Here is a 72089-nt window from a genome sequence, read left to right on the forward strand (position 1 = left end):
GAAGACTGAAATTTTTGCATACAACAAGGAGAAGCTTTCCAAGAAATTGATTAGCTGGAAGTCCAAAATTCTTAGTAGTGCAGGTAAAGAAACTTTAATTAAAGCAGTGGCACAAACAATGTCCCTGTATGCTATGAATTGCTACCTATTGCCTAAAGGGTTATGTGATGACATTCATCAACTTTGTGTATCCTTCTTTTGGGGTGTGTAATTACCGGATGGAACAAAATTGATAGAGTTTGAGTAATGACAGTTTTTCAAACAAGCAACAACACAAATAAAAGAGCACAAGAATTGCTGACGCAGTGTAAACCTCTCCACTGAGGAAACTTCACTGCGAGGCTGTTTACGTAGCCTACACGAGAATCAAATCCAATATGAATCAAGGTTGTTACAGATCACAAGTAGTGGTATTCAACTCAACCACATTGACTAGCAACAATGCTAACTTGCTCACAACTGTAAAAGTCCTATTCTAAACAACTATGAAGCAATTTGTATAGATGAAGAAATCTGGACACGCCTTCAGATTCAATCTTGCCTCGAAGCCTCACTGATCTCAATCACATATGCAAGTGATGAATGCAGTGAACAAGCAGTATGATCAATCAATCAAACAAACAATGAGAGTTTTGTAAAACAATTAGTGCAGACTATGCAGCACAATTAAAATTCTCAATCAGAAAACTCTAACTGCTACAATGCAGTATCAAAACCTTTTATAGAAGATAAAGACTCCCCCTCAATCCAATCACATTAATCACAAATTGAGATAAGCTTGGAAGGTTTTTTTAAACACATTGTGAGACTCAACTAATCCTTACGGATATCATGTAATTGTCATCTCTAAGGAAAGTTATCTGATAAGCAATCATAACCATTCTAAATGCAGATAAGATTTCCTGAACTTCTTTCCTTAAACATTATAAGATAGCAAATAGTTTAGTCCCACAATATATGCATCAATCACATGCAAATTGATATGATATGCAAATTAAAAGCTCTCTAAACCTAGACCATATTTTCAGAATTATATGGAGGAAAAAGAATCGTGTACAATCAATGCGCCTAACCCAAATTGATTCCTATTAGGAAAAATCTTTTTAACAAAAGATTGCCAATTAAAATAAACATACCTAAATCAATTAGGTCTTCAAAGGGATGATTTTAACTGGTGGAAAATATCTTTGGATAATAAAACTTAAGAATAGAAAGATACTTTCCGAAAACAAACTTCCTAAAACCTAGGACTGACTCGAGGATTGCAACACAGGTTGCAATCCCAATGCATATGCTGACTCATGAGATGCATTTACCTGTAATGTCTCTGAGATCAGTATTAGGCCATTTTCCAGCTTCTTCAGTGATGAATTTTCATGATATACTTCACTAGCTTTGTATGGGAATGCCAACAAATAACATGTACAAAATCTTGTACTTACAGGGTGACACGGAGGAGAAGAAAAACATTCATTGGAGGAGTTGGGAGCGCCTTTGTCTAACTAAGCAGGAAGGTGGAATGGGCTTCAAGAATATATTTGCATATAACCTAGCAATGTTGGCTAAGCAAGGTTGGAGGCTTATTTCCAATCCACATTCTTTAATTGCTCAGATTTACAAGGCCAGGTATCACCCACACTATTCCTTTTCGGAAGCTGAGCTTGGGGACTCACCGAGCTTCTCTTGGAGAAGCATATTGCAAGGGCGGCCGGTGCTAAAAGCGGGAGTGCAGTGGCATATAGGTGATGGCACACAAGTGCATATTTGGAGTGATAGATGGATTCCTGGTTGTCAGCAATACCAGGTCCAGAAACCTCCGGGATGTGAACTTGAATTGGTAGAGGATCTCATTGACCATGGTAGAAGAGAATGGAAAGCTTCTCTTATTAATTCCATCTTTGTTCCTGTAGTGGCACAAAACATATTATGCATACCCCTTAGCAGCAGACAAATGAAAGATAGACTCTTCTGGAGCCTTGAGCGAAAAGGTTTCTATTCGGTAAAGATGGCATATTGGATTACAAGAGAAATGGTGCTTGGAAATGCCCTTGCCTCCACCTCGAATGGGGATCCTTATCAAGGCCTATGGAAGAAGTTGTGGAAAGCAAATGTGCCTGGTAAAGTGAAAATATGTCTCTGGAGGGCATGTAACGATCTCTTGCCTACTCGAATCAAACTGAGGTCGAAAGGTTTTCAGGGTGAAACTGACTGCCCTCTGTGTCCTCATCATTTTCAAGACATAACACATATACTTTGTAAGTGTCCTAATGCTTTTTCTCTTCTTGTTGCATCTCCCTTTCACTTGGGTAATAGTCTGCTACCAAATATGCAATTCAAGGATTGGATGTTGGATCATGTCACACCTCTTAAGCAAGAATTGTTTGATCATTTATTGATGGTGCTCTGGTCACTATGGAAGAATAGAAACAACATGGTGTGGTATGACACCCATCAGTCTGTGCATGATATCTTTCTAAGCTCCGCGGCCTAGTTTGAGGAGTTTCGGCAAGCTCGGTAGGTGCACAAACCTGCAGGATCCAAGCCTAGACAGAGGTGGAAACCGGCCTATGAAGGAAGATGGAAATTGAACATTGAACATTGATGGGAGCTATCTTCCGAACCAAGTATCTGGGGGCTTGGGGGGAGTTCTCAGGGATGAGTTGGGCAGGTTTCGGGCTGCTTTTGCAGTCCCTGTAACCAATATGAGTTCTGCTAAACATACAGAGTTGTAGGCCATCAAACACTACTAAAAAAAACTTCAATTGCGACGGCAGATAGTGATTTTGCCGTAGCAAATACTATTTGCGACGGCAAATTAAGCTTTTGCGATGGAAATTCTAGCGTTGCAATAGGTGGCGTCACAAAATCCAATTGCGACGGTAAATATCCGTTGCAAATAGTATTTGCGACGGAAACTATTGCCGTCGCAAAGGATAATTTAGTTGCGACGGGTACTTTGCCGTCGCAAAAAGATATTTCATTTTAAAAAAAAAAATCTGGTGTGAATTTCACACAAAAACTAGTACTGTACTGCAAAAATTATAAATTGAAAAATGTTAAAATATCATATGAACTCATTTCAATTACAAATCAACAATCACAATTGTAAGACCAACCAAAGGTTTTGCAAAATTACAAGCATCAAAATACCTAAAACTACTAGCTTCTTGTTGAAATTAAGAGTTACACACGACGCTAGTGACCAAAACTTCTGAACCATATTTATGACTAACATCCTCCTTGCTTGTAACATTCTTCACCCGAAACCCGAAAACTATTGGAAGGAGACCTTGGGTTGCCCATGAAGTTATACAATCCTATCAGCTTCTTCTTCATTTACTGATCCATGACTTGTGCTTTTGAAGAGCCCCACAAGCAAAATAGAGACATATCCTTAATAATTTATCCCACAGATAGCAAATAGCAAGTAAATACCAAAGAGATAAATTAACTTTTGTAACCATAGATAAAACTTATGATTGAGAAGCATACAGGTTTTAGAGTGAAATGGAAATGAGAAAGAGCATGATTCTCAAAGCAAAGTTTCTTGAACAACATTTCTGCATGATCAAAGATATAGACCACAACGCTAATAAATCAGCAGTTTTATGAACACAAAAGGATGCACGCATGCAAAAGATCAAAAGATACTCATACAAGGAGACTAAAAGCATAGCAGAGATAGAAATAACAACAATAAAAAACATGCACCTTATTCTTATACTTGTCTTTGGATGGCAATGAACCAAAATCTGCATTCATCTTTTGAAGATACTATTTCTGCAAAAAGTTGATAACAATAGCTACTCAATTAGAGAAAAGATTTACATATTTACATATCAATACCAGACTATCAAAATCATCCTCTTACTAGTATGAATGAAAAGAAAATGCCCTAATTCTAAATTATTGATACAAATATCATGCTATTCTTATATGAATACCCCAAAAACGACATTAACGAATTCAAACTCTGTACATACCTCCAATAATATGGAGTATTTGCTATCTCACCAAGCATAAGTAACTCCTACTTTGGGACATCCACGAGACATGGCAAGGCCCAACCACGACATCCATCGTGTAGCCCTATGTTCAAGCTACACCACGGTATCCGGAAGTCGCAAATCCGCCTCCGGGAAGCCACGTTCCCGCCCTTGCCAAGATGCCCTCACAACTAGGCTTTCTAGACTAGAATAGTGTGGTTTCTTGTCCCACATCGAAAACAATGTAAAGGAGAAACATTCCTTCACTTATAAAAGGAATGCCTCCTCACACAATTCATTCATCCCATTACATACTTTGTAATCTTGTTAGGCCGCAAGACTCGACACACTAGTATAGCTTTCAAGTGGACGTAGTCTCCCGCTCATGCGGAGGCGAACCACTATACATCTTGTGTCACTCTCTCTCTCTCTCTCTCTCTCTAAAGCTAACTAGAGATCCCACGGATCACTAACGTTAACATTGGCGCCGTCTGTGGGAAGCCAACACATTGGCTTCATCACCTTCCATGAGCTAAGTCTGCTTAGCGGAACTCAAAGAAATTCTTCCCTCCTTCTTTGAGCCATTTCAAATTCATTGGTCACCCGTTTCTCTTTAGTCATTCTTGAGTCTTCATTGGTTCCCAGTGAGTTCATGTTTGAATTTGTGTTTCTTGGCGGCAACTTTTGCCAAGGCATGATCAAACACCACTCCAGCGGTACAATTAGAGCAAAAATGTGCAGAAACTTGCACCTTGAGGGCTGGTCAACTCCGGTCAACGCCAGTCAAGGGCAAGTCACCGCCAACTAAGGGTTGGTTAACACCAAACTCAACAAGTCAACGCTACACCCACTCATGACTTGGGCCGGCCAACTCCAGTCAACGCCAGCTCAAAGTGGTCAACGCTGAACCACTCAAAAAAAAAAAAAAAAAATTCATTGCTGGTGCCTATTCTCTCTGGACACCCGGAGATCTGCTTTAGCCACCCTCTTTCTTCTTCGTTGCATTCCGCCAGCAAGGCTCTGCCGCCAGCAACATTTCCGCCAGCTTTTCAGAGCGACTGTGCCGGTCCACCGCACTGTCGACCACAGTCAGCGGCTAAACCTCCGCCAGCCATACTCGACAAACCTGGCACCTCCGCTAAACGCCACTAGTGTAATGCCCCGTACCTTAAGTTTTTACTAGTTACTTTTTACCGAGGTTGACCGAAAAGTGACTTTTCTTTAGTCCGGTAAATTAGCAAATTTCTTTGAGAATGTCGTAGAATACGTAAAATCGAGTTCGTGGACACGTAGTTCGTTTTAATCGGAGTTTTTACATGGAAGTTATGATCAAAAATAGAAATTACTATTCTTAGCATGGTTTTTTTTTAGGTGAGTTTCTAATTGTGGAAAGAAGAAAATAAAAACAGAAAAGGAAGAGAGAGAAAGTGACAGATTGAGGAAAAATCGGGACAAGCCCGAGCTCTCCCTTCCCCTTTCTTTTTCTTTCGCCGCCGGCCTTTCTCCACCAAAAATTGACGTCGTCCGGCCACCCCAGTGCGCACCGCTCACCTTGGCATGATCCTTCCTCCCTCCTTTTCCTAGATATGTAAGTTTTTCACCTTGGGTATCATTGATTTTTGAGTTTCGAAGAGAATTGCAGAATTGGGGAAAAATTGGTTTTTGCTTTGATCTTCGGTTTCCGGCGATTTCCGGCCGGATTCTTTAGGGGTTTTGGTTGTTGGGGAAGTGATGAGCGTGTTCCTAACCTTGTTGCAGCTCGTTTTGATCGGTGGAGGAAGATTTGAAGGTGTTTGGGACTGTGAACAGTACCGTGAACAGTAACGTCCGATTTCTTGGGTTCTTGTTTGATTTTTCTAGATATTTCTACTTGATTTTGGTTGTTGTTGCAGGTATAGGAACTGTTAGTTGTAATCTATGAATTTTGTGTTAGATTTAAGGTTATTGGATAATGAGTTTCCTTGGAGTTTTGATGTTAGTTGTGGTTCTAAGGAGGTTAAGATTATAATCTTGGGTTGAGAACTTGTTGTCATGTTTTTAGTGGAGTTGAGATTATTGAGAGGTTGGAGAAGTAAATTGGGTTTCGAATGTCAAAAGAGAAATTGGAATTTTGGAAGAAAATGTTTTGTTGTAACCTTGTTGGTTATTTGTTGGTGGAAAAATTGGAGAATGAATTTGGAAATTTTGAAAAGGGATAATTTTATAATTTGGTGGTTAAGTATGGTTAAGGAGTTGGAATTAGATTGGCCAAGTTGTTGAGCGATCTTTGTGAAGGTTAAAGGAAATTCTAAAATTGGAGAATTTGATTGTTAGAGGAATTTTGGGTAGTGAGTATTATTTTTCCAAAGGATTAAGCTTTGTTTATTAGATTACTTCCTTATTGAGGTTAACTTTATCCGTCAATTGTGACAGGACGTACTGAGTCCTCGAGCGAGGAGGACACGGGCAGGCAGCAGGATTAGCTGCGGGACTTACTTGTGAGTGGACTTTTATTTTGTTAAAATAATGCATGCAGCATGGAAATAAGTTTTCAGTTGGTTTATTATTTGAGAAAATGTGACTCGGTGGAAAGTGAAGGATTTAAAAAGAAAGCAGTTGACAAGGAGGCCAGTTTTGGCGCATGCGTATCTTACCTAGTTGGCAGTCCCTTCTAGGTAATAGTCTGGTCGGCAGTCCCGTCCAGACTACAGCCGGTTGGCAGTCCCATCCGATGCGTTATCTGGTTGGCAGTCCCTTCCAGATGACATGAGGTAGTTAGTCGGCAGTCCCGTCTACTACCTGTGGCTAGTTGGCAGTCCCAACTAGATGGCATGAGGTGGTTAGTTGGCAGTCCCTTCCGATGTGTCATCTGGTTGGCAGTCCCTACCAGATGGCATGAGCTGGTTAGTTGGCAGTCCCTTCTACCACCGCCTCCTATTCCGGTTGGCAGTCCCTTCCGATGCGTCATCTGGGTGGCAGTCCCTTCCAGATGGCATGAGATGCCTAGGAAGCAGTCCTTCCTAGTCATCAAATGAGTTTTCTTGGAAAAAGGATTGAGTTGGAATTTTATGGAGTCTCGCTGCATGATGGTTTGTTAAAAAGAGAAATGGGGAAGCATTCCATAAATTGTTTCAAATTTTGTTTCGGTTTTGACCACTCACTCTAATGGATTTTATATGTTTTCCCCTAGGCCCTTCGTTTTCAAATGCCCAGATTTCCAGATTTGCCGAGATCGCGTCCAGGCTCTAGAGACTTTGGAATCAGCGCTTCCGTTTTTGTCTGTGGGTTATTGCTTAACCTACCTTGTATGATATCGGCTTAGCTATTAGTGTTGCTCTGATAACCCTTTTGGCTTTGATGGATGTTTTTGTTCGGATTGATGTTACTGAAGGAGTTGTGTTGGAATTTGAACTTTCCAAATGTATATATGCTTGGAATCTAAATATGGTATTGTGGGTTGAGTAGAAGTTAGAGTTTTAATCATGTCCAGGTTTGTGAACTTTTGGGTAGCCCATATTTAGGGGAGGTTCTGCCGAATTTTCGGTAGAATTTCGCTTAATGTGGGTCCCGCAGGCTCGTATCCAGGACTACGGGGTGTTCTTGGGTCGGGTCCTGTCAACTAGCCCAACCACCGCAAGCTTCTTTGCGGAGCTGTCACCGCCGACCATCCTTCAGCGGCACCACACCGCCGGCGACGATCTTCCGCCAGCAGCAACCTCATCGGTGACCTCCAATCAGCGGCACTGCCGGCAAGCTCGACTGCTACCGCCAGTAGGCCAACCTCCGACGGAACCCGCCACACTGTTCACCGCTATCCTCAAACCAGCGGAACAAGCCTCCTCCGCTGAACCTTGCCTCCGCTGAGCTTCACACCGCCGAGCTTCGGCCCTCCGTTGAACTCTACGTCCCCGCTGACCTCCAGGTCTGGACACCCACAGATCCACTGTGGACACCCACTCTTCAATCATCATCGGCGGCAACAATCACCGCCAAGTTTCTTCCGCCCAGCTCCGGCAACAACCAGCGGCAAAACTCCATCTCCCCCAACCGCTCCGCCCAGCGCTCCGGACTCAACGCCGAGCACCATGCTCCGCTCCGCTGGACTTTTCACCACCGGCAGTCATCCGGCCAACTTCCTCCGCTGGCCCATGCTCCGCTCATGAGCACCAACTTTCTCCGCTGGCATCTCCACCGGACAACCTCCGCTGGGATTCACCACCAGCGGCAACTACTTCTTCCTCTGCTCGGCGGAAGCTTGACCCAGAGCCTTCTTTCTGCAAAACTGACGAACAGGGAAATTCGATTATATCTATTGAGCATTCAACCTCAACTACGAGTTGACATACATTATCGGAGCACTTTATCCACCAAGGCAATGGACCGCCATGCTCGGCCAACTCCGCTAGCCTCCAAATCGGCATAAGATAAGTAACTTTATCTCACTACACGCTCTCGCAATTAGAGCTATTGCCATGTCTATACATGTCTCCATGACCCGTAAGCATGCCTACGACATGTTCTTGGCCACTTTACTACTTGTACATGCTTGCTCTATGTGTTTGTCATTTTTTCATGCAGATACGAACTTTACGAGTCTACGGTCTACGACCAAACCGCCAAGCGGTAAGGCAACGCCTCATAATAGCACTGACCGCTACGCGGCATTGCAGCAAGGGACTAGTTAACACAGCCTACGACAGCCATTGATCCGGCAGTTAACACCGACGCTTGGGTACCAAAGATTGGGATCGCTACCCAACACCCTCTGCTCCGTGCAGCTCCCCCTCAACAAACAAATTACCGACCATCCGGAGGTCCGTCATGGCTGGGGAGTCGGGGACTCTCTAGCGGGCCTAGCAGGGGCCCACCCATTGAGCTTCCGCTCATGCCTTCCCGGCAACCCATTGAGCTTCCGCTCATGCCTTCCCGGCATCCCATTGAGCTTCCGCTCATGCCTTCCCGGCAACCCATTGAGCTTCCGCTCATGCCTTCCCGGCATCCCATTGAGCTTCCGCTCATGCCTTCCCGGCAATCCTCGAGCTTTACGCTCATGTCTACTCGACACACCACACGTTAATGGAACATTGAATTCTTCTACCATTTGTCGCTTGCGACAAATTGAATTCTTTTCGCGTTCCATTAATACGAGCGACAACCAAACCAACACAAGCGTTCACGTACTCATCATTTACACGTTACAAACGCTTACCTTCGCACCGCTCATGCAACTTACGTCTCCTTGTGCGCATCACACATTTATCATATGCAATCCATATGCTCACACAACCATGTATCACACACCCCATACGTTTATATATGCCAAAACGCATATCGATGCAACTCACATTTGTTGCCCAATGCAACGAGCATTCTACATATGCCTGTCTTCTTGTCTTTGTTGTGCAGGTTAACGAGTCCCTTCTTGCTTACGGAGTTCGGGGACTTGTAGGGGCTCCGTACCGCCCGGTTACTTATGCTTGATGACTTCATGATTTGAACTCCCCAACCAAGAAGCTCCTCTTACTTGGGGACTTCGGGGACTTATACATACCTCCAATAATATGGAGTATTTGCTATCTCACCAAGCATAAGTAACTCCTACTTTGGGACATCCACGAGACATGGCAAGGCCCAACCACGACATCCATCGTGTAGCCCTATGTTCAAGCTATACCACGGTATCCGGAAGTCGCAAATCCGCCTCCGGGAAGCCACGTTCCCGCCCTTGCCAAGATGCCCTCACAATTAGGCTTTCTAGACTAGAATAGTGTGGTTTCTTGTCCCACATCGAAAACAATGTAAAGGAGAAACATTCCTTCACTTATAAAAGGAATGCCTCCTCACACAATTCATTCATCCCATTACATACTTTGTAATCTTGTTAGGCCGCAAGGCTCGACACACTAGTATAGCTTTCAAGTGGACGTAGTCTCCCGCTCATGCGGAGGCGAACCACTATACATCTTGTGTCACTCTCTCTCTCTCTCTCTAAAGCTAACTAGAGATCTCACGGATCACTAACGTTAACAAACTCCAAATCCAATTGCAATGTCCTTACTGACTTACAAGAGTAAAGCTGGTGACAGTGTAGGTAGTATTGGCAACAAATCAGCAGTAGACCTTGTAGCATATTTATGCCCAGCAAAAGCAACCATATGTCCCTCATAATTATCCTGCAAATTCAAAACCACAAACCACACTAAATTGATTGAATTCAAAACAAGCCAATATTCAACACCCTTAATTAAAATTGCAATGTCCATTATCTTCACAATCTTAACTGAAATCTGATACTTTCAGTATATGCAGGTATCAATCTTGCTAAACTACCAAAACTAAGACTAACATTATGCAATGATCAACCTTAACATCAACATTAACCTAAACCCTTCAAACCCTTGTAGCAATCCACAAAATAAAAGGAGCACCAAAACGAAATGGAACGGGAGAGAGATAATGAACTGGAACGAATGGGAGAGAGGACCTTACTGTTAGTACAAAAGATAAAAACACAATATCAGACCATAATACATCATAGGTCCGCTTCAACTATGTCATATCACTCAACATTAGATTTAGTTATCATATGGAATGTCAATAACTTTTTGCCAGATCGTCTGCTCCTCAAGCTTAAGAGGTAAGAGTTTCTTCCAGAAAACTAAAGCTATTCCATTCACCACCAAGGCACCAATCAATTACCAAAAAAACAAGTATAATGCATGTCACATTACATTAAAGGTAAGAGATTAGATATGCAGATCATGCAATCCAAACTACAAGATCCTAATCTTCAAAGGTCAAATAGAATATAATCAAACAATCTAAGGCTCCTTGCTCGTTTTTAATTAGTAGAAGAAAGTTAAAATAAAGCAAAATGATTTTTTCCAACAGTGGACAAAATCAGCTCTCTGCTACAAGTCATTACATCAACTGCTATCACTCTTTGATCAACTATCCTAATCATAGATAACTCATATACCTAGTCCTGGTATCTAGCTTTTCATCTAACATAGATAGCTCATACCTAGCTCTTTGGTGGCTTTAAATAATTTTTAGGAAGAATGCCAAACATGTTACCCTTTTTCTATGAACAAGAAAGACAGAACAATGATTAGTTATCACAAAATTTTCAGATGACTTGGTGTTTTTTTTTTATTTTTTTTTATGAACACAAATAAAAAGAAACTGGAGTCGGAAAACAACTTTTTAGAAAATCATCAAAACTGAAGCAAATGTTGAAATATATATATATATATGAAACATTGCACAAGGATTCGCCTTTTAATGCCTTTCCCCCCTCTATTACCAAAAGAAAATGCACAAGGATTTGCAAAGCGCATGAGTGATTTGAGTAAGCATCTCAAGCCAAAGTAAATCAAAAGATTAGATAAAGAAAGAATGGCATGTGTGAGGGTTATGTACCTGCTGGTATATCGCGGCCAACTTTTGGAATTGGAACTGACGCCAAGACTGGAACATTGGATTCCAGCACTCTTAAGACAGCAGGGAAGAAAGATGAACCGAACAACTCCATCTTACCGACTTCATCGATGACAAATAGGTCAGTATCTTCTCTTACCTGATAAGAATAGAATTCTTCAATTCAAAAACTCATGACATAGAAATGATGCACTCGGCCGTCTAATCCATAAATAAGATCACTTTTAACTATATGTTTAACAATTAGCAGTGCAAAACAATATCCCACCTGCAATTCAGGAACTGCCAAGGACTCAAACGACGCAACATCAACTTTGTACTTCCCCACAGTGGGCCATCTCAAAGATTCAGGGCTGAAATATATAGCAATATTGATGCGTTGAGCCTTAACTAGAACTAAATGAATGAATGATTGATCTGGACAATGAACAATTACGAAGATTGAGAAGACCTGGAAATGATGGATGAGGCAAGCGGAGCGGTACGGCCGTCTAATGTGACCACCTGGAACCCAACTCTCTCACCTCCTTGTCTAACCTCACCTATACAATTGAAATTGATAAAAGACAAATTAACATTATAAACATCGAATCCAGAGTTGTATGTATATGAAAACAGTTTAAGAAATTGAGATTGAGAGTGAGAGTGAGAGGGGATTACTGATGTAGAAACCTTGAATCTTTAAGTTAGGGTTTGAGGATTTCAGGGTTTCAAAGACTTTCACTATTAGAGTGGTTTTACCAACACCCTGCATCAGATTTAGAATCATATATAAATCTTGTCAAAAATTGGAAGTTTATAGAGAGAGAAGATAGAGAGAGAGAGAGAGTGGTTGCAAACTAACCGGAGGTCCAGTCACCAGCAAGCTTCAACTGAATAAGCTTCAACCCTCATCCTCCTCTTCCTCCTTATCTGAATCGACCACTGCTTCGAGATCAAGAAAACCCATATCAGAGAGCCTCTTTTTGCTCCGCTTACACTCCCACCACCGCCACCACGATAGGGGTCGTATTCATCGTCGTCGTCGTCGTCGTCCTCCTCCTCCTCCTCCTCGGCCGCGTCGTCAATGAAGCTCGATCTCCTCTGCTTGTCACTAAATCTCTCTTCAATGGCGGCCGAGGATCACTAGGTCAGGGTTTTGAGCTCGGTGAATGAAGCGTGAGAGAGAAAGAGGAGGAAGTGTCGCGTGAAAGAAATTGATCTAGATCTGAAGGAATAGTCGTATTTGTTTCTTTTTTTTTTTAATTATACAAGCGACCGCGTGACTATACCGTCGCAATTGATTTATAATTATGCGACGGTAATGTTATGTCCGTCGCAAAAACTCTTTAATATGCAACGGTAAAATAGCCGCAGCACATGCCGTCGCAAAAGCTGACTTTTTGCGACGGAAAAGTTTTCCGTCGCAAATTTTCGAAGCAATTGAAGTTTTTTTTAGTAGTGAAAGAAGGAGTACAGTTACTTTGGTCTATGCAAGTGGACAACGTGGTGTTGGAAACTGATTGCCTAGAGGCCATTAATGATCTAAAAAACACTAATCATGATTTGGTGGTCCTGGGAGGTATTGCGGATGATATTAAATTCGCTATACAGACTTTTAGTAACATTTCAATCTGTCATGCCCTAAGAACTTGTAATGGGGTGGCACATAGACTAGCTTGTCTTGCTTTTGAAGATAGAGAAAGTTGTTTCTGGTACACCAGACCCCCAAACTGCATTGCTGAGGCATTGCAGTATGATTGTAACTTTAATGGCTAATGGCCTTTTAATATAGTCATTTCCTTGATTCAAAAAAAAAAGAATACAATAATATGAAGGAAATTTCTATGGAATTTTGTTTTTATTGGTATTGAACACCTTTAATTTTATTTATTTATTTATTTTCATTACTAATAATGTAGTTGGGTTAAATGATTTTATTTTAGGGTGTTGCTAAATGTACCCAGCAAATATCTTAACACACCCAGCCCTAGAATATTGTGTTGAACTTTCCAAATTTACCCTTTTCAAAAATACACCCAGCAAGCAAACTTCTTCGAGGGAGGGTGCTCCTAGATGAAAAACAAGAAGAAAATGCTGCTTCTTCTCCTAGCAGAACAAAAAGAAGCCATTCTTGTCAACCGTCCCAACCTTTCTCAAAAGCGATAGGTATATTATGTATATATTGGACCAAAATAGTTGGATAAAGAGGTTGGAGATGGGTTTTTAATATAGAGGGAAAGGTCTGCGTTTTTGTTATATGAGGTGTGTGTAATATGTACATGTAAATGTAAATGGCTCAGAGAGAAACTATGATACTAAGCCAAAAAGAGACACAGAAGCCGATGATAAAATGGTTTGGCTACATGAAAGAAGCAATTGCCAAGGTGATAAAAGATCTGCAGAGACACGTCAAATATATTGGTAGTTAAAAAATCAATTTGCAGTTGCAAAACTAGTTCAGAAATTAATAGAGAATGATGGTGGGTTCAATCAACAATAGCATTCAAATCAACCACTACGCAAAACCATGAATATAATTTCTTTTTTCTTTGCTTTTGCACTGCACATATACAAGGACAAAGTTGGAAAAGTTTGACATAAAATATTATTGCTGGGTCTATTTAGAAATATGATGGGTACAAATAGAAAGACCCTTATTTTATTAGACTATCAATTAGAATAGAATAAAGGGTCTTCCTCGAACGAGCTTGCACTCGTCCTAAAGACAGAGTTTGATTTGTGCATTTGTGCTCGTCCGGTGGCGCAAGACGTCTGGGCGGGCCACCGGCTTTGCCGACGTTTCGTGGCCTGCTGCCGGACGGGTGATTTCATCAAAGCGGTGAGTCTGGTGCTACATCTCTGATGCACGGTGGTAGGGCTGTTCTAATTCTGAGAAGGTCAATGGCAAATTGGGAGGGACTGGATTTCGATATGCTTTGTTTCCAAGCGGCAACGCCAGCATCGGGTGAACTTTGTCAATCTGGAGTTTGGGTGAACTCAAACCTGGTTGTGTTTGGGTTTTGCCTGGTTTTTAGCATCTGGGGCTCATGGGTGGTCGGAGTGGCTTCGTCTGCGGCATCTGGGATTGGAATGACGTGGGCATGGTGGCACCGTAACAGCATCGCCGTGGTCGTGGTCGGTGCCATTGTGCAAGGAGATGGAGACTTGGGCAGGTTTGGGCCATTTTTGCTAGGGTTTTGAGTGGGACTCTCCTTTGGGTTGCAGCCAATTGGGCCTAAGTCAATTGGGTTTGGGTATGAGCCTAGGCCTACCATTTGTTAGTACTTTAGTTTACCTTCAATAATTCCCTAGTTTTTAGGGAAAGCTATGCACTTTTGTGCACCTATGTCTTTTTTTAGGCTTGCTATTTACTATGTCTTTTCATAGTTCATAGGCGTAGTTTACAACATGTTCGTTAATGAATGGTACTGGATATATATACCACGTTTTCTTATTTTCCCTCTGTATTCAAGGCAGTGAAAAGATATGTAATGTATTGATCTACTTTGAGACTATAATGAGAAATCGTTGATTTAATTAAAATATATATATATATATATATAGTTGGGCTAAATTTATTTTGTCATTGGTAATTTAAGAATACAATATAGATGCATGAAATTTCAATGTATGAAAAAACATAGCGAAGTTGATAGTTGTTCTTTCATATAAAGCCACATTAATTTATTGTCTCAAGCCTCTGAAGTATCAGGACCAGGACCAGCCCTGCAACGTGGAAGATGGAAAGCCTGATTAGTTCGTGTTTCTCAATTTGGTCATGATTTTTTGTCACCGCTTTGCAGACTTGGTGTCATATCTAAATCACGTGGCTTGGTTTGGTTATAGCTCTTTGTTGTTGGGCTATGAATTGGGTTGTTTGAGGCAGTTCTCTAATGTTTTCTTACCAAAGGTGTGGTCACGACGATATGATTCTTGGTTTGTTAGTGGAGACATACCATATCATTGGTGTCGATTAATTAAGGGTTAAGGGTTGGTCTACGGTTTGGTTCCATGGTGCGGGCTCACGGCTCAACAACTGGTGTATTGTTTGGTTTTTGGTGCTACGTTGGCTTGTCAGCCTTTTTTCATCATTATTTAGACCTCTCTTTGCGTTTTTGTTGTTTTTGTTTTTGCTTTTAGTGTTCCAGTCTTCTAGACTTCAGAGTTTGCAGTTGTTTTTTTTCTTTGTGCTATCACTTGTATGAGTTGGTGCGGTTTATCAAAGTAATAATTATTTCTATCATCCCCAAATGAATGAGCATTGTATATAAATTCGCTTTTATATAGAAATATACGAACACCTTGCCCTAAAAAAGTGTTTAAATTGTAGCCAATTTTTCATAATCTTTGCTCTATTGTGGAGAGAGGTTTGGTGTCATTAGTCACTCGCTAATTGGTCCTTTCCTTTTCTCTTCATATCAGTATCTTCCACGGAAAAAAAATAAAAAATGTAAAAGTAAAATGGAATTGTAATTGGTCTACCCATTTCATTTCATAGCCCCTTTATATAGGGATAGAATTACAATGGAAACATCGATTAACATCAATTACAATAATGATAGTAAATGTTGATTGCGATGTGATTGCAATTCCTTGATTCCCTCTTCATCAGTTTCTTTGACGAAGACACATAATGTGCTTTTCCTTTAACACTCCCCCTTGTGCCAAGTCAAAGACGAATGGTGCATGAGTTGTTGCCTCACTAAAAACCTTGCCAACTAACAATAAAAACCCTATGGGACAAAAAATACACCTTGGTCGAAGGAAAATAGCACAACGCACCTTTTACATTTGAGGATGACATGTGTGTGTTAGACTAACCCTGGCGTCTACACCTCCCCCTGATCCTTACATTAATCAAGGGAGCTTGGAAAGTCTTCGCATTCCTATGTTTTTCACATGTTTCTCAAATATGGCCTTAGACAATGATTTGGTGAACAAATCTGCCACATTTTCTTCAGACCTTGCTTGATTCACTTGAATCTTGAGGAGGGCCTGTTGTTGCTGATTGTAGAAAAACTTTGGCGATATGTGTTTTGTATTATCACCCTTGATATATCCTAGCTTCACCTGTTCGATGCAAGCTGCATTATCTTCATAAATGCAAGTAGGCTCTTCAGTGGTAGAACTCAAACCACTAGTCCCTCGAATATGTGTAATGATAGCTCTTAACCATACATACTCACGAACCGCCTCATGTATAGCAATGATCTCTGAGTGATTCGAGGACGTAGCCACAAGGGTTTGCTTGGTTGATCTTCAAGATATCGCCGTGTTCCCAATATTAAATACATAACCAGTTTGGGAACGACATTTATGTGGGTCAGATAGGTACCCAGCATCAACAAAACCAACCAAAACTATTTGGCGTTTCGGTGTAGTGAGTAGCGCTTTCGCCATCAACATTTCCTTTAGGGATTGCAATTTCATCTGCGGTCCCTCTTGTCTCTGTAGGGAAAGAACAGTCCCAAGTCAATGGTTCCTTTTAGGTATCGGAAAATGTTCTTGATACCATTTCAGTGATGCTGCATTGGCGCTGAGCTAAATCTAGCTAACAAGTTCACTGAGAATGCAATGTCTGGTCGAGTACATTTGGCTAAGTACAATAATGCGCCTATTGCACTTAGATAGGGAATTTCAGCTCCCAACACCTGTTTGTCATCTTCCTTTGGACGAAATGGATCTTTCTTTGCATCCAAACTTCGACCGATCATGGGAGTGCTAGCAGGATGCGCTTTGTCCATGTTAAATCGCCTGAGCATCTTTTGGACATACTTAGACTGGTGGATTAGTATTCCACAAACTCGGTGTTCTAGTTCAAGGCCTAGACAGAATCGAGTTTTCCCAAGATCCTTCATCTCAAATTCGGATTTCAAATAGCTCGCGGTTTCTCTTATTTCATCAAGAGTACCTACTATGTTCATATCATCGACATATACAGCTACAATTGCAAATCCGGAACTTGTTTTCTTTATGAATACGCAGGGGCACAATTCATCGTTCTTATATCCCTTCCCAATCAAGTACTCACTTAAATGGATATAGCACATCTGCCCGGATTATTTCAATCCGTAAAGTGAGCGTTTCAACCTAAACGCACTCCGTGGTTTAGAGTCACTTGACTTGGGTAATGTAAGGCCATCAGACACTTTCATATATATCTCTGAATCAAGATCCCCATAGAGATATGCAGTAACCACATCCATGAGCTGCATTTCCAGTCCTTCGGAAACTACCAAGCTAACTAAGTAGCGGAACGTTATAACGTCCATTACAGGAGAGTATGTCTCCTCGTAGTCAATTTCAGGGCGTTGTGAGAAACCTTGCTCCACAAGGCGAGCCTTGTACCTCAGGACTTCCTTCTTCTCATTACGCTTTCTGACAAAGACCCATTTATGTCCTATAGGCTTTACACTTGGTGGGGTTAGCACTACCGGACCAAATACCTGTCTCTTTGTCAGAGAATCTAATTCTGCCTGGATTGCTTCTTTCCATTTAGGCCAATTTGCTCTTTGTTGACATTCTGCAACAGAGCGTGGTTCGATATCATCGTGCTCTATAATTTCTTGAGCAACAGTGTATGCAAATACATCATAAATGTGTATGGAAGATCTTTCTATCAACTCATACGCACTCTCATAATCCATTGAGATTTCTTTGTTCTCTGGAATCATTTCAAACATCGGAGCATCCTCTAGTATTGATTCATGGACATAACTATAATCAGAGACAATCTCATGAGAGGGATTCTCTACATTGATGATTAATGGATCAGTTTGTGCCTTACTCCCCCTCTTCTTTCTTGGGTGAGTGTCAATCGAACCAAGTGGCCTCCCCCACTTCCTTTGGGGAGCCATGGCCTCAACCACGCCTCCACTAAGTGTGGTTGCAGTGCCTCTATCTGCGGCACCGTGCCCTTTGTTGGGGGCTTCTAACCTTGCAGGCACATTTGCAGCTAGTATATGTGATCTCCTCACTTTTGCGATATCAGTAAACGCATCAGGCATCGAATCGGCTACGTTCTGAAGATCGATTATTCTTTTCACTTCACTTTCACTTTGTGAAGTGCAGGGATCAAAATGAGACAGAGTGGGGACAAACCACGACAATTCCTGTCGTTCCCTTGGAAAATGCTATTTCCTATGTCCCCCTAATGAAATGAAGACTGTCTTATCAAAGTGACAATCCGCAAATCTAGCGGTAAAGAGATCGCCTGTCCCTTCCAAATAGCAGATATTTGTTGGGGATTCGTATCCAACGTAAATACCTAATCGTCTCTGAGGACCCATTTTTGTTCACTGTGGGGGCGCAATAGGCACATATACTGCGCAACCAAATATGCGTAAGTGTGAAATGTCAGGCTCATATCCAGTTACCAACTGGTACGCAGAAAATGGTTGGCTAGCAGTGGGTCTGAAAACAAATAAGTAAATCACCATGCAGATATAGGCAGGTTGGTGCGCAAAACCAATGCCCTAGCCACCATCTGTAGCATTTTGATGGTGGCTTCTGCGAGACCATTTTGTATATGCACATGGGGTACAGGATGCTCTACATCGATCCCAATAGACATTTAATCATCAAATGTAAACTCTCCAGCGTTATCAAGCCTTATAGACTTGATAGGGTGATCAGGGTGGTGAGCCCTTAAACGTATAATCTGTGCTAGGAGTTTTGCAAATGCAGCATTTCTTGTGGACAATAAATCAACATGTGACCAGCGTGTCGAAGCATCCACCAGAACCATAAAGTACTTGAATGGTCCGCATTCTGGATGGATAGGTCCACATATATCTCCTTGTATCCTTTGTAAGAATGGAATGTTTTGTTTTGTGTCTTTAGCATAGGAAGGTCTCGATCCTGTTTTTGCTAAAGAGCAGGCTTTGCAAAACGAGTGATATGCCTTTGAAATAGTCAATGAGGCATAATGGGAGGGAGGTAGTGCTTCTGGTACTTCAGAAGGCGATGGCTGCATTTGAGCAGTACTAGGACCGACACCTTGCAGTGTGGCTGATTTTTCTCCCATTTTATTTTTCACTTGAAAGAAGGGATGTCCATATGAGCCTTCTTTAAAATATGGATCTTCATGTCACGACCGGGGTGCCCTAGACGGTCATGCCAAAGCCTATATGAGTCAGTGTCCCACATTTCATTGTTGGTGACAGCATAGGATTCAATGATCCGAATAGTAGTGAGGTACAGTCCACTAAATTGACTCATTAGTTTCTCTAAAATGCGTTTCCTTCCACATTTATTAGAGGTAATATAAAGGTATTCAGTTCCATTCTCACATTGTGTTTCTACATGATAATCGTTGGCACGAATATCTTTGAAACTTAACAAGGTTCGATTAGCTCTTGGTGCATACAGAGCGTCTGTGACATTAAATATATCTCATATTCTTTAGAGTATTTCTATTTTAGGTAGAATGATAATCTTTTCATTCAAATAATTTTTTTTTTCTAGATGTATTGCTTTACATCTTTATAGTGCTATTTCGAACCATGTAAATATGTGTAGTAAATAAATTTGAATAAATTTAGTGCTTCAGAATAAAATTTGAAATTTATTAATAAGCCAACAATAATCAAATCAAGGTCTTGTTCAGAAATCTAATTTATCAAACCATTAATTAAGACCAAGTAATAATCTAATTAAAAATGAGGCATTATGCCTTCACAACTGTTTTTCGAAAATAAATAGATAAAGCAGATCAGTCAAAGTCTGAAGCATCCATTGACGGAGCAAGTTCCTTATTGCCATTGAAGTCTGCAATAGTGAGGTTGACATTTGGGTTATGACCTTCTTCTTCCATATAGTGAGCCTCTTGTTCTTTAGACTCCCTATACCTCTTGTAAGTGGCTGCAATTATATTGCTTGCTTGGCAGTTCTTGTACCGATGCCCAATGACTCCACATCTATAGCATGGTTCATTGCCAACTCTATCTTGTTTGACTGAAGGGTTCTTAGGTGCCCTTTGCGCCTTGTTTCTATGACCACTAGGGCCAGCACTACCATCTCTGCTCCATACATTGGGAGGGCCTCCATGGCCCATACCACGACCCCCATGTCCCTTGCCACATGGTGCGTTGTTGCCACATGGGTAGGGATCATCAGGTCCAAACCCCTTTGCATTGGAGTTCTTTCCACCTTTCATTTTTCCATAATTAGCCTCGGGAATTTTCTTTGTCCCAGTGGGCCTGGCATTGTTGTTCAAGAGAACCTCATTATGCCTCTCAGCCACTTGCCGTAGGCTGATCAGCTTATTGAATGTTGTGATTCTTTTGTTGTCATATTCCAGCCTATACTGGATCACTAGTATAAGTGCTGAAGTAGGAAAAGTGGAAAGAGTCTTTTCGATCATATCATCTTTTGTGATTTCCCTTCCACAGAAATTGAGACGTGCCTTTAAGCGCAACATGTCCTTGTTGAAGTCATTTACCCTTTTGTAGTCAAGCAAGCGGATTCCATTCCACTGAACGGCCAGTTCGGGGAGCAAAGTGTCATGAATGTTCCCAAAACGTCCCTTAAGGGCATCCCACAGTTCTTTGGGTGTCTTCAACTGAAGGTACTCCTAGCATAGGCTAGGATTAGTATGTCGCCTCAGAAACATTAAGGCATTTGCTTTCACCTTATTAGATGGTTCATCATTTTTGGGGTCGGTAATGGTGGCAGTGTAGTCTTTTGCCACAAAGGCAGTTTCTACATCGGAAACCCAACGATGGTACTCAAGTCCTTATGAGTCCAAAATGTCAAATTCAGGTCGGGTTGGATCAGCCATCTACATAAACAAGAGGGAAGATATAAATTACGCAGTCATAAAGACATCCACGTGAATTATTTTCCAAAAATATGAATTAGATTGCAAGACCAAGATTCATAATGGTCACATTTTTTTCGATGCTATGTGAAAATACTTTATCACGGTAATTATGTGTTTATAATGCGCATGAATTTTCATTATCATGGCAAGATGCAATTTATATATAGCATGCTAAATAAGGAATAACCATAGCACATTTAAACATAGCATATATAAAAGTAAATTACATGGCATGCTCAAATTTCACAAATATACACCAAAATATAGGCCTTATCAAAAAGCCCGCGGATCAAGTGGGCCGATGGAGGGCCAAAAGCCCGGCCCGGCCCATCAAAAAGCCCGCCATAGGCCCGGCCCGTAAAAACCCGTTAGGCCCGGCAACCCGTTAGTCCCAGTAATTTATAAGTTCATGTCTAGAACCGAACTTCGCTGAATTACTGAGAACTTCTCGGATAGAATTAGGAGCTTTACCCTATATGCACGGAAAGCCCCATGTGTCTAGTTTCTGAAGAATTTTACGGTTTGCGATTCCGACTTTTCTAGAAGGAGTTATGGCAATTTAAGTGAAGGCAGTTCAGCTTTGATGGGAATCTAGAAGGCCCAGCACATATATTTGGAAATCTTCAGTGTGCCACATCATCATTATATGTGTGTGTGTGTGTGTCTCTTTGTGTGAGTGTGAATTTGTTGTAATTTGGCTTATGGTGAAATTGGACGTTCTCATACTTCTATATATAATATGTGCAAATATATTCTACATGTCATGACAACGGTTGACCGATTCGATCGGATTAGAAACTATGGTGAAATTAGCTAAATTTTTCACCACACTTATAATTTATTATAATAATCTCATCCAACGGTCGGTTTTTCCATTTTATTTGAAATGATACAGGTTGCCCTTTGGAGTGTATGATATATAAATATAGGTTTATAAGAGTAACTAAGTTTGACCTAGTTGATCGAATTCGAAACGAGAACTAAATTGGCTGAAATTTTTACAACCACCATAAAACATTACAATCTCTCCATCAAGCGGTTGGTTTTCTCCAAATTCATTTTTCACTTCATGTTTGCTTTAGAATGAACCTCAACAATTTAAATGCATTGTATAAGTTATACAACTTTAGGAGGCAAATTGGTATAGGCCAACGTCTTTGTAATTAAAATTGAAGTTTTTATCTTATGTTCACGCACATCCATCTATGGAATATTTACAGACGTGATGTGAAAAAATAAGCACGTTTCGCGGTCGTTGTACCGTCGGTCAACTAAGAAAACATACAAGTGATGACAGTTGACCAATTCGATCGGATTCGAAAATATGGTGAATTGGCTAAATTTTTTACCACACTCATAATTTATTGTAATAATCATATCCAACGGTTCGTTTTTCCATTTTCTTTGAATTGATAGAGGTTGCTCTTTAGAGTGTATGATATATAAATATAAGTTTATAAGAGTAATTAAGTTTGACCTACTTGATCGAATTCGAAACGAGAACCGAATTTGCTGAAATTTTTACAACCACCATAAAACATTACAATCTCTCCATCGAGCGGTTGGTTTCTCCAAATTCATTTTCCACTTCATATTTGCTTTAGAATGAACCTCAACAATTTAAATGCAATGTATAAGTTATACAACTTTAGGAGGCAAATTGGTATAGACCATTGTATTTGTAATTAAAATTGAAAGTTTTATCTTATGTCCACGCACATCCATCGATGAAATATTTACAAACGTGATGTAAAAAAATAAGCACGTTTCGCGGTCGTTATGTCATCGGTCAACCAAGAAAACATACAAATGACTACGGTTGACCAATCCGATCGGGTTCGAAACTATGGTGAAATTGACTAAATTTTTAACCACACTCATAATTTATTGTAATAATCACATCCAATGGTCTGTTTTCCCATTTTCTTTGAATTGATAGAGGTTGCTCTTTGGAATGTATGATATGTAAATATAGATTTATAAAAAATTAGTGTCTTTAAATATTTATTATAAATAAAGCCCATAAGTCCCGTCCCAAAAAAGCCCGCAAGGCCCGGCTCGAAAAAGCCCGCAAGGCCCGCTTTATAAGGACCGCCTTGGATCCTTCGATTTACAATAAAGCCCGGCCCGTTGACGAGCCCTACTAAAATATATGTTACACATAATAATAGCAATAATATATCATACTTAAAATTCTACGAATAATAAAACAATGGCATAATATAAAGGCATGCTTAGGAATAATTATAAAAGCGTACATGAAATAAAACATGCTCATAAACTATATATAACAAAATATATATGGCATGCTCAAAATAAAATAATAAAAATATAAACAATAAAATATAAAGCATCCTTTTTTTTCAAAAAGTAAACATAAATAAAATTCACATGCTTTAGATTCCACGAATATATATAATACATATATGGAAAGTGAGATATAAATAAGGCAGCCAAAAATAAAAACATACTTGATTTCGAGAAAACAAAACAATCCTAGCGCACGCGCGTGTTGATGCAGACGTGCGTAGCGATGTTTTCAGGCTTGAGAAAAACTGGGCCGCTTCCTCTCTCTTTTCAGCGGTGGGCCATGGGGCCTTTGTTTCTTTTCTTGGCCTGCTTTTTCTATTTTTTTTTTTCAAAACTGGGCCGTAGGGCCTGTTTGTTTTTTTTTCTCTGGGCCGCAGGCCTTCTTCTTTTTGTTTTTGTTTTGTTTTTTATTTTTTTTTTTGTTGGGCCAGGTCACACTTTTTTTTCTATTTTTTTTTTCCCACTTTTTTTTCTTTCTCTCTTCTTCGCGTCTGCTTCTGGTTTGCAGATGGGTAGAGGTGTGCGCAGATGGGCTGGCAGCGTGCTGGGCGAGAGGGGCGTGCTCAGGCGGGGTGGCTCTGGGATGGGCAGGCGTTGGGCTACGCAAGACGTGGGTGTGCTGTGTTGAGCAAGCGGCGGGGCGGGGCTGCCGGATTCTGCATCGATATGTGCTGGGATCTGCGCTGTGGACTGCGCGGGTGTGCTGGCCACGTGGGTGGGAGGACGGTGGGATGCTGCTGTGCGAGCAGGAGGGGGACGAAGGACGATCTGGTGGGTAGGCCGCCGGGAATTTTTTTATTTTTATATGGTGGCGGCAGAAAAGGTTTTTTTTTTTTCTAGGGTTTTGGTTTTTCTTGGCTATTTGCTCTGAGCGTGCTGATAACGTGTAAAAGTAAAATGAAATTGTAATTGGTCTACTCATTTCATTTCATAGCCCCTTTATATAGGGATAGAATTACAATGGAAACATCGATTAACATCAATTACAATAATGATAGTAAATGCTGATTGTGATGTGATTGCAATTCCTTGATTCCCTCTTCGTCAGTTTCTTTGACGAAGGCACATAATGTGTTTTTCCTTTAACAAAAAAAGTATTATCACTCGGTTGTGATTGCAAATCCTCCAAGTGGTCGTCTGAAAATCAATGTTGATGGGGCATTTAGAGCTGAGGAAGGGAGTGGAGGTATTGGGGTAGTTGTCAGGAATGATGCTGGTATGGGTATTGCTGCTTTGGCCAGGACTTTTCTACATGCACACTCGGTTCTTAATATGGAAGCGGAGGCGTGTAGGGCTGGCTTACTTCTTGGTATTCACCAAGGTTGGACTGACATAGATGTTGAAAGCGACTCTGCCATCCTGATTTCTGCTCTCAATAGTCGAGAGAAGAATTTCTCTGAGGTAAGTCGAGTTTTAGATGATTGTAGGGAGTATATTACTGCTTTTCAATCTGTTAGAATTCGACATATTTACCGTGAAGCAAATGGTGTAGCGGATAGGCTTGCTCACCTTGCTAGTAGTGGTTTCATTGATGATGTATGGTTAGATGAGACACCTGCAATCATTCAGGATGTTCTCTATGAGGATTATTGCAACTGTTCTACTGTAGCTCGGGGTTCAGGTTTTATGTCCCCCCCGATGCAAAATTCTACTATTAATTTAATAAATGGAACCGGGCGTGGGTCTGAGCCTCCCAGCTAGGCTGGGTTCCAAACCCCTTTAAAAAAAAAAGTATTATCACATGAAAAAATCGAACAGTAATCTTATAATTAAAAATTGTCCTCCAAATGACAACATGGTATGGCGCTACAGCTGAAAAAATTACATCAAATTTCTCTCTGTTTTTGAAGCTCCTTCATTCTCATCTTCCATACATTTCTCTTAGTCCCAGGCATATCAAATTTGGTACCGTTTAGTAGTGAGAAAGCATTACCGGGATCTTTACCCTCTTCCATGTCCCTCCTAGTTTTCTCTACTTTGTCAAGTAGTCCCTTAACTGCTATGTCAAATGCATCTTCAAATGTCTCCAATCCAGATGCCCTTGGATCTGCATATATTATTTTCGGAATCAATCTTATAACTTCCTCCCTCATTGCTAGTACTTCATCTTTGGGAACTCTCAGCAATGTCTCATTGATCATCACCTTCTTCTCCTTGATATCATGTTCTGATATAAACACTGAATACTTAGACGGGCTGCTGGGAAAGTGCCATGTGTACTGCACATAAGCTGAACCCGGATGGAAGAAAACCGGAATGCAGCCTGCCAAGATGGAGTCAAATATTGATCGACGAGTGAATGAGTCCCCGGAAGGCTGCAGGCAGAATACAGACGATTGAAACACCTTCATCAAATCTAAAGGGTCATCACACTTGTTTGCACCATGATAACACCCTACAAGTCTGCATTGTTTGGTTGAAGATTGGCATTGGCTTATAATCATATCCCGGATATTTTCTTTGTAATCAGGTCTTGGAGCACCAGCAAAAGTGAAGAGATATGGCCTCTTCCGCTTTCTCATTCTTCTCTGCCACTTAGACACCTGACTCTCCTTTGAGGGATGGAAGTATGTAGGGTATGGTATCGCCTGCTCGTTGCTCCAAGAGCTTGATTCAATTGACAACAATGTCATGTTCTTGGATTCTGGCAAAAACATGAGCTTGGATCCCCAATCAGAATCATTATCTGTTTGTCTCCTGAAATCCCATGCAATTCTGCCTCCAACTAAGAAATGGTCTTTACCCCACATTGTCTTCCATTCAGGTCTATTTGAAAGCCATTTCATCAATTCTAGAGGAGAAGCATCTCGGATAGATGTGTTGTAGCCCCAGAGGTACCGACCAACATCAAGGCCAGCGTAAAAGGGCACAAATATTGCCGAGGCCAATGATGAATCACTGGTTAAGCACTTGTACTTCTTCATCCTATTATGAAAAATAACTTCTAATGAGAACTGATTTGTAGCAAACCAACCTTTGGCCCCCAATAATCGGTCACGTCTCTTAGAAGATTTTTCAGTTAGTTTAGGCCCTAGACCCATGTTTGACATGTAGGGGCACATTTCAGTCCATCTCTGAAGGGAATGGCAATTCTTGAGCAAGTCCTGGTTGAACCTTTTTGGAAGATCATAAACATAAATGTATCGACCCGAACACGAATCAGAATCAGAGATTTGGTGCTTGGTATTAGGTATAGCCTGTGGTGGTGGAATATTATTGACAGTTGCAATTTGAGTTTCATTGGAGCTGGTAACATTATTTGGTTGTCTTTCATGGCCAAAAGAAAATGGAGCAGGAGTGCTACTAGATGTATTAGTAATACTAGAATTACTGATCCTCTTGGTTTGATCGGCTGTTTGAGAATCTGTAGCTTGAGGAGGAAGAGAGCTGGGATGGTGTTGATCTTGGTTTTGGGTAGCAATTACATTTTCAAAGTTGGTAATGAAATAGGTGACCCGATTGAAATTTCTTCCAGAGTTTAGAGAGGAATAGTCTGTACAAATCAATACCAAGAATATAAGGAAGGAAGCTGTTAGGACAAACCAGAGTTGACTATGGTACTTATGTCCGCCTGCAATCCATTGAGATTTCTCCATATATTAAGAGCTATCTGCAGCTAGCTTCCTTGCTTCTTGATCGTCTCGACGATATGAAAACAAAGAATGATATTGGTTAATCACCGAGAGATCTCCAGAGCACCAGTTGATCAATATAACACAATACAAAGATTAACAGAAGAAGCTGAGAAAGATGCATGCAAGAAGAGAAAAGGAAAAACATGTAAGCTAGCAGAAATTATGAATTGTTGAGAGAAGAAAGGTAGTAGGTTCAGGGTCTGATGAATTTAAGGGAAAGAAGCGAAGGAAAAACTATGTGCTGAATGAAATCTTGTGACATTCCTTCGCAAGAAAACATATTAAGAAATTTCAATTCTAGAGGGGGGGGGTCTTATTCTAGACTTTTATTTATATAGATATGTACTCCATTATGAATTTCCTAATAGAAGAAAAATACAAGATGGTAAAGAATCAAGGAGTCCTTAATTCTTACCGTTGGAAGATGTTTGGAGGATTGTTTTGGATTTTGGAGAGAAGGATCATGTGTATGTACATATATGCATTTTATTCTTTATCATTTACTGTATGAATAGTCCTATAAACTTCCCATATATATACAAAGAGATTCTGATTTAAATGAATTTGGATTATGCCTTAAATGTGTACATATTAAACAAGGATGGGAAATATGATCTCTCCTTGCTTTATATAAAGGTAGAAAAGTATTATCGACATGCATCATAACAATAAAAGTATTAATTATAATAATTAATATTACATATACTGTGGATTTTGGAGCATTTGTTCTTGGTTAGTGGTGACGAAAGAATGGTTTGATGTCATAATTTTAGGCCAGCAGGTTGAGGCAAAACTTTAGAGAGCTATGGAGACGGTTTTGTGATCGTCGTTTGTCTTCTTTCTTTTTTGGTGTACACTGAGTTTGAGGTTGCTCGAAAATACAAAATGTGTAGAGCTCATGCCAAAAGAACTTGGTTATCACCATGAAGAAGTCAACAACCAGTTGCAGTTACAGCAGAAAACAATCCTAAACTTTTAACAGGTTTCACTACATATAATAATGTACTTTGTATTACCAAAATTTGTATATGTGAACTTGTACCAAAAAAAATTTGTATATGTGGACATATTCTAGAAGAAAAACTTACAAGAATTTTTTCAAGCTTCTGAGAAGAAAAACAAAATAGACAGTTTTGGAGGCCGCCGGGTTTGAATTCAAGACGGTTAGACTGATTCATAGAGTTGATGAATCAAACTTTATTTGCAGACATTTCAAGCCAATCAAATTTGAAGAGTCATATTCACAGAAAGAGAGAAGCATATATAGCTAAGCTAGCTAGTGGATGATAGTTATTTGGTAGTTGATTACTAATACCGACCAGAAATTCGCATTCATTATTTGAATTATTTAATTAGCAAACCTCAATCAATTAGCAATACGCAAAGTACCTCAGCATAAACCAAGGAGAAAAACAAGAGTACGCAATGCCTTTCCCTTGATTATGTTGGTTTCACCAGGTTGACTATAGATCGATCAATGATTGATGCTTAATAGTTATAGTTATATAAAATAGTCCATGACGTCCTCAAGTGTATCATGACACGAAATAAGGCAAATGAATTCTAATTATTGAGTTCTCCTAAGAATAGGGGCGGAGCCAGAAATTATAGGATGGGGGCCATATGTACTAAGAAATTTTGCTAAACACAAAACTTTACAGTATTCCACATACAAATGAAGAGACCTTTTTTTTTTTTTTTTTTTTGTCTAAACTCATTATACAGAGAGAAAATTATCTTGAAATCCAAAATAGTTTCTTGTTTCATTTTCTTTTCAAATATTGTAGTATTTAATTATGATTACTTTGACCCAAAAGGAACATTTGATTATTTGGGCTGCCTTTGGGCCCATGGTGGAGTCCATTTGGGCTTTGAGTTCTCTAAGGATTTGGGACCCAGGAGGTGTTTTGGGTATCTTTTTGACCAATTGTGTTTTCCGTATTATTTTGGGTGTACCGTGTTTATGTGCAGGTAGATTGCTCATCTCTACATTCTATAACAAATCTCAGTATAATATTACTGTGAGTACGACAATTGCGTGCCTAGTGAACAATGTTACTTGTGCTGGGACAAATATAGTTTTGATTGGTCTACCGATCTCTTGCATACTCAGATTGCAAATTCTGATGGTTTGGTCTTCAAATCTCAAGGTCGTGGCAATGGTCTCATTGTTGGTAATTATCTTGAGGAGGCTGGGAATTTATCTTCAGCTTTTTGCTACTTTCTCTATAAGTGATTCAGAGCAGTATTTTATTGTACATGAAAAACCTATTGGTGTAGCACACCTTCTGGTTTGTTCTAGCTTAGCTCTACCCTCAAGTCGTTTGTGGCTTGTGTCTGCTCCCTGTAAAAGTAAAATTACAATTGGAATTGGTCTACTCATTTCATTTCATAGTCCCTTTATATAGGGATAGAATTACAACGGAAATATCAATTACATTAAATACATTGAATGCTGATTGATCTATAATTGTGCTGATTGATGGTAATCGCTGATTCCTTGATTCCCTCTCTGTCAGTCACTTTGACGAAGGCACATAATTAATCTGTTTTTCCTTTAACACTCCCCATTGTGCCAAGTCAAAGACGAAATGGTGCATGAGTTGTTGCCTCACTAAAAACCTTGCCAAGTAACAAAAAAAACCCTGTGGGACAAAAAATACACCTTGGTCGAAGGAAAAGAGCACAACGCACCTTTTACATTTGAGGATGATATGTGTGTGTTAGACTCCCCCTGACGTCTACACCTCCCCCTGATCCTTACATTAATCAAGGGAGATTGGAAAGTCTTTGAATTCCTATGCTTTTCACATGTTTCTCAAATGTGGCCTTAGGCAATGATTTGGTGAACAAATCTGCCACATTCTCCTCAGACCTTACTTGATTCACTTGAATCTTGAGAAGAGCCTGTTGTTGCTGATTGTAGAAAAACTTTGGCGATATGTGTTTTGTATTATCACCCTTGATATATTCTAGCTTCATCTGTTCGATGCAAGCTGCATTATCTTCATAAATGCAAGTAGGCTGTTCAGTGGTAGAACTCAAACCACTAGTCCCTCGAATATTTGTAATGATAGCTCTTAACCATATATACTCACGAACCGCCTCATGTAGAGCAATGATCTCTGGGTGGTTCGAGGAGGTAGCCACAAGGGTTTGCTTGGTTGATCTCCAAGATATCGCAGTGTTCCTAATGGTAAATACATAACCAGTTTGGGAATGACCTTTATGTGGCTCAGAGAGGTACCCAGCATCAGCAAAACTAACCAAAACGTAATTTGGCATTTCGGTGTAGTGAGTGGCGCTTTCGCCATCAACATTTCCTTTAGGGATTGCAGTTCCATATGCGGTCCCCCTTGTCTCTCTGTAGGAAAAGAACAGTCCCAAGTCAATGGTTCCTTTTAGGTATCAGAAAATGTTCTTGATACCATTCCAGTAACGCTGCGTTGGCGCTGAGCTAAATCTAGCTAACAAGTTCACTGAGAATGTAATGTCTGGTCGAGTACATTGGGCTAAGTACAATAATGCGCCTATTGCACTTAGATAGGGAATTTCAGCTCCCAACACCTCTTCGTCATCTTCCTTTGGACGAAATGGATCTTTCCTTGCATCCAAACTTTGACCGATCATGGGAGTGCTGGCAGGATGCGCTTTGTCCATGTTTAATCGCCTGACTTTTGGACATACGCAGACTAGTGGATTAGTATTCCACAAACTCGATGTTCTAGTTCAAGGCCTAGACAGAATCGAGTTTTCCCAAGATCATCCATCTCAAATTCAGATTTCAAGTAGCTTGCGGTTTCTCTTATTTCATCAAGAGTACCTATTATGTTCATATCATTGACATATACATCTACAATTGCAAATCTGGAACTTGTTTTCTTTATGAATACGCAGGGGCACATTTCATCGTTCTTATATCCCTTCCCAATCAAGTAGTCACTTAGACGGGTATACCACATCCGCCCGGATTGTTTCAATCCGTCAAGTGAGCGTTTCAACCTAATTGCAAACGCACTCCATGGTTTAGAGTCACTTAACATGGGTAATGTAAGGCCATCAGGCACTTTCATATATATCTCTGAATCAAGATCCCTATAGAGATATGTAGTAACCACATCCATGAGCTGCATTTCCAATCCTTCGGAAACTACCAAGCTAACTAAGTAGCGGAACGTTATAACGTCCATTATGGGAGAGTATGTCTCCTCATAGTCAATTTCAGGGCGTTGTGAGAAACCTTGCGCCATAAGGCGAGCCTTGTACCTCAGGACTTCATTCTTCTCATTACGCTTTTTGACAAAGACCCATTTATGTCCTACAGGCTTTACACTTGGTGGGGTTAGTGACAGGACCCGCCCCGGATTTCACCTTGAAATCCGAAGTGGCCCTGCGGGGCCCACCTTAGAAGAAATTCTACCAAAAATTTAGCCGAACTCCCTCTAAAAGTGGACTACCCAAAAACCTGTAGAAAGACATTTACACTTCTAAAATAATCCACCACAAACTTCTGAAGCCACCATGCTCCCTAAATCACAACACCTCCCAATTTCACAAACAATTCTGAACTTAAAAATATTAATCTCAAAGGTTATCAGAGCAATCTATTTCTTAGGCGTACAAGAAGGTAGAATACAAGATAAAGGGCCGATACTTTTATAATGCGGAAGCTATGACAACTATGCCTCAACCCCATGTACGCTCGACCTCAAGCTAAACTGGCCTGCAAACTGGGCATTTAAAATCGAAGGGCCCAGGGGAAAACATTTAAAAAAAACCGTTAGAGTGAGTGGATGAAAAATAAGTAATTTCGAATGAATAAGTAAAACTTAATGCTTTCCCAAGTTATTCTCTAAAATCTCGCATGCAGTAACAATCTTGAAAAAAAATACTTTTAATCATCATCTTTACTGCAATCTTAATCGCGTAGAAATAAAACATCTTGAAATCTCTTAAAATATCATCCTCAATCCTTATAAAAACATCATTTTCAAGAGGCTTGCTTGATGACTAGAAAGGACTGCTGTCTAGTCATCTCATGCCATCTGGGAGGGACTGCCACCTAGATGACGCATCGGAAGGGACTGCCAACCAGAATAGGAGGCGGTGGTAGAAGGGACTGCCAACTAACCACAGGTAGTAGACGGGACTGCCGACTAACTACCTCATGTCATCTGGAAGGGACTGCCACCCAGATGACGCATCGGAAGGGACTACCAACCGGAATAGGAGGCGGTGGATAGAAGGGACTGCCAACTAACCATCTCATGCCATCTGGGAGGGACTGCCACCCAAATGACGCATCGGAAGGGACTGCCAACCAGATTATTACCTAGAAGGGACTGCCAACTAGGTAATATGCGCATGCGCCGTAAATAGCCTCCTCAATAAACTGAATAGCCTCCTCAATAAACTGGAAACAACCTCTTTCAGTTACTTGCTTTCGAAAAGAAACTCGTTGTTACTTCAATAAAACATTAATAATTTACCGAAAGCATAACTCAGGATTATCTCGCTAACTCAAATCTCAATATCTCAATAAATCCTCGAAAGCATAAGTCAAATACTCTGTAAATCAATAAATGCTTTCGGAAAGAAATCTCAATCTAACTTCAAGGCTGATAAGTGCGGAGCTCAAAACTCAATAAATCTCGATAATTCAACCATGCCCAAATATTTGCTAATCCTTCGTACTCGTATATCATCATATAAACTGATATTTGAAATCAATAATTCTCATAATATTTTCTTAATCAATCACTTCCCGAAAATCGTTTCCCAACTCAATAACCCATAAATAAATAGCTTGAAAAATCTATTAAAAGCCCTCGGGAAGGAAAACCACTAAAAATCCCGTAACTCATAGAGCATAATAAATCTCAAGAAAACAAGCTCATAAAATCATAATACTCAATCATTCAAATGATAAATTAAACCTCCATCGGAAAATAATAATATACTGCATGCACATTTAATTTAAAATAAATGTCCACTCACAGTACTATTTAGGCGATCACGTATACGAATTCCTTCATCGAGCAATAGCTCGGTATATCGCTCTGTACACAATTATAATTCGTGAATGTTATTCAACAATTAAATACGATTCTCAAAATCAAATCCATATAAATCATCTCTCCACTTCTTCACAGATTCAACCCAAATTTTACTTCTAATACCAATTTGTTATCTTAAAGGTTCCAAGTCAGAACTGAGAGATATACAACGGTCGGATTCTCGTAAATCAATAATCAAAATCCTAAATTTTCAGAAATTCGTAATCGATTAAAAACTTCTCCAATTCCAACCAAATTCACATATTCAACCTCTACAAAAATTATAGGATTTAACTAGCTAAAAGATATATAATTTAAATGACTGTTTAAGCGCCACCACTGTTCACGCACCGCACTGTTCACGCGTGGCACTGTTCATGCACGGCCAACTCCTCCTCCGGCGACCAAATTTCAACCTCAGAATCATCTCAACATTCTAAGCACTTTTCATAACTGTGACCAAGTGAGAAAATACCTTGAAGTGCTCCAATTTTGCCGATGAACACAAACCCGGAAATCTCCAAACCCACCAATTTGGAAATCCTTCAGATTCACCTTCCAAACGTGGAAATTCCAGCTAGAAGTCTTGAGGGAAGATGATCAGTGACTCGAGGCGCTCCTAAAAGAGCCAATTTCACCGCCGAAGATAGCCGGAAACTGGAGAATTTCGCCGGAGAAGCAAAATGCTACAGTAACAATGCTTGCATAAATTCGGGGTTTTCCGGACAAATCACCGATACCCACTGGTACCATCGTGTAGAGGAGGAAGAGACGGTCCAAGGACAACTGGAATCACGTCAATCGGACGCCGGACGGTGAAGAAATCGGAAAAAGAAGGAGAGAGGGCGACGCGGGGGAAGAGGGAGAGAAAATCGGGAAGAGAGAAAATGACAAGTTACCACAGTAACTCGTCTTATTTATAGAAAGTTACCATGAACAGTAACTTTACATTGTCGCTTATAACTTTCGTATACGAACTCCGATTTTTACATACCACATATGCACGCGCTCGATTTAACGTCCTCTACAACTTTCATGTAGAATATTTTCTCAAATTTTGACCCGAACAAAAATTCAACTTTTAGGGCCCCCTAAAATGTCGAAACGGAGCCAAAAAGTAAATGTAAATGTCGTTTACCTATCGAAAGACTCGTAAACTGGTAAATTTAGGTTCGGGAAGTTATAATTTCCCCTCATTATAAAAATTTCGTCCTCGAAATTTCATACTGTTGAAGTAGAGATGGGTGCACACACTAATCCATAGTAAACAGTCACGAAGATGAATAGTACATCAATCCTACAGCAGTGGCGATGATAAGGCACAGAAAAGATGTGCAAATATGCTCAAATCATGTAGAAATTAGCTTCAAAATTGATCCAAGACTTAACCAATTAGGACAGGGAGATCAACTCTTATAAGAAACAATTCTCTAGCTGAAATCTAGCCAATTATTGTGATCTGAATAATTCCCATAGTGTTCTTACTAAATTCAGTGTCATAGTAGGTAGATTTACTTCCATTCATTACTGACAGTCCTTAACAACTGAGGAAGAATGTAAGACCTCGGAAATTGTTATTAATTCCTAAATGTTTCCTAGGATTAATAACGTGTTCGTTTGTACGATTTCGTGGTTCGAGGGTGGAGCGGAAAGTATTTCGAACAATTTTTTGTTGGAATGCTTTGATTGAAGGGTTGACTTTTTATACGTTTAGAATCTGTGAGAACTTCCTTCACGGAAATCGTAGAGCGCGTCGATACGAGTTCGTGGACATGCGGAACGCGAAAATTGGAGTTCGTATGAAGAAGTTATGGCCATCGGAAAAAGTTTCCATTTTGGTATATATGGGATTTTCCGCAAATTATTTCAGAAATTCCAACTTTCCATTTTGGGAAAGTCGGACTCTCTCTCTCCTTCCGACGCCGGAAATCGCCTTCTCTCTTCTTCCGGCCATTTCTTCCTCCTCCAGCCACCTTTGGACGTGAAATTCTTGGGGTAGCCTCGCCTCGACCTTGCGCACCTCCCCGTGCCCACCTTGCAACCTATCTTGGCCTGTAGCCGCCGCAACATTGAAAACCCGATCTGACCTAAGTTTTGGGTCAACGCGGTTTTCTCCGTTCTCCGGCCACCATGGCTCGAGTTGTTGGACACCCTGGGATCGCCTGAGGACACTGATGATTCTCCTAGAAGGAATTAGGCTGTAGTGGAGCGTGGAAGCAGATCGGAGCTTCGCCGGAAAACTGGGAAAATTCCTAGTTCACCGATTTTCGGGGTAGGTTTTCGACCCATTTTACTTCGATTCAAGCTTTGTGATAGTTATGAAAGTTGTTAGGCTTGATGAAACGAAGAGGAGCAGCCTGGCCCCGACACCATTGGCGGTGGTCGGCGGCGGCTCTGCCTCTAACTCCGGCGACCTTTTCCAGTCAACTCCGGGGACCTCTGGGGCAGTTTCTTCTTCTCAGTGCGATCTACTCGTCGATACGAGCATTTCGATATATAGTTTGTAATTTTTGGAAATCGTATGAACATGTTATGAATTTTCCAAGTTTTAGGGTTTTCGGTTCAATCGGTTTTCGATTGGTGAGGATTCGGCCGTCCAATTGACTTGTAGTTTTGTTATATTGATTGTATAAGTATTCCGGAGGCCTCGGGTGGTCTCGGATGAAGTTTCGCCTCGATTGGCATTACTTTTGGGGATTTTATTTCAACGGGGGTTTGAACTTTAATCGTTTTCGATCAGTCAAAATCTGGGGCATCAGTTGACTGAGCAAGTTCCTTGTTGCCATTAAAGTCTGCAATTGTGAGGTTGACATCTGGGTCATGGCCTCCTTCTTCCATATAGTGAGCCTCTTGTTCTTTGGACTCCCTATACCTCTTGTAATTGGCTGCTACTTTGTTGCTTGCTTGGCAGTTCTTGTACCAATGCCCAATGACTGCCTATAGCATGGTTCATTGCCAACTCTATCCTGTTTGACTGAAGGGTTCTTAGGTGCCCTTTGCACCTTGTTTCCATGACCACTAGGGCCAGCACCACCATCTCTGCGCCATACATTGGGAGGGCCTCCAACGCCCATATCACGACCCCCACGTCCCTTGCCACGTGGTGCATTGTTGCCACATGGGTAGGGATCAACACGTCCAACCCCCTTTGCATTGGGGTTCTTTCCACCTTTCACTTTGCCATAATTAGCCTCGGGAATTTTCTTTGTCCCAACAGGCCTGACATTGTTGTTCAAAAGAACCTCATTATGCCTCTCAGCCACTTGCAGTAGGTTGATCAGGTTATGGAATGTTGTGATTATTTTGTTGTCATACTCCAGCATATACTGGTTCGCTAGTATAATTGCTGAAGTAGGAAAAGTAGAAAGAGTCTTCTGGATCATATCATCTTCTGTGAGTTCCTTTCCACAGAAATTTAGACGTTCCTTTAGGCGCAAGATATCCTTGTTGAAGTCATTGACCCTTTTATAGTCAAGCAAGCGGATTTCATTCCACTGAACGGTTAGTTCTGGGAGCAAGGTGTCATGAATGTTCCCAAAACGTCCCTTAAGGGCATCCCACAGTTCTTTGGGTGTCTTCAATTGAAGGTACTCCCAGCGTAGGCTAGGATCAATATGTCGCCTCAGAAACATTAAGGCATTTGCCTCACCTTGTCAGACAGTCCATCGTCTTTGGGGTCAGTGGAAGTTTTGACGGTGGCAGTGTAGTCTTTTGCCACGAAGGCAATTTCTACATCGGAAACCCAACGGTGGTACTCAAGTCCGTCTGAGTCTAAAATGTCAAATTCAGGTCGAGTTGTATCAGCCATCTACATAAACAAGAGGGAAGATATAAATTACGGAGTCATAAAGACATCCACGTGAATTATTTTCCAAAAAATATGAATTAGAGTTCAAGACCAAGATTCGTAATGGTCACATTTTTTTTCGATGCTATGTGAAAATGCTTTATCACTGTAAGTATGTATTTATAATGCGCATGAATTTTCATTATCATGGCACAAATTGCGTTTTGTATAGCATTCTAAATAAGGAATAATCATAGCATCATTAGCATGTAATAAAGAATAAAACATAGCATATATAAAAATAAATGACATGGCATGCTCAAATTGCACAAATATACAACAAAATATATGCTACATATATCACGCGTAAAAATAAAATGTAAACCATAGTCTTTATGCTTAGGAATAATTATATAAGCGTAACATAAAAACATGCTCTCAATTTCATAATAAAGCATAAACAATAAAATATATAATCATGCTTAAAGATAATCATATAAAATATAGTAATATACCATAGTATGAAATTAAATAAATTAAAGAGACCATACTTGGTTTCGAAAAAATAAAACAATCCTAGCGCACGCGTGTGTTGATGCAGGCGTGCGTAGCGATGTTTTTAGGCTTGAGAAAAACTAGGCCGCTTCCTCTCTCTATTCAGCAATGGGTCATGGACCTTGTTTTTTTTCTTTTCTTTTGTTTCTGTTTTTTTTTTCTGGGTTGGGTCTGTTCTTTGAGCCCTTTTTTTTTTTTTTTTTTTTTTTTTTTTCTGGGCCGCAGAGCCTGCTATTGTTTTCTTTTGGGCCTGGTTTTTTCTCTCTTTTTTTCTTTGGGCGGGGTCACTTTTTCTCTTTGCTTTTTTTCTTTTCTCTCTTTTCTCTCTCTCTTCTTCACGTCTTTTTCTTCTGGTTTTCAGATGGGTGGCTGCAGATGCCGGTCTGGACGAAGGCGGAGTGGGGACCGCTGAGGTGCAGGCGCGGGAGGGGGGTTGCTGCGGGGAGTAGGCACTAGGCTGCTGCAGGCCGGTATGGATCGGTGCTGCAGGTCGCTGGACCTATGCAAATGCGTGTAGGCCGGTCTGGTGTGGAGGCTGCAAGGGTGCTAGGCCAAACGACGCGATCTGCAGGCGCTAGGCTGGACGATACGAAGATGCAGGCGACGGGATCTGTAGGTGTCGGGCTGCACGGGTGGGCTGCGCGGCTGTGCGTTGCGTTGGCTCGGCGGTGGTGGGATATGCAGCAGGCGCAGAGCAGCAGCGCTGGTGCATTTGAGCGAACGATGGGCAGGGCGAGGGGCCGCCGGGGCTGTGTTGGAAGCTGCAGCGTGCGGCCTGGTGGGCTGGGATCGGGTGGGAAGGGCCGCCGGGGAAGAAGAGAATTTTTTTCTTCTGCTAGGGTATGAGTGTTTTTTTTTTCGTCGGAAGAAGAAAGAAATTAGAAAATTGTTTTTTCTTGGCTATTAGCTCTGAGCGTGCTGATAACGTGTAAAAGTAAAATGACAATTGGAATTGGTCTACTCATTTCATTTCATAGTCCCTTTATATAGGGATAGAATTACAACGGAAATATCAATTACATTAAATACATTGAATGCTAATTGATCTATAATTGTGCTGATTGATGGTAATCGCTGATTCCTTGATTCCCTCTCCGTCAGTCGCTTTGACGAAGGCACATAATCTGTTTTTCCTTTAACACTCCCAAGTTTTTTCGGGATGCCATTTGTTGGTGAAATTACAAAAAAAATTATAATTTCTATATGAGAAACTCGTTGACAATAGGCTGAGGCGCGGGTATCTCGCTCTCTTTAAGGAGATTCAAGCCCTCTGCGGAACAATGCCGGTGCACCAGAAATCTCTTGACTTGTCCCCTCCAGGATACAACAGCCCAACAACAAGTTGTATGGCTCACACCAATCTACACAAATTGGAGGAACCCAAAGCTCCACCAAAAGAACACCTTTCTCTGGCCAAAAAATTCAAAGAAGACTCTTTTGGGGGATTTTGGAAAGAAGGTTGATGGGTGAATAGTTGAGTAAAAGTTTGATATATTTTAGCATGCAACAAATGGTGCTATTTATAGGCTATTAGGACACTCCCTACAATTAATAGGGTAGTAACCAAATGTCATAGGTTACAAAAATTAAAACCCAAAATAAATCAAAATAAAACACCATGAGTTACAAAATAAAATTCAAAATAAATTCAGAATTTAAAAACACAATAACTTCACCCAAATTTAATTTCAAAATAAACAAAATATTAAAATGTTACAACATTCCCCCACTCATTTTAATATTTTAAAAACAAATATAAACCAAAGTTACGGGCCAAAGACGAACCATTATGCGTCATGAAGGTGTGCTCTGCATTGAACCTTCATTTAGTGAAACAACAATCCCTACTCCAGAGTTGATAGTGGTCTCAGACTTGAACTACAACTGCTTAAGGGAAAATAAGAACTACTGCTCACACATAATAATTCAGGTGTTAATATGAGCTTTATTAGCCAGCACGTTACGGCCTTGTGCTTATCCCGGTTTTCATGAGTGTATTTCAAGAATAAGCCCAATTCTCATAGAGAGCGGCCCCACTCTCTCACTCATATAGGTAAAATCCGTCAAGGATGCTCTTGTAACTATGACATCCCACTCATATGAGCTACAGATTTTATTAAGAGTTTTAATAAACTCAACATTCATATACGTTACAAGATTAATGCACTTACATCATAGGGATGAGTAAGAAAATATAGTGCATTTTTCTTACAGCCACCTTATGATTCGTTTTTCCCATTGAACCCAGTTTTTAGGATCTCTAATCACCGGGTTGGGTGTCCTCATATATGGCTCATGATGATGTGGGCTTCAATCCCATCCCCCTCGATGTACTCCAGACCTTTTCTCTTGTCAAGCCCTTAGTTAAAGGATCTGCAAGATTATCACATGATTTAACATAATTCACGTTAATAATTCCATCACTTAAATATGATCTCACAGTACTGTGCTTTCTTCTTATAGGTCTGGATTTACCGTTATAATAACGGTTATTTACTCTACCAATAGCTGCAGTGCTATCACAATGAATCAATATAGGTGGTATAGGTTTTTCCCACAAGGGAATTTCATGCAATAAATCTCTCAACCAATTTGCTTCTTCACTTGCTGAAGCTAGAGCAATAAGTTCAGCTTCCATGGTTGAATTAGAGATTATTGTTTGCTTCTTTGATTTCCAACAAATAGCACATCCACCTAATGTAAAAACATAACCAATGGTAGCGAGAGAATCACCTGACAGAGTGTTCCAATCGGCATCACAAAAGCCTTCAAGTACAGCAGGATATTTTTTATAAAATAATCCATATTTATTAGTACCAAGCAAATATTTCATAACACGCTTGTTAATGTTAGAATCCGGGGGGACTCTAGTTAACTATAAGTAAGAGAGATAGAGAGAGAGAGTTGACACGAGATGTATAGTGGTTCGCCTCCGCATGAGCGGGAGACTACGTCCACTTGAAAGCTATACTAGTGTGTCGAGCCTTGCGGCCTAACAAGATTACAAAGTATGTAATGGGATGAATGAATGGATCATTGAATTGTGGGAGGAGGCATTCCTTTTATAAGTCAAGGAAGCCATCTCCTCTACTTATTCTTCGATGTGGGACAAGTTTCCACATATTTCTAGTCTAGAAAGCCTAGAAGCATGTAGAAAGCTATGTTATGGTGGCATCTTGGCAAGGGCGGAAATGTGGCTTCCCGGTGGCGGATTTGTGACTTCCGGATACCGTGGCGTAGCTTGAACATAGGGCTACACGATGGATGTCGCGGTTGGGCCTTGCCATGTCTCGTGGATGTCCCAAAGTAGGAGTTACTTATGCTTGGTGATGTAGAGAACTAGCTTGCTAGTGTAGGTATGAACAAGTCCCCGAAGTCCCCGAGTAAGAGTAGCTTCTTGGTTGGGGAGTTCAAATCATGAAGTCATCAAGCATAAGTAATATCCGAGAGGCGCACGGCCCCTACAAGTCCCCGAGTTCCGCAAGCAAGAAGGGACTCGCTATCCTGCATCACAAAAGACCAAAAAAAATCGTATATGTAGTTACATCGGAGGTGCACAACCATAGACTCGTGGAGCCCGGAGGCTAGACCACATGTAAGAAAACGTGAAACAGTGTGGTGCCCGGAGGCTAGACCATAGATAAGAAAATGTGAACAAGTGTAGTGCCCGGAGGCTAGACCACATGTAAGAAGCATTGTGAACCGAGAGCGCAACTAAAACATGTTGGATAAGTGTAGCGAGTTAGGTGTTCGAGCAAGTTAGGTGTAGGCGCTGTATGAGCGTGCGGGGCGTAGCCCAAGCGAGTCGCGGCCATGCTTTGATACCTAAGCGAGTCATAACCGTTTCGTAAGCATTTATCCGAGCATGTTTAATTGAGCTATAAGTGTCACAAGGTTCTAGATGAATGTCACATGAAAGTGAATTTAAGCATGTATGTGTGTAGCATGTACTTGTAGGAAAGTTGCTAATAACATGCGTAAAAGTAGGAGAAGCATGGCATTGGCATGGTAGTAGCTCGGAAAAGATAAGACATTGTTACTTATCTTGTGCCAATTTGGAGGCTGGCGGAGTTTGGCCTAGCGTGGCGGTCTATTGCCCGTGACGGATAAAATATTCCGATAATGTCCGTCAACTCGTAGTTGCGCTTGAATGCTTGATAGAAATAGTTGAATTTCCTTGCAAAAATGGATGATTAGTATGCGGATTTGTAAAATCGACACCAATAATTTGCATGTGTTTTTGCATATGTACTTTGATAAAATTATAAGCAAAATGTATCGTTTGACATGTTTGATTGCCTCATAAAGTAATAGGAGTATGATTAAACTGATCATATAGGTTGGAACCTAGTGATGTGTCTGCTATAAGATAGACATGGAAAGCTGCAGCAGCAAGTCATTTATATGGGGAGCCAACTATAGCATCAGAAGAACAAGTATAGCGTGTTTGACTATATATGTATAGTTATATATGTATAGGTCAGACGCCTCTCAGCCTCTGCCACATGCATAATTGATAATTGAAAGGAGTTCCAATCTATAATTATGCATTTTGATAACTAGCGCAACATTAATTTGGTATGGGCCCATAGCTGATATAAGCGGCGCATGCGGTCAATAGCATATACATACATATATGTAAAGTGTATGTGCGCGTAAAGTATGAGAGAAGGCAGGAGCACGTGGTGCGCTAATCAGTAAGGAAGAGAGTATATATGGAGGAACACTTAGCTCTGGGTACAGCGAAGATAGCCCAGAGAGCTCTGGCCAATTGCTTGAATGCTCAGCGAAGATAGCTCAGCGGCAGGGATTTGAGTGATGATCACTAATCATGGGTGCCCAGATAAAGTTGCAGGTTCGATGCCTTCTGACCGGCGTGATAGGAGCATTTTAATGCGACGTTTTAACTGCATTTCCTTACATTTCTTGCGTCATTTCCTTAGTAAAACTCTGTTTAGGAAAGTTTCCATTCTTTGATTGGGAAAGTTCCTATTTGTAGAAAGTTTCCATTTTTCTTAGTTTCTATTTTCTATTTTTGTAGTTTTCATTTCTCATTTCTGGCAAGTTTCTATTTTTCATTTTTAGTAACTTTCTATTTTTCATTTTTAGTAAGTTTCTATGTTTCAAATTAGGTAAGTTTCTATTTTTCATACTAGTTTCTATTTTCAGGACCTCCGAGCTAAAAAGTGGAAATGAACGCACAAATGGAAAGAGGAGCTTGCGAACATCAAGACGAACGAATATGAGAGAAAACGGTCCACACATTTGAGCAGAAATGAAGAAACAAGCTTTCCTAGTGCAACCAGGAAACCCTGCGAAATGGAGGAGAGCTTACCAATGAAGTTTCCAATGCAACTATGAAAAGAAATGAAGTGTTTTGCGTTGGAAAATAAGAAGGCTTGAAGATGAAGCAACAAAGCCTAAGAACTCTATGGATTGATTTGAATTTCGGCAAAATGGATCAAGGCCCATCAAGGCCCATGGAATTAGGGTTTATGACGCATGAATAAACCCTAGGGGAGTTTTGCCGTCCAAAATGAAGAGAGAAACAAGGAAGTGGCGTCCAAAAATCAGAAATTAAAAGGAGATTTTCTAGGGAGATTTTCTAGGGCTATTTTTATGGAAATACATCAAGAGATAAACCCTAGAATATCTTTTGCCGTCCAAGCCAAGAGGAAAAGAAGGAATGAGCCGTGAATTAAAGAAGAAACCCTAGAGATTTCGGCAAGATGTCATCCTCTAGAGAGTTTTAAGGAAAGAAAGTATGTGTGGAGACCAAGAAAAGCTCAAAAGAAGTCTAGATACATTCCTACATTCCCTAAAGAGTTTTGGCCGAATTTAAAAGCAGAAAATCAGAAATTATCTCAAGGATTTCGGCCAAGATTATTTAGAGAATTAAAGGAGAATTTTGTGATTGGTTGGAACACCTCATAGGGCTTACTTGGCAAGATTCTATTGGAGGAAATTATGTGAAGTTAGCACATTGTTGCCGTGAGGATTCTTAGGGTTTGCACGGCTTGGAGACCTAGGGGCCGTTCCCTATATATTCTCCCCTCTTCTCAACGCAAAAGGTCCCCTCTCTCCATACAAGTTACAACTTAGAAAAAATCAGAAAATCTTCTTAGCCTAGCCGTGCTCCTCTCCATCCTCTAGGGCAACCACGAAGTGCAAGCAGGGCCAAGGAAGAAGAAGACAAGCCGTGAACACCTCCACCCTCCACCTTGAAGATTGCTTTCGAAATTCAAGAGACCATATCATCACTTCATTCATCTCACCTTCATCACGGTGTAATCCGATTCTCCTTGTAACTTTGTTTGTATTTTCGTTGGTTTTGCCTTAGTTGACACATATGTTTGAACAAGTTTTGGTTTCTGAAATTTTATGATTAATTGTTAATTTTCAGATTCATATATTGCGATTTATGGTTGCTTTTGTGTGAGTGTTTGATTAAATTTGCACGATAGAAATCTTTTGTATGATAATCTTGAATGGTTCGAAACATTTAGGGTTTTTATGTGAATGTTGCTACGAATTTAAGAACATGAATCAACTTTTTGGTTTTGTGTTCTTGAATCAATAAGTAGTAAAGGTTTTGTACAAAAACCGAGTTTAATCAAAGAAGATTGCAATTAGGTGGACTTTTTCATACTAAGTTGCACATTTGAGTTGATAGCCTTTCTAGGTGCTTATTGCGTTAAACATGTATGATTGACTAGCTTTCTAGGGCTTGAATGCATGTTTGATAGGATTAGTCTATGTGCTTTCACTTAGGTTAATTAGCATTGAAAAGTAAAATATGGGAAATTGTTTGCTTTCTAACGTTTCACATGATCAACTCCTCTTGCATGACTATGATGAACAATGATGAACTTGAATTAATTTTAATCATGAGTTTCGACTTTGATCTTTGTTCTTGCATTCCATTTGTATTTTTATGTTTTTGCATTTTAATTGTTTTGTTAACTTAGTTTTATTTTTCGAAAACCAAAACTAAAAACCCCCCTTTGAATTCGTAAATAATGTGTATATGTGTGAATATTATACTTTGTTTTAATTTTAATTGTTTTAATTGTTTGACAATGACAGGTGTACCCTCAATCCCCGGAATAGAACGATCCCTATTTACTTTATACTACTAATGACATTTCAGGGTTAAATTATGCGCTTGCTCAAAGCGCGTCAATTTTTGGCGCCGTTGCCGGGGACTGAAAAATCATTTGTCACTTTGTGAATAATATGTTTTTTTTTATATATTGTGTTCGAAAAAAAAAAAAATATATATATATATATATATATATATTTTACTTGTTAATTATTTTGTAATTATCGAAATTTACTTAGTTTAATTAGTTAGGTTGTTATTTGTATTATTGAACACGAGTTTAATTGTGGGTTGTAAATTAAAGAAGGAATAGGTGAAGTCGTGTTTATTAATATTGGCCTAAACCCCTTATTGGTACCTAGTTCAGGTCCCTTAAGGTTGAGGGCGGCCTCTATTAACATTCATTGAACTGTCTAACACACTTAGGACCTTTTACATCCTAGTAAGAATATCCTATGTGAGATGGTGTCTAGGAAGGGGACAACGTTCATGACGGGTTCTGGATTCAGAAGTGCTTACAAATGGGCGTAAACCTCAATGAGGGAGTAGCCTATGCCAAAATGGATCCTACCTCTTGTGTTCGCCCTCCCCTACCTGGCCATTTCAGTAAGGTTGCCCAACAGATGTAGGAGGGACTTTGTGTCTAGACGATTATACTTGGGCCGCATGTCCACTTGATTTACCGCTTGGAATTAAATTTGATATCAATAGTATTTATAACAAAAGAAAATGTAAAGAAAATGTTGTGACACTTAAGGTATATTGGATTAAACATAATCTTGGAAGGGTAGCTGTTTCAGTCCCATTGCACAACAAGATTCCTTGTTCCCGTACCTAAGTGTTGAAAGTAATTGTAAATAAAAGAATTGTAAAAGTAAAAAAAATAAATAAATAAATAAATAAAAAAATAAATAAAAAATAAAAAAAAAATCGGAAAAGAAGAAAAAAAATAAAAAATAAAAAAAATTGTGAATAGTGACGTTTTGTATATGTGTTTTGTGTGAAAGTTTTGTGTCTAATTATACTTGTAAGAATTAGAATTAAAGAAAATAAAAATTGGAGTTATGAATTTTGTTAAATACTTAATTGTTGCGAGTGTGTAAAATCGTCTGAGTAGACAAGGGCCCTTTTGTTAATATTGGCCTTAACCCTTCATTCGTACCTTTCTAAGGTCTTATGAGGTTGAGGGCGGCCTTCATTAGCACTTGGAGAACAGTTTAACACATGAGTAATTTCCCAGCTGAGTAAGGGGCATTACAGATGGTGTCTTAGGTTGAGACCCTGGGTGATGGGTTCAATTGGATCTCAGAGATACTATAGACTGTGCGTAAACCACAATGTGGAAGTAGCCAATAGGGTCGTAAACCTCAATGAGGAAGTAGCCTCCGTAGTATCACCAAAATGAGTCCTCCCTCTCACTTACCTCTTAATCTGGCTATCTGGCCTTCTGAAACAAAGGAAAGTGACTTATGTCTAAGCGACTATCCCTATATCGTAGCTCACCAATAGTAGTGGTTTCTATTGGGCTCGACTTACAATTCGGAATCAATTGCGTTATTAACTTTGTTTATAGCGTTTGCATGTAAAAATAAAATACTTGTACATACCCTTCACATGTAAATTGGTTTGTTTTCTTACTTCTCTTACTTGTACAAAATTTGTAAGTTTCTTTTGTTGCTTGTGAATAGTGACGTTTTTGTATAAAGATTAACTTGTATTTCTTGTCTTTTGTAAGTTATATAATAAGGCATGGCAATAAAAGATATATAGCTGAAAATATGTACACTTCACTAGTGACTGTGGTCAAGGGATACTAGGATCACAATTTTCTCAATCAACAGTGGACAGTCATTCTTGTGCCGTAATGCTTAGAGCATATCCCTAGTGCATTTCTCAACATCTCAAACCTAGCAGTGTCAAGAGGCTTAGTAAACTAATCAGCTAGTTGATTCTCAATGGGTACAAAGCTTAACTCAAGTATGTTTTGTTCAACCAAATCCCTAATAAAATGATATCGAAGATCAATGTGCTTTATTCGAGAGTGTTGAACCGGATTCTTAGTGATGTTGATAGCACTAGTGTTGTCACAAAAAATAGACAACTTACCTTGAGGGATGCCATAATCATGAAGCATTTGCGTGCAACAACTCCCAGCTGCAACATACTCAGCTTCTGCAGTAGATAGAGAGATGCAATTTTGTTTCTTGCTATGCCAGGCAACCAGACTGTTGCCAATGAAGAAACATCCCCCTGAAGTGCTTTTTCTATCCTTTAAGTTTCCTCCCCAGTCAGCGTCAGAATATCCTGCAATTTCCACATTAGTGTCGAAGGTATATAAAATTCCACAGTTAACTGTACCGGATATATAGCGAATGATTCTCTTGACAGCTTCCAAGTGTGATTCTTTAGGGTTAGCTTGAAAGCGAGCGCACACTCCCGCACTGTAAGATATGTCGGATCTGCTGGCAGTGAGATAGAGCAGGCTGCCTATCATGCTACGATACAGTGTGTGATCAACAGATTTCCCATCCTGGTCTTCGCTCAGCTTAGTAGTGGTACTCATGGGATTGCTCACTGTCTTCTTAGATTCAAGACCAAATTTCTTGATCAGATTTTCAGCGTATTTTGTTTGAGAGAGAAACAAACCTGTGTCCATCTGCTTTACTTGCAGTCCAAGAAAAAAAGTTAGTTCACCACACATGCTCATTTCAAATTCACTTTCCATGACAGATTAGAACTCTTTGACAAGATATCTGGAAGTGGAACCAAAAACAATGTCATCAACATACACTTGGGCAATGATAATGTCATTTTTGGTTCGTTTTACAAACAGTGTTTTATCAATAGACCCTCTAGCATACCCTTTTCCTACAAGATGAGTGGAGAGCCTCTCATACCAGGCTCGGGGAGCCTGCTTTAGCCCATACAGAGCTTTCTTAAGCCGGTAGACATTATCTAAGTTATGTGGATCTTGGAAACCTGGTGGCTGTTCCACATAAACTTTTCCTAAAGGTTCCCATTCAGAAAAGCAGTTTTGACATCCATTTGAAACAATTTGAACCTAAGATGACATGCTACAGACAGAAGTAATCTAACTGATTCTAATCTAGCTACAGGAGCAAATGTCTCGTCAAAGTCAAGACCTTCAACCTGAGAGTATCCCTGAGCAACTAGTCTAGCTTTATTTCTAATCACATTCCCTCTTTCATCACTTTTGTTTCTGAAAATCCACTTGGTTCCTATAACATTGCATTTACTAGGTCGAGGTACTAAGTACCACACATCATTCCTAGGAAACTGATTTAGCTCATCCTGCATGGCACTAATCCAGTTATCATCCAATAAGGCTGCCTTAATATTTTTTGGTTCAACGATGGACACAAAACCAAAATGAGATATAATGTTCATGCTTAGCAGATTTTCAGTAATAAAACATAGTAATACATTTCCTTCACTTACCTCAGAAGTACTTACCTGAGCTGTAGCTTTTCTTCTTGTTGTCGGTCCATCTTTCAGATTTCTGATGATATCTTGAGAGGAGTGGTCCTTTTGAACTTGCTTGAACCCTTTCCTTTGGATGGGAGCTGGTTCAAAAATGTTGTCAGGGATCTCCTCTTCCTCTTCATCAGTTGAAGCTTCTGCATTTAGTGGTGGTGTGATAGAGGAGGGTGATGGATCTGCATATGATTCTTCCTGTTTTACACATTGATCATCAATAGAAACATTAATGGATTCCATAACAACTCGGGTTCTTTTATTGTAAACCCTATAAGCTCTACTGTTTAGAGAATATCCCAGGAACACACCATCGTCACTTCTAGCATCAAATTTTCCAAGGTGCTCTCTATCTCGTAAGATGTAGCAAGGACTACCAAAAATATGAAAGTGTCCAACATTTGGCTTTTTACCTTTCCACAGCTCATAAGCTGTTTGATCAGTACCTGGTCTAAAAAATACTCTGTTTATTGTATAACAAGCAGTACTGATAGCCTCAGCCCAAAAGTTTGTGCTTAAACCTGCAGCATGTAACATTACTCGAGCCATGTCCAGCAATACCCTATTTTTCCTTTCCACAATGCCATTTTGCTGTGGAGTGATTGGAGCTGAGAACTCATGCGACACACCAAGCTCATGAAAATAGTTAGAGAAGGAGGCATTTTTAAATTCAGTACCATTATCCGATCTTACTCTCACTATGCTAGTATTTGATGACTGCTTTTCAATGATCAATTTTTGACTCAAGTTTTTAAAAGATTCAAACGTTTCAATCTTGTCTTTTAAGAAATTTACCCAGGTGTATCTTGAGAAATCATCTACAACTACTAGCATATAGCTCTTACCTCCAATACTTTCAGATTGAGCTGGTCCCATGAGATCCATGTGTAATAGTTCCAAAACTGTTGTGGTTGTTGCAGAATTCACCACCCTGTGAGGAGCCTTTGTTTGCTTTCCAACTTTGCAATCTCCACAAATCTTATCAGTTTTGCCCTTTAAATTTGGTAAGCCTCGGACACATTGCTTGGAAGATAATTTCAGCAAGTCCTGATAGTTTACATGTCCCATCTTTTTGTGCCAAAGTTCAAAGGTCTCCTCTGTGGTTTTTACAGACAAACAGGGCTGCAAGCTGGAAGATTCATTAGCTTGAATATGACAACAGTTATCAAAAGATCTCTTACCTCCCATGATACCTTCTCCTTTCTGATTTAAGACCAAACATCTCTGTTTGTTAAACCATACATGTCCATAGTCATCAGCCAAATGGCTTACGCTAATCAAATTTGCAGTTAAGCCTTCAACGAATAGCACATTTTTGAGATTAGGTATACCTGGGGTGTTCACTGTACCTCGAGCTAGAATATTTGCTTTCCTTCCATCTCCAAACATGACTGATCTAGTTGTGTTCTCATCTTTAAATGAAGCAAACCAGGTTTTGTCTCCAGTCATGTGTCTAGAGCAGCCACTGTCGACATACCAGAAATCTCGTCTCTTGTCAGCTAATGCAGTCAAGGCTACCAAACAAGTTGCCTCAATGTGAGAGCCTTGTTGAGTTTTGCTTGCACAAGCAAAGAGACAAGTATTATTAGTTTTATCAAGAGAAAAATGCACCATCAGTGCCTCAACTCTTGTGCACCGGCCAAGTTGATACCCAAACTCTCAATGCTATCAATGTGATACCTAAACTCATATTTCGCTATCGATGAGGTACTTCCGTCAGATTTCGCTGACGGCTCCGTTAGACGTGTGATGTGGCAAGCATGTGGGCCCCAAAAATGCCGTGAAATGACTTAAATGACCCTAGATTTTTTTTTTTAACAATTTTCTCTCTCCTCCTCCTCCTCCTCTTCTTCTTCTTCTTCCTTTGTTCTTGTTGCTGCGATCTCAATCTTCCCAGAAAGCTATACATTTTTTATTTTTTTTAGTTCAAGAATCAACTTTCATTAGTCCAGAACAGAATTACAGTATATATAATGTTTACATCAACCCCAAGACTGATTACATGGGTTTTAGAGGAAGAATAGCCTGGAAAAAGTCTGATGCACACATAAAACATTACAATCATTTTAAATCAACCGTAATGCAATGGTACATAATTAATTGGGGATAAAAATTGAATAAATCAAGTTCCCCTTTCCAGGGCACATTTGAGGGTACAAGCTTTCGCTCCACCAACTGGACTGGACATATTCGTGGGAAACATCTTCTGATCATTGAGGAAGAACTGAAGGGGCAATTGTGCAGGTGTTGTATAATTTGCAGTGGCTGCATTTCTGGCCAATAATGTGGAAGTAAACTTCAGTTGTGTCATTGCAGTCATTGCACAGGATCCAAACATTGTTATTCCGGTAATCCTCGGGCATAACAGTGGCTTCAATCTCTTCATCTATTTTCTTCCAGGTTCTAGACATGTCAATCTATTCCTTCACTCTCTCGCCCAGCAGCTCTGCACAGCACAACTCAACATCAACACCGTACCATCTGCATCATGAACATTGCCATCAAAACACCGCATTCCAACCTCACCAATAGTTTGGCCTATGAATGAAGAGAGAAGTGAGATTCCGGAAATCATGAGAAACGCCATACCCACCATTGAAGCTGCTTGGACTGCTCGAGCTACACTCTAAGCTTTGGAACACTATTTTCCCCGACGAGTTCATTCTCGGGCTGCTCGAGCTCCGTCCCACCCTCGCCGCCTGATCCGCCGCTGTTCTCTGCTCGATTTCCTGAATCTTGACTGCCGTTTTGGCTCGTGCCGTCTTGCGGTGGAGGGAGAACATTGGGTTCGGGTTCGGTTTGTCCGAATCGAGGGAGAGTCGGGGCAGGTCGTCGTGCTCGTGCCCTGAGGACGAGAGCGAGAGGTGCGAGGAGATGGAGATGGAAACGCCATACCCATAGAAATTGCAATTGGAAACCCTAGGTTTATTTGCTTGTTTCTTGATTTTGGGGGCAGGCTGAATTTTCTTTCTAGGAAGATTGAGATCGCAGCAACAAGAACAAAGGAGGAATAAAACCAACATGAATCAAATTCGTTTGCAACAGATAGGTGAAGTTGAAAATTTGAATCAGAGGAAAGCAATACTGACCAGTTCACGTGCCGCCCAAGTGAGGTGGCCGATAAGCGCTGATAAGGAGTCGGAAAGTTGCCTGCGTTTTTCCGGTGAAGATTGTCTGTCACTTCCTTTTTTTCCAGATTTTCCAGTTAGAAGAAGAAGAGGAGGAGGAGAGAGGAAATTGTAAAAAAAAAAAACAAAAAAACAAAACAAAATCTAGGGTCATTTTAGTCATTTCATGGCATTTTTGGGGCCCACGTGCTTGCCACGTCACACGTCTAACGGAGCCGTCAGCGAAATCTGACGGAAGTACCTCATCGATAGCGAAATATGAGTTTAGGCATCACATTGATAGCATTGAGAGTCTGGGTATCAACTTGGCCGGTGCACAAGAGTTGAGGCACTGATGGTGCATTTTTCTCTTTTATCAATATAAGACTGAAGGCATTTACTTTCATTTTTCTTGGTCCAGACAACTTTTCTTCTTTCAGTTGGAAGGTTTTTCTTCGAAACAATTTTTGTTAATCTGTTGATGAGTTCTTTTTGTTCTTTAAGTTCAAAACTTAGAGATTCAACAGTGCATTTTTCTTGAAAAGGCTGTGAATTTGAAAATCTTCCATTACACCTAGGTCTGATATGGCCTATCTTACCACAGTGATGACAAGTAGGAATAAAAGTTCTAGAGTTTGTGTACCTGTTCTGACCAGTGTGAGACTCTTGGTCAAGTTTTACCTGAAAGTTTTGATTTGGTTGACCTTCCTTCACATTTTTGACAGAATCATCAGTGGAGAATTCTTTCTTTTCTACAGATGGTCTTGATGCTCTTACGAACTTGGTACATTTGGAATTCTCTCCAATGTATCCTAACCCACAAGTGTCATGAGGAGCTTTTCCTGATCCGAGCAATTTAGACATGGCAATAGAGCTGACATCGAACTTGGTGAACCTTTCTTGAGTCGATTTTAACTCCTCTTGCAATGCCTCATTTTTAGCCAACAGTTCCAAGTTCAATGCTTGTTGTCCTTTAACATCCAGTTCCAGCAATTTGATCTTGTTGAGATACTCATTCCTTTCAGTCTTCCATGTCACTATTCCTTGGTCACCTTGTAGATCTGCTGCTTCACTTACATGTTTGCCTTTCTCCAGTTTCCATGCAGATTGTGAGGATTCTAATAATTGCTCCATTTTTTCTTTTTCGGTTCTCAGAAAATCAACTTCTTTTTCCAAACTCAAGTTTCTTAGCAGGGTTGCCTTTGAAGCTTTGTAGAGTTGTCTGCAGCGGACATTTGTTTCATCATCAGAGAAAAACTCGTCACTATCTGAATCAGGTAGAAGTGATGATACAAGAGCCACGTTTTCAATTTCTTGAGACTCATCATCACTCCAAGTTGAAAGAAGAGACTTGTTGTTGCTATTTTCATGCTTCCTATTTCCACATTCAATAGAGATGTGACCGTAGCCACCACATTCATAGCATTTAGGTTTTCCTGAGTGATTTCCTTTGAAGTTTCCTTTTCCACTCTTGTTGGTGTAGTCACTATTGTTACCACTGCCGGTATAAGTATTCTTTCTAGGAGCATTCGAATTTCTAGAAGAGTTCTTGCTTTTGAGAAATCTTTTGAATTCCTTTGTCGAGCAAGATCTGGTATTTCCCCTTCCTCTTCTGTTCCTTTCACTGCCTTGAAAGCTACACCCTTGTTTTTCTTCTCAGGTTTTAACCTCATCTCATAGGTTTTAAGATTTCCAATGAGCTCATCGAGTGGATACTCGTCAATGTCAAAAGAGTCCTCTATGCTAGTGACTTTTGGATGAAATTTTTCTGGCAGGGCCCTGAGTATCTTTTTAACTATCTTATCTTCATGAAAAGGTGCTCCCAGACTACGACACTGACCGAAGATTTTAAGAATTCTACCATGAAAATCATCAACAGTTTCATCATCTCCCATACTCATGGTTTCGAATTCAAATATCAGTGCCTGCAGTTTCTGTGCACGTACCTTCTTATTTCCTTCATACGTGGTCTGTAGAAGATCCCATGCTTGCTTGGCAGTGTCACAGTGACTGATTCTCAATTTTTCTCGTTCAGATAGGGCTGTGAAAATGCTATTCTTAGCCTTGAAATCTGCTTGCAAATCACGAACTTCTACCTCAGTCCAATCCTTCCTTGGTTTGGGAGTGGCAGTGGAGGAGCTATCTCCTTTTGCTTTTACCATAGGTATAGTCCAACCATTTTCTACAATATTCCACACATGTTCATCTTGAGCATAGAGATATGATTTCACGTATATTTTCCACTTAGTATATTTTTCACATCCACTCTCGAACCATGGAGGACTATTTATAGATCCGCCAACAGCCCTATCATGTGAATGTTCCATCTTTCCTGGGATCACTAGAAAGTTCTAGAACCCGCTCTGATGTCAAGTGAAAATACTAGATGGAACAAATATTAGAAGGAACTTTACGTATAAGAATTTATCCAAAGAAAATACGATTCATAACACGGATATTTGCTAACGCAGTGTAAACCTCTCCACTGAGGAAACTTCACTGCGTGGCTTTTAACGTAGCCAACATGAAAAGGCAATCCAATATGAATCACTAGGGTTTACAGAATACAAGTAGTGTTGTTCTTAACAAACACTTTCACTTAGCAACACATGCTAACTTGTTTTACAACTGTTCTAACTCCTAATACAACATTCTAGATAATCTATCTTCAACCTTCCTTGCTCTCAAATGAATGATTATGCAATGGAATACATGAAACAAGTAAAGAGGGTTTTTCAAAAACTGATTTGAGCAGAACAAGTAGTTCAATATAGAACAATTTTATGCAATCAAAAACCCTAATTTTAGTATCAGTTTCGAACCCTTTTATCAGGGAGGAAAACTCCCCCTCAAACAAATCTTTTCATTAATCAACAAATAAGATAAATATGGAAGGATATCAAAAACTGAAATCGATTCTTCCTATTTATTTGTTGCGCATGCAAAAAGTCTTTAATGCCAAAATATACCAAATCAATTTAGTAGACATGTAAATCAATTTAAATTATGCAACATGATTTGGAATGAATGCCATATTAAACTCAAGATCAATGAATCAATTCTGCTTGATCTTATCTTCCTCTTTGTTTCCTTGAAGTTCCGGTTTCCTTGTGACAATGGGAAATCATGTATTGAATGGTAAAAGCCCAATATACTGACATAACCACTTGTTCCTAGAAAGTTTACTAACTTAGAATTGTCGGGTTTAGGATTCCAGTGACCGAGGCTTAACCAACGACAGTGATAGCTCGGAGATTGTCTAAGCACGGATTCCAGGTAGGTGGAACTCACCTATGCCTCGCTAGAGTTTTCTTTATATATTCATTTTAAGTATTGCACGACTTAAGCACGGTTTCAGTTTATTTTATTTATTTTACTTTATTCCATTTTATTTTATTTTATCGACACGGAAATTACTATTAACATGTCGGGGTCGTGCCATACGGTCAAGTAAGTTAGATTACTTGAGAGCGAAGGGTGGCATTGGCTTCCTTGGGTTCAATCCCCTTAACCTCCGGAGGGTTAGTTACGCCGATCGTCCGAGTACTCCCATTGTAATGATGGACCCGGTACGTGTGTGTAGCTAGGTAGTGGACACTCTCGCTACGCTTACCTGGTAATTACTCTAATTAAGGTAAGGCCGTGTAGTTGGTCTGTGGGACCGGTCATCTGTTTATAGAGATACTGGGATCCCGTCTATGAGTCGTATGCTTTACAATTTTACGTACCTTACTTATACGTTGTACGGTTTATGCATTTCTCATTTTATATCACGTTTTACTGCATGCTATTTATAAAACCTAGTGGGGTTGAGCTCCTCTACTGGGTGATGAATGTATGTGATGCTCACCCCTACTTTCCCTCCAGGAACTGAGCAGGAGCCAGCTGAGGACCAGGCTTAAACACTTGGGGTGTTGGCATCGTCAAGTTGTGAATAGCTTCTTTTGGACTTGACTGTTGGTTTGGCAAGTGTTGATGAATCTCCCTCCTTTTGAAATTGTGAATGTGACTTTGTTTTGTTGTGGAAACCTTTGTAAATTTGTTATTATCCGCCTGCCTATCTTTTGGTGTGTGTTACTTAGCGTGAACTTGAAACTCGAACCTTGGACTCGTGACTTTTGTGGAATGTAAATAAAGTACTCTTTTGTTGTAAAATCTTTACGCTTCCGAATTGTACTCTCAAACTCAATTATAAACGTTCAACTCACCACAATTTTAAAAGGCCTTGCAAGCTTTTGAGGCATGAGTTTGTAGCGTAAGCTGCAGACTTGTGTTCAGAGGTTTGCGGCGCTGTAACGTAATCCTTCCGGGGCGTTACACCGATCCCACCCCCGTATATGATGGTTGATACTTATGTACATTAATTAAAAGTATATGTTAATTGGTAGAGTCTTAAGTGTTACCCCGTCATGGCCTTAGGTGACGACCCATCGACTGGTTAGTACATATTTGTAAAGACGATTGATGTGTTTGTTAGAAAAGCACATGTCACAAAAATAAAAACAACCATAGATGGAATTTCTGATAAATCGCGAACCTCTACCTTCATGCTGTGAACCTCTGACATGAATCCTGCAAGGTGAAGAATTCTTCTCAAAGGGCCTTGCTCTTGACTCTATCAGTACTCAGGCTTCTACGCCAGGGGCGACTAGGGCTGATGCTGCCTCTAGAGGCACGAGAAGCACTCTTCTCAGCGTCATCAAAATGATCCAACATGTCCTTGAGGTACTGATGAACGTCGTCATCAGAGCGGTGTCCACTTGAACGCAAGCGAGACCTAAGAAAAGGGAAACAAAGGACCAAGAGAAGCCATCGATCAGAACGTATCCCTAAAACATCAATCAGATCGTAGCCCTAAAATAAGAGCCAAAAGAAAAGTAAAAATGAGGGAATAGATTAACCTATCCGAAGAGCTGTAAGATGAAATCACAATCTGAGTGGGAGTTTGACAATCAAGGTACGCTCATTGACAACAACAATCAGCTTGCCATGACGAATGGATGAGACAACACCAAGGGTAGTGGCGCCTGCAGAAGAATAGTCAGGCAAGTTGGCATTAAGGTTAAAATTGATTCAAACCTGCTTCTCTTAAGGAGCATGACGATGAGATAAAATAAAGAAGCGATAGAATTTTAGAAAAACGTGTAAGGAGACTTGTGAGTGATGAAGTGGGAATGGGAAGCCATTTATACAAGAAGGGTTTAGATGAGAAGAGTAGAATCATAATCCAAAATTTGAAATTCGAATATGAGGGAACAATATCTACATTGAAGACAGAGAAATCTGCATCTAAGATGGCAATTTCTATATTAAAATAGCTAAGGATAACAACCAATCAAAATATTGTGTTAATGGGTGATGGTATCTGCATTAAGAAGGACAGCTGCATTTTTAGTCGCAGCGTACAGTCAAACTCTGAGGTGGTGTCATATTGCAATCAAACATTTATAGAAAGAGATCCACTTTGATAGACAGAATTAGAAATTCAAGATATCAACCACAAAGAATTGATGAATACGAGGATGTACCAAAACAAAATTATCATTAGTTAATTAAAGCTTGTCACGAAATATCAGTTGGAAACAACCGCACAGGGAAAGCCCGACAAAGGCAAAAGCAATAAATCTACAGAAGATAAAGGAAAAATCTCAATCACTATACGAAATAAATCCTACGAAATCGAAGAGAAAAGAAAGACACCTCTTTTCTTCTTGACATTTATTTAGATTAAGAGGTAGACGACACCTCCTTGTCTTCATTGCCAAGGCCCTCAGAAGCACCAGATGCCAGTGAGAAACATCTCCCGATAGCATGCCTTGGATAGGAGAATAACCCAAAATCCGTAGAAGTCATCGAACTTGTCAGGGCCTACATAACATCTATCATCTTCTTTATTCAGGCCTGGTTCCACCCAAGTCGGAAATGTTTGGCTGACACATGCTTCATCTCAACAATCCCTCTCTCGATCTCAACAATCCCTCTCTCGAACTCCTTATCCTTACTCTGAGTTTAGAGCCAAGTCGGCTTTCAACTCTGCTATCTCACGATCTTTGTCCTCAAGGATGAGATTCAGCTCCCCCTTCAATTTGGTTTGGTCGTCAAGCTCCTTTTTTTTGGGAATTGAGCTAACAATTAACCTCATTTAGTCACTGATGTTGTCTAAAGTGAACAACGTCGATTCTACGCAAGATATAGTGGGACCCCATGAGAGCCTGCACAACAAGAGAGGGAGCTACACACACACAAAAAAAAAAGGGTAGAAAGTGCGCAGAAGATAAGGTTACCAAAGAAAAAGGAAATAAGATGTAATCAAGTCAAGCTAAGAGAAGCAGAGATTATTGTAGAATTGAAGGGGACTCTTGGAGGACCCCACCCCTCCAAGTTGGGCTTCAGTAATGCAAACACACCCACCACCGCCGACGCAGCCAGACCATTGGAGAGCAGTGTTTCCCCTTCCAAAACATGAGAGTTATCACGATTCTTGAAATTTAACTTCAAAACCTTGGGAGGGAGAAGCGACATTGAGGTGGATGGATCAGTTGGGAACAAAGGAACGCTACGGGGAGTCAGATTAAAGACAACACCCAGTACCGTTCAAGATGGATGAGCCCCCTCGCAAGGAAAAATAAAGTGTCGTATCTCAAACTAACCTCACTAGGAAAGAATGGGACGGGCCATCACTATTAGTAGGATTTCCAGTCTTCTGCTTCCTCATCCATAACATCACCCTCAGATTCTTCTTCCTCTTCCTCTTCATCTAAGCCTTCCCTTGCTTTGTCCCCTTCGACAACAACGATATCCGAACAAGGAACAATCAAACGGAAGTGGTCCTTGGCCTTGAGATATTCTGCAAATAGAGATAGGCAAAATTCAGACTTGTAGAAATTATTCTCAATCTGCGTAGCACAGAGCGCTAAGTATTTTCCAGAAAGTTCGTGGTCGATATAGTCTTGATAACGGCCGAATAAAGCCGAAAGGCAATTGGGTGCGGGCTCGAGAAGGTTTAAGATCGTCATAAACTGAAAGTGACACCATACTTGCCCAATGAGATTATTCTCCAATCACTCTACATGATTAGGGAGAAGGTCAACCTTTGCCTAAGAAACCTTATAAGGTACAAGACAACAAATTAAAAATCAGTAGACGGGTATAAATGAGGGAATTAAGCAAAGTAAAAGTACAGTCGAGACACATAATAAGGTCATCTGCAAAACCCTTCTGGGGTAAAAGATCTAGCTCAAGAGATCACCATCCGCCACAGATTATCAGGGCTTTAGACTTCCACCCTTGATAGTTGTTGGACAATCCTGCAAACACCTTTATCATTGGATATGAAGTGAAATTGAAGTATTAGAGTTTGACAATCCTAGCACAATTGTAAAGATAAAGAAAGTTTGACAAATCTAAGGAGATTTCCCATATCCAACCAATGATAAAAAAGACAGACCATAGAAGGTAAGAGTTTGGATTCAGCTGAAGCGGATACAAACCAAGTACTTCCCACATGAGCTAGAAGACCGGATCAATGGAAAACCTGATAAATCATAGCTGCTGGGAAGACAATATTAAGGCATCGTCAGGCACATTTTCGTCGGTATAAATGTCGGCATCCACAGGAACTGGTGAAATTTTAATTGACTTTGAGATGGAATATACTTCAGCATACTTCTCTATGTGGTGATCTATTGGCTGCCAGGGCACAGGCTTTCCAATTTGCTCAAAACTTTGCTTCCAAATTTTCGTCAAGTCGGTGAAGTTGTTGCGAGCCATAAGAATAGGGAAAACAAAACTACGAGGAGCAAAAAAAATAGGAACCAAAGACTTACATGTGAGGAAGAAATGATTTTAGACTGGCTATGGTTTAAGCATAAATCTAGAAGCGAGAAGATTCTAAAGATTCTAAAGAAGATTTCAGCCAACAACAATACCATCAGCAAGGGGATCAAGATTCTAAAGAAGAAGATTATTGTAGGTATGGCTTTGAGAAAGATCCAACTATCGGAAGTGCTGCGAGCAAACGGGGACGAGGCATAAAGTTCAACAGCGGCGCAGCTTGGCAGGTTGGTGCTTTAGGTTGAGCGCGAGCTGCTGAACTCGAGCAGTGGACTTTCCGGCATTGTTGAGAGCTGGGCTTGAAGAACAAGTCGAGAACCAGGTCTCTTTTATAGGGGTAATACGATGCTTGATCATGAAATCAAGAAAATCAAGTCAAATTTGGAGAACACTACAGAGGCAAGAAATCAAGAAAATTAGGTCGAATTCAGGACAGAAAGAGGCCAAGTCGGGCCTAAATAGAGTTAGGATGCAACTGGGCCATAAATTAAGGCAATTGTGATTGGGTCGGGTTGAAATCAAAACCGGTCGCGATGGAATTGGGTCAAACCCGATTTTGGGTGGATTTGAGCCTGAAGCTGGACCTAGTTTTGGGCTTTGGGTATTTTCCTTTGAAGAATTTTTCTCCTAAGATAGGTGTCTAAGAAATAGATCTGGGTTTTGAAAATTTTCTCTTAAGTATAACAAAATTATCTAAAGAGAAAATTTGGGGGCATTGTGGGGGTGGTCAACAATTATAACAAAAGAACCTAGCTAAATGAGGTAATGATTACTCAACGTGATTCAAGGACTCAGCGACAAGTGGCAGCACACTATTTGATTGAGGGGAGTAGAGTAAGGCCTAAGGCAAGTCTTGAAGTGTGCAGCGCAAGTTACTAGTTCGAGACTTGCAAGTTTGAGGTTAGTACTTCGAGTCCAAGTAATGATCCTCCTATAAATAGAAGGCTCGACAACTAGGTAACACATTTCATTTCAATTTGTCTACAACACTCGACTAAGAAAAATACTGACTTTGACATCGGAGAGTTTTCTCAGATACCCCCTTTTTTTCGAGCCAATGGTCAAACTTCAAAGTCAATGGTCAAACATCAAGTCATGGTCAAAAGAAGTTTCGCGATTGTTCTTGGTCAACTCCCTTTCCAGTCATAGTTCAATCAGAATTTTTCATCACCAACACCTATGCATCATCTTTCAAAATTTCTTCTTCTTCTTTTCCAAAATTTTAAGCAACTCAATGGCATACTCATGTGCATGTTAATTCCTCATGTTTCGCAAGAAATGATGCATCTCACTATAATTGCAACACAAATTGTTGTACCGTTTTCCAATCGACTGCTTATGATTGTCATTAGTCTTTGCTCTATGATAACTGCTGATGCTCCTTGCCTTAGCTTCTTTACTCCATCAATTTAATATGCAAGTAGAAGGGATTTTTTTTTCTCACATTCTTCATATCCAACACTTTCAATGCATGCCGGCATAAAATCCGAACAAAATTAAACTTCATGCAACTGCAAGTAATTTTACCAAATACTCTCGAGCAATACCATAATAAGATACTTTATATACATATTTCATCTCAGACTTGCTAACTTTATTAGCGACATAATCACCAATATTGTGTATTGTTGCTGGAAGAGTCTAAAAGCTTCTCGGGTATACATCAACTCTGCATGTTGCAACATTTCTACGATAGTAGATAAAACTAGAGAAGTTTACATCATTTTAAAATCAACAATTAATTCTTTGAGGGTACACACTCCTTTGCACGTTTCAACATCTCTACATTAGCAGATAATAGCGGAGAAGTTTACATCATGTTGAAGCCAACAATTAATTTTTCATGTCGTTGATAAGCCAAAACTTTCTCATAGTGTTCAAAGAAGCAGAACATGTCATAACTAGGCTTCAAGTATTTTTTTTTTTCAAAATATTATTTATACTTTCACTAGATTGTGTACTCATCATATCTGCAATAAAAATATGTCAGACATATACCAATGCCCATTTTTCTTTCACATCAAACAAATTCTTTAACCATTTATCCTGCTTGAGATTATGCTCCTCGAGGATATTACTCCATGTCAATAACCAATCATCTTCATCCTCATATTCATATACACACGTTCCAAAATCATGAGCAAATTGTTGTGTCCGTGAAACACATGACTCAACCTCTTTACAACATTTTGGTAAATACGCCAAATGCATAGTCTATGATAAATTATAGTAAATACTTCTGCTATTGCAGTAACCAGTGTTACAGATTAGTTTGTACATATGATTTTTGATTGCTTTCTAGACATCGCTCCAAGAAAAGTCTTAAAAATCCACTTAAAAGACTTGGTTGTTTCATCATATAATAGAGCTACACCAAACACCACTATTCACTTATGATGACTGACCCCAGCAAGTGGAGCAAATGGTTTACCATATACATTAGATTGATAAGTTGTGTCAAAAATGAACAACATCCCCAAAAATACCATAATCACTTATTGAACGTTCATTTGCCCAAAAAATATTTGTGATCATATCATCCTGATCAAGTTGCATTGAATAAAAAGAAGATAATCTATCCTCTTTCATTTTTGACAAAATTAGATAAAAACCCAAAAAACAAAGCTCCTATTAAGAAAAACTCATCCCTATATTTTCTTTTAATCTACACCCAATTCACATAATTGAACCTTCCTTATAGGTTTTAAATCTATAATTAAGATTTTTCACGTTTTTTAGTTTGACTTTTTTGCCCTTCTGATTGAATAAATAAAATATTCCATCAAATATAGCTGTTAACTATTTTTTGAATTTAAATATTTAGAATTTAATACAATCAATTTGATCCTTTTTTCTTTTTTTTTTTTTGAAAGAGAGGACGTCATATTTCATTGAGAAGTACTAATTGTTACAAAATAAATTGCTAAGTCCAGGAGGGACATGCCCACTCCAAGAAATTTGCAATCCTGAAGCCAAAGCATACTTAGCTAGCTTGTGAGCTAGCATATTTGATTCTCTATAATAAATTTGATCCTTGATTTTTCTCTTATTTAAAATGATTAATTGCCTTAATTATCCTATATTTCTTCCTTTCTGATGTGATCCATATATTTGCTATTTTTTAATAAATATGTTTGTGTATCATCATATTCTGTTATATTCCTATTATATAAATATTTCTCTTTCTCGACATGATTAAACATCCTCTCATTAAGGTATGTTATTTTGCTTATCCGTTCTAATAGGTGTAGTTATACAATCATTCCATATTCATTAATTTTATAAAATGGTCGAGTTAATGTAATTAGCCCATGTAAAATGTACTTGATGTAGATTGATTGCTTTAAGATTTTTTTTTTCCACCCCTACATTTTTCTCCACATAGGTGCCTGATTCTATGGGGTGGTCAAGGACCACATAATAGTTATGTGTAACTGTAGAGTTTGCTTAATATATAATTATCCCTTAATTTTGGCACATTGAATAATTTTGAATGTGCAAGAGTTTTTGCACTATAATTTAGCAAACTCATTATTATCATTCATTGTTTTACAATTGAAAATGAACTTTACAATATTAAGAAATTTATTTCTAATATCAAGGTAATTTAAATACACATTCTTTTTGAAGGAATAAACCTAAAAATTTATTGAAATAGGGACAATGAGTACAACCGTAAATGATGTTCATCCAGTATTGAAATAAAAAATTTTAAATTTGTTTTTACAATTGAAATATAAACTTTACATTTTCGAACCTAATATAAAGAACATTATAACACTTCATCCGTCATCTCGACTGGCACTTTGCAATGTAGTCTTCAAAAATCTCCCAACTACTAGTGTAATACCCCGGAAAATCCAAATTAAATTCCATGGTTTTTTAGAAATGATTTCACGATAGTAGGAGCGAGTACGAAGCTTGGAAAAGTTGTGGAATTAGTTCGAACGATTTTATTTTCGAAAACGAACGTTTTTAGGGGGTCAACAAAGTTGACTTTTTATACGTTCAAAATTTTGGAAAACTTCCTTCATGAAAGTTGTAGAGCTCGTCGATACGAGTTCGTGGACATGTGGAACGCATTATTCGGAGTTCGTATGATTAAGTTATGAATTTTTGAAATTTGGGAATTTTCTATAAATAGAGAAATTTTCCGAATTCTTTCTTTAAGGACAAAAAAAATGGGAAATTTGCGTTTTGGCCCCCCAGCTCTCTCCGTTCTCTCTCTCGTGCGTCCCTCAGACCCGACGGGTCGCGACCGACCCGACCCGGTCGGAAAGGCCACTTCCCGGACGCCACCGCCACCGGACCCGCACCAGACCGGCGCGCCTTGCCGAGCATAGCTGCTCTGTGGCCTCGCCCCGCCTCGCCGCTGCCTCCAAGCCGAGATCAAAGCCCGACCCAAGTGCAAAACGGACCCAGCCGGAAAACCACTTTTCCGGCGTTGCATGGGCCGATCGTTCACATTTTCGTGATCTCCTCCTTCCCCTGATCATCCCCATATAGGCCTTGCTTGACGATTTGGAGTGTGGAGTGAAAGATCACGAGTTGAAGATTTCGACGTCCCTGATTCAATCTGGAATCTGATCAGACGCACGAGATTAATCCAACTTCAACGCTTGATCTAGGACGATCTAGGCCAAACCAGACTTAGCTCCAGGTATGGAAGTCGATCACCCTTTCATTTTGAACCAGTTTGTAGTTGGTCACTTTGCCATCTGAGGTGGTTGACCGGCGTTGACCGCCGCGTTGACCGCCCACTGACCACCGCTTGTGGCGGCGCATCAGACCATATTTCGAGTTTTCATTATCTAGGCGATGATCTATGCATCCATACGAGCGTTTTGATATATAACATGGTCATGTTAGAAAAAGTTGATAAATAGTGGATTTTCGTTTTGACGTTACTATTTAACGTTTTTACGTTTATCTTCGGTTTACGATCTGTGAAGATCTGACCATCGGTTTTGCTTCAATTTTGGATATGTTGATCGTATGACTGTCCCGGTGACTTTGTGAGGTCACGGGCGAAGATCCGACCGTTGGATCTTCGTATAATTGAGAAATAGTGATTCGGAAGGCGATTCGTGAGAATCTGACCGTCGGATTTTCATATAATTTTGTGGAGATGTTAGTAAAGGCGATTCAGGAAGATCTGACCGTTGGATCTTCGTGATAATTTTGGAGGATGATCCTAAAGGCGATCCGTGAGGATCCGACCGTTGGATCATCATTAAATTCAGATCCGACCGTTGGATCATCGTTTAATTTGAATCTGAGCGTTGGATCGTCGTTTAATTACATATTTGAGTTGTTGGCTAAGTCAAGATCATTATTGGACTAGGTGATTGACGGTTTGAGTTGGTGGACGATTGTGGATCGTATTTTGAGCTGAATTGAAGACGCAGCGGGATTATCGAGGTGAGTAAACCTCACGTGGTTCATATTACGAACCCAATATATTTAATTGCTTTATTTTGCAATCATATGAACTATTGTTGGTGTATTAGACATTCCTGTGTGAATGTCTGTATATATATTATTACGTGAAATAATATGTATTGTTGGAGTTGTGTTGAGTTTATTGTTGAGAAACAATATATTGTGAGAGGTATTGAGTTTATTGTTGAGAAACAATATATTGTGAGAGGTGTTGAGTTTTATTGTTGAGGAACAATAAATTGTTGTGATCTGTGGAGATCACTAGGTCACGAGGTGACCATGGCATCTATTAGTGAATCACGCTCTCGTACCGGGCTGGTGGTTATTAATAGTATTAAATCGTAATCACGTCTGTGGCCGGACGAGTGGTTACGTTCAGTTAGAGCTCTAGTCTGTCTGCCAAATGTGGAGTGACCTTATGAGTGAAATTGAGAGTAACTCATAAGTGTCAATATATATATGGTAACCTTATGAGGGAAATTGAGAGTAACTCATAAGGGTCTATATATATATATGAGTCTGTCTACCAAATGTTGGGAAATCTTATGAGCGAATTTGAGAGTAACTCATAAGTGTCTATATATATATATGAGAGTGAGTGATCTTATGAGCTAAATTGAGAGTAACTCATAAGTGTCTACATATATATATGAGAGTGAGTGATCTTATGAGCTAAATTGAGAGTAACTCATAAGTGTCTATATATATATATGAGAGTGAGAAAGTAACGTGGGTTTGTGGTAGTCTTGAAATCTAATAAATCAACAGTTTTTTCTTGTTTACTCATACTGGCTGTAAAAAGCTTACCGGGTTTTGTGTTGTTGCAACTCCCGGTACACTATTCAAATTGTGTAGCGGGTAATCCTACAGGACAGGAGAACCAGGACGGTGATCGTGCGGTTAGAGCAATTGTTAGAGTTTTACAACAATTGTAAGTTGTGAGGTGTGTTATGCTCATTTGAGCTTTATAATATATTGTGAGAGTGAATTGTAATAATGAACTCGAAGTTTCGAGATTTGTTTTTTTGTAATTGTAATTATTCAGGTTTCGGATTTGAATTTATCATTCAAAATCCGGGGCGTGACAGTTTGGTATCAGAGCGTAAGGTGCATATTTGGTGATGTGTCAATACCTTCCGAGTGATGGCCCGTCTGCAGCGGATCCCCATCGTGTGCTCTTTGGTATTGGCTAAGTCATTGGGTATGCGTGAGTGTTGGGAGTTGTTTAGGCCGCTAGGTCGTTTAGGGAACGTGAATACATTCCCTATAGTATTGACTTGGTTAATATGAATTTGTATTTGACTTATACTGTGTTTTAAGTGTTATACAAGTATTAGCCAAGCATACTATACTCCTTAGGTGATGGATATTCGAAGGGGTTGTACTTAGAACCTTACAGTTGTCTTGTAGGTTCGTATGAGAATAAGTTCAGTGGCCGCGAGTTACAATCCTTGAGGAATAGGAACCTCTTGATTCAACTCTGTTAAGTCAACGAGGATTGTTTTATGGAAATGAGGTTCTTTTGATTGTTGAAGTGTTTGGTTGAAGGCATGGTCTGGACCTATGCTCGTCTGTAATGTGGATACGAGTATTAATCGATGGTAATTTTGCCTTTTTAAGTTGGATATACTAATGTTCTTGAATAGATTCTTGACTCATGTGGAGTTGTGAGTAGTGTTGCGGTTAGGGAAGGAATTATTGCGGTTACTTCTTCCTTGTGCTTGTAAGTTGTTAAGCAGGGTTTAAGGTGCGAGACAAGAATTTTATTTTGTGCTCGATGGTTAGAGAGGAGAGACCATTGTTTTGGGTTGTCGTTGAGTACTATAATTCCTTCAGAATCAGGATTGTTGGTAGAATTGGAATTAGTAGTAGTTTTGGTGATTCTGAATTTGAATTGAGTTCGCGAGATGTGTCTTATATACGTGGTTGATGTTACTTGCATCATTTTGGAACGATACGTTACGATTCACAAGGAAAACTGGATTTGAAATTTATTCATTTGAACACCATGGGTTGATGACCTGACCGTGACTTGTGAATATAGTTTTGTTCAAGTGAATGAAATTGAATTTTGTGGCCTTTGTGTGGTGAACTAGTTTTCTTAAGTTTTGGATCGTAGTATGGAGATGGGCTGCAGTGAATTTGAAGTTGTTGTGTGTTTTAAGTTTAAGTAGGCGGGACACTTAAAGTTTTGCAATGGAGTTGATTTTGGTGTAATTAATTGGGAGAGTTAGAATCAGTTCTTGTGAATGATGTTGGATGAGAGTGTGTGCCTTTGGTGATTGATTTTAGGTGTTATAGTTAAACGCAATTTCGGATATTGATTTTAGTGATTTTGTTAGGTATCCATAGTGGTTCAAGTGAATTACTATGTGATATGGAGTTTGATTTGATTTCTGAATCGCTAAATGTTAGGGATTGAATTGTGGTGAGTTTTTGTTGAAACAATTGATAGATGGAATTATCGAGATTCTATAAGAGTTGTAAGAGTAACTCTAAAAACGTGGGTTTTTCCTAGCTAACTCAGGATGTGTTTAGCTTTATAAATCCCTAATCCTATCGATGAAATTGTTGTGTTTGGTTTGACTCAGAGGATACTAGCTAGACCTCGATGCGACTTAATTGATTGTTGGATTCTTTTTGAGTGATTGTTTTTATTGCATCATTATGAAAGATGTGTGCAGTAGAGTTGTTTATGGTTTTGAAAACAGTATTGGGTGACCAAGGTTCGATCCTTGGTGTTGTTGTTGGTTAAACAAACAGGAAAGAAAACATGCACACCATCTTATTGAGTTTATTTTACAAAAAAAAAAAAAAAAAAAAAAAAAAAAAAAAAAGCGAGGACTATGCTATACTAAGCCTAGTCAGCAGCTCCGGATGGGTTGAGGCTGAGCTCAAGAGAAACGTTTGAGCCACTGTGGTAACCGCCTGAGCCACCAGAATAGTAACCAAAAGCGCTACCTTCCTCGGAAGTAGCCTTCAGGTTACCAAAAACGTCCTCGCCGTGCACGGGGAACAGAGGAAGAGTTTGAACCTCCTGGTGATCTCCTCCTCGTTGTTGCAGGGATGTTTGTCCTCCTGTTGTGCCAAAAGAGTTGTACTAGTATTAGTGTTGAAGTGTGAGGAAGAATATGAAACAGAATTTAAATCAAGAAATCCTTCATTACCAGTAGAATAGGTGGAACCAAAGTTGAGATCAATGGATCTACCATCATCAGTAGAACTAGTGGACCCAAAATTGATGTCAATGGATCCACCAGCTGGCCCAAAATTGATGTCGATGGATCCACCAGCACCAGTAGAACCAGTGGACCCAAAATTGAGATCAATGGATCTACCAGTACCAAGAGAACTAGTTCTCATGGGCACTGGAGCAGCCTGATTACACCTATTCATCTGCTTCTCTCGAGCCCTGACGTTCTGGAACCAAAAGTAAATGTTCTTACCCTCAACATACCCATACTGGTTCAGCTGGAGACAGATCTCGTGAATCTGCTCTGTAGTTGGGCACTTAAATCCCTTGACGTAGTAAAGATCCTTGAGGATTCTTATTTGTTCTGGAGTAGGAATCCACCTGGTACGGCTTCGCCAGAAATCCATGTTGGCACTACTTCCAGCTGCTTGGGTGTTTCCTCCCTCCTCTGTTGGTTGCTGTTGTTGTGGTTCCATTTGTTGCGGGGTTTGGAGCTCCATTAGTTGCAGAGTTCGTGGCTCTTGGGTCATGGGGTGAGAGGATGTGGAAATCGAGGAATACATGGTTTAGTGTTTGAGGGAGATTTTGTTAGAAGGATTGGAGTTGTTGAACTGGTGATTGGAGATCTGAGATTCTCAGAGGAAAGATGAGATCGAATCTTCAAATGGAAGAAAAGATCTGAGAAAGAAGGATTGAAGATTTGGAGGAAAAGATTGAAGATCTGAAAGTTCAGAGGAAAGATGGGATTGAATCAACTAGATGGGAGAGAAGATCAGAAGAGAAGGATTGAAATTGATGAAGAAAGGATTTGAGAAGAGAAAGGCTGAAGAGTTGAGAGAGAAAGGCTTGAGCTCGGAAGAAAATTTCTTTTCTTTTGGAGTGAACAGTTTTTCCCCAGAATGCACCTATTTATAGAACAAGGTGAGCAGATCTCCACCGTTGGATGAACGATCTCAGAATTTGAATCCACGCGTTGGATTAAAGTCATCCGAAAACCCGGAAAAGTTGTTGGCGCGTGGAGAGCGTGTAAGGGGACAGGCCGAACCTCGAGATGCTGTGGCAGACAGCTTTAGCCGAAAGCAGATTTGACTGCCGTAAATCACGGAAGGGATAAGCCGTGACACAAGTGGGCCGTACTTGGGCCTGTCTCGGATCAAGGCATCACTGTAGCTGTGGGTGGAGGCCTGATGGGCCGAGTTTCAGAAACAGTTTTGGACATGATGGGCCGAGTTTCTGAAACAGTTTTGGATACGTTGGGCTGGGTTTCTGCAACAGTCTTGGATGTTTTGGGCCGAATTGTTGAAACAGTTGAAACAGTTGGTTTAAATAAAAGGATTGGTATGGATAATAACGTGAGCAGCCGTGCTCGAGTGGTTGAGTGTACAGTTCGTGTACAAGAGGTCTGAGGTTCGAACCTCGCCTCTCGTTTATTTTTATTATGTTCGTTTATGACATAATAAGTATAAAATTTGTACACATTATATTAAGCACAGCTTGTGCTCCAGTGGTTGGGGGACAAAGGTTTCGTGCGGCAGGTTGAGGTTTCGAACCTTGCCTTCCCCGTTATTTCATTTATGTCACTTATGACATAATAAATATAACACGTGAGCATATATTAATGAAGGCAGCTCTTGCTTCAGTGGTTGGGAGCAAAACCTTCGTGTTTGAGGTCGGGAGTTCGAACCCTACCTCTTACAAATATTTTTGGGTCTCGTATATGCTTGATATACGGACGTATATACGGTATGTACGGTATACATACGTATATACGGTCTGTACAGTATGCATACGTATATACAGTTGTACGGTATGCATACGTATACACGATCTGTACGGTATGTATACGTATATACGGTATGTACAATTTCATACCGTAGCCGAGCTGGAAGTGGGTGGGCCGATTGGTAGGCCCAAATAGTAAGCCCAATTGTTCGGCCCGAATAGTAGGCCCAAATGTTAAACCCAAAGTGGTTTGGGCCGGTTCGAAATGTGGATGGTTCGGTTTCTTCGGCCCAATTGGCCAGCCCTAGTGCTTAGTCCAAGGATTGAGCAAGCCCAAGTCATCATCATTGGGTGACATAATTTATTGGCGTGCTTTTGGGGATGATTTGTTTTGAGTGATGCATCTCTATGGTTGTGAAGAGTGGTGCATGCTTAAGTTTTACTATGGAGATTTACCGTGATGCTAATTGAGTAGCGAAACACTTTGTGGGAGTGTTTACTGTGCTTGTATGCCAGTACAGAGTGATGATCTATGTGAAGATCTATGTGATGATCTATGTGAAGATCTATGTGAGGATCTATGAGATGATCCATGTGACGATTTTGTGTATGTGATGTGGAGTGTTGTTGAGCAGTTGTTGTGTGAGTTTACGTTTGTGATGAAAGGATTTAGTGGCCATAGGAATGTATTTTTATACAAGGGCTGTGGCTTTGTAGATTACTACAGATTTGGAAAAGATGGAGATTCTATAGTTAGGTCAACCTTAATCGAGAGGAATTGACTTACGCTTAAATTTCGGGACGAAATTTCTTTAAGGAGGGTAGACTGTAATACCCCGGAAAATCCAAATTAAATTCCATGGTTTTTTAGAAATGATTTCACGATAGTAGGAGCGAGTACGAAGCTTGGAAAAGTTGTGGAATTAGTTCGAACGATTTTATTTTCGAAAACGAACGTTTTTAGGGGGTCAACAAAGTTGACTTTTTATACGTTCAAAATTTTGGAAAACTTCCTTCATGAAAGTTGTAGAGCTCGTCGATACGAGTTCGTGGACATGTGGAACGCATTATTCGGAGTTCGTATGATTAAGTTATGAATTTTTGAAATTTGGGAATTTTCTATAAATAGAGAAATTTTCCGAATTCTTTCTTTAAGGACAAAAAAAATGGGAAATTTGCGTTTTGGCCCCCCAGCTCTCTCCGTTCTCTCTCTCGTGCGTCCCTCAGACCCGACGGGTCGCGACCGACCCGACCCGGTCGGAAAGGCCACTTCCCGGACGCCACCGCCACCGGACCCGCACCAGACCGGCGCGCCTTGCCGAGCATAGCTGCTCTGTGGCCTCGCCCCGCCTCGCCGCTGCCTCCAAGCCGAGATCAAAGCCCGACCCAAGTGCAAAACGGACCCAGCCGGAAAACCACTTTTCCGGCGTTGCATGGGCCGATCGTTCACATTTTCGTGATCTCCTCCTTCCCCTGATCATCCCCATATAGGCCTTGCTTGACGATTTGGAGTGTGGAGTGAAAGATCACGAGTTGAAGATTTCGACGTCCCTGATTCAATCTGGAATCTGATCAGACGCACGAGATTAATCCAACTTCAACGCTTGATCTAGGACGATCTAGGCCAAACCAGACTTAGCTCCAGGTATGGAAGTCGATCACCCTTTCATTTTGAACCAGTTTGTAGTTGGTCACTTTGCCATCTGAGGTGGTTGACCGGCGTTGACCGCCGCGTTGACCGCCCACTGACCACCGCTTGTGGCGGCGCATCAGACCATATTTCGAGTTTTCATTATCTAGGCGATGATCTATGCATCCATACGAGCGTTTTGATATATAACATGGTCATGTTAGAAAAAGTTGATAAATAGTGGATTTTCGTTTTGACGTTACTATTTAACGTTTTTACGTTTATCTTCGGTTTACGATCTGTGAAGATCTGACCATCGGTTTTGCTTCAATTTTGGATATGTTGATCGTATGACTGTCCCGGTGACTTTGTGAGGTCACGGGCGAAGATCCGACCGTTGGATCTTCGTATAATTGAGAAATAGTGATTCGGAAGGCGATTCGTGAGAATCTGACCGTCGGATTTTCATATAATTTTGTGGAGATGTTAGTAAAGGCGATTCAGGAAGATCTGACCGTTGGATCTTCGTGATAATTTTGGAGGATGATCCTAAAGGCGATCCGTGAGGATCCGACCGTTGGATCATCATTAAATTCAGATCCGACCGTTGGATCATCGTTTAATTTGAATCTGAGCGTTGGATCGTCGTTTAATTACATATTTGAGTTGTTGGCTAAGTCAAGATCATTATTGGACTAGGTGATTGACGGTTTGAGTTGGTGGACGATTGTGGATCGTATTTTGAGCTGAATTGAAGACGCAGCGGGATTATCGAGGTGAGTAAACCTCACGTGGTTCATATTACGAACCCAATATATTTAATTGCTTTATTTTGCAATCATATGAACTATTGTTGGTGTATTAGACATTCCTGTGTGAATGTCTGTATATATATTATTACGTGAAATAATATGTATTGTTGGAGTTGTGTTGAGTTTATTGTTGAGAAACAATATATTGTGAGAGGTATTGAGTTTATTGTTGAGAAACAATATATTGTGAGAGGTGTTGA

The 72089-nt window shown here is 40.1% G+C and overlaps 2 protein-coding genes across 2 annotated transcripts; both read right to left on the minus strand.

Moving 5' to 3' along the window:
* Window positions 1-2988: 2988 nt before the first annotated feature.
* LOC133744544 (uncharacterized) lies at window positions 2989-12421 on the minus strand. The gene is made up of 8 exons (XM_062172638.1): window positions 12384-12421; window positions 12250-12271; window positions 12066-12153; window positions 11857-11947; window positions 11674-11758; window positions 11388-11544; window positions 10032-10138; window positions 2989-3780 (listed from the first exon to the last, which is right to left on the minus strand). Exons 1-7 carry the CDS (start codon window positions 12419-12421, stop codon window positions 10134-10136), a joined length of 486 nt encoding a protein of 161 aa, XP_062028622.1. The 3' UTR covers window positions 2989-3780; window positions 10032-10133.
* Window positions 12422-25005: 12584 nt separating this feature from the next.
* LOC133745313 (probable xyloglucan galactosyltransferase GT14) lies at window positions 25006-27650 on the minus strand. Its single transcript, XM_062173372.1, has one exon. The coding sequence runs from the start codon at window positions 27114-27116 to the stop codon at window positions 25347-25349; it is 1770 nt and encodes a 589-aa protein (XP_062029356.1). The 5' UTR covers window positions 27117-27650; the 3' UTR covers window positions 25006-25346.
* Between the last annotated feature and the right edge of the window lie 44439 nt (window positions 27651-72089).

This window comes from Rosa rugosa, chromosome 4, assembly GCF_958449725.1.
Source record: "Rosa rugosa chromosome 4, drRosRugo1.1, whole genome shotgun sequence".
In the NCBI taxonomy this organism is placed as follows: Eukaryota; Viridiplantae; Streptophyta; class Magnoliopsida; order Rosales; family Rosaceae; genus Rosa; species Rosa rugosa.

Coding starts and splice junctions, on each gene's coding strand:
- LOC133744544 (XM_062172638.1), bottom strand. CDS start 12,421: ATGAATACGACCCCTATCGTGGTGGCGGTGGTGGGAGT. Junction 12,272..12,383: donor GTGGTGGCGGTGGTGGGAGT/GTAAGCGGAGCA, acceptor ATTCAGTTGAAG/CTTGCTGGTGACTGGACCTC. Junction 12,154..12,249: donor TGCTGGTGACTGGACCTCCG/GTTAGTTTGCAA, acceptor AATCTGATGCAG/GGTGTTGGTAAAACCACTCT.
- LOC133745313 (XM_062173372.1), bottom strand. CDS start 27,116: ATGGAGAAATCTCAATGGATTGCAGGCGGACATAAGTACCATAGTCAA.